Here is a 72089-nt window from a genome sequence, read left to right as displayed (position 1 = left end):
AAATATTCCCAAAAATTTTGTATAATCAAATCTCTACAATTTAACTTAACTTAGGCATATTTTTTAAAATAAAATCTTGACATAAATATAATTAATTTCACATACTCAATTTAAATTGAGCATATTTTAAATAACACAAATCTAATTAAATTCATGTGCTTCAATTTAATCGGGTAAATTTTCTAAAATACCTGACATAATCTATTCCCCTTACCTTAGCCCTGGAGTGGTGCCTACGACGTCCCAACGATAAATACACTCCGGTTAAAATGTTCAGCAACAAAGCTGGAACCTAGATAAGTGTTTGTTTTTCGATTTGGCTTACAGACGGAGAGAAAATCTAGAGAGAGAAAGTGAGAGTTTGAGGAGAGAGAGGGAGAGAATTTGGCAAGGAGAGAGAGTGGCGAGAGAACTCGGGGGGTGTTTGATCTTGAACTCCTAGGAAGCTCCTGAGACTTCCTAATGTTATATATATTATTATTATATTATATTATATATTTTATATATATATAACATAAGCTTTTATAAGTTTTAATTCCATTTTTCAAACTTATTCACATGCAACCCATATTTATTAGCGAAAGTTCCCGAAGATAAGGGAGATTACACGCCCATACATGTAGCTCCCATTTGCTCTGATATCGTTTGTAACCTTGCCTGATTAACTCGGGTAAGGCTACAACTAATACTTATCAGGGCACTCACCTTATTCAGTAAGCTCTCAGGCGGAGAGTTTTACTTCACCCTAAATATTTATGTTATTAAACTTACGCTCTTTCATTTCTCATTTTCATTTCACATCTAACTCATGAGTGTCTTTGGTAACCAATCCATGTGTCATATGTAACTCATGGCTGCCCTGAGGATATTTTTCATGTCATGCATCCCCCCATGGTCAAGGTTGTGCCACCCGAAGGGTGGATTTAAACTGCGGTTGGCCTACCTAGTTAGATCAAAATAAGAACTCTATCTATCCGTCTATAGTACGATTGGCCTGCCTATCCTTGGTCCGGACTCAAGGAACAAAACTACCCTTCTCACTGGCTCAATCGATTGTCATATCACACTCTCCACGAGACTGTGTGGTTGCACTAACACCTCACTAGCAATGGTACTGTGCTCTTTATTAACAAAAGTCTATCAAGGTCCTCATTTCCACATTTCATTATTCACATTTCGTATCCACATTTCAGTATTCACATTGCAGCATTCACATTACAATATTCACATATCCATATTCACATTCCAGTATTCACATTTCAACTTTCACCATTACAGTATTCACATTGCAATATTCACATTTCAACATTCACATTGTAGTATTCACATTGCAATATTCACCTTTTCATATTCACATTTCAGCATTCATAATTCAGTATTCACGTTTCCAAAATTCACCTTTCAATATTCTCATTCCAATATTCTCATCATTTTCTGTTTCTTTCTCATCTTTTCAATACACATTTCATTCTCATAATAATATATATCTCATTTTGCATATTTCAACATTTCTCAATAAAATATATCATTTCACATATTTCAAATCCCAAAACATCACAATTCAGTATTACTTATATGCCACACAATTTTATATGATATTCGTATCATAATAGTTTCAAGAAAAATAACATATTCTCATTTTCACGTATTAATTTAACCATAAATTCTCAAAATAACTGTTAAAATTTATTTCCCTTACATGACTTACTAAGAGGCTCGTAGAAACCCAAATTCTACGCCCGCGGCGTCCAAAACTCAAAACCTTAAAATTCACATTTTTCCCAGATCAATCAACTCATTTCCCAGAATAATTATCATTTAACACTTCCTAGGCCCTATATATTCCAAATAAATACTTAAACCTCAAAATACCATACTTACCCTGGTTTTGGAGTGGTGTCCAAGGACCTCAAATCAACAATCTGCTCCGGTTAAGTTGTGGAGAATCTCCCTACGAACCCATGGTAGCTTCTGATTGTCAAAACGGGTTTAGACGGAGCGAGAGAGAGAGAGAGAGAGAGAGAGAGAGAGAGAGAGAGAGAGAGAGAGAGAGAGAGAGCCATAGGGTAGAAAGAGAGAATGAGAGAAGAGAAAATTACGCTGAAAAATGACAAATTTCCTTTTTATAGGCCAGCATTCGTCGACGAGTTAAAGTGATTTGTCGATGAACCAATAAAGACACTTCGTCAACAAAGAAGCTGATTCATCGACGAACTTGAAATTCTCTAAAATTCCCCGACTCTCGATATCTTCTCATCAACAAGACGCGTGTACTTCGTCGGCGAGACCTAAAGGGACATTCTTCGATGAAGACTCTGGGTTCATCGACGAAACCCTGCTGATGCCCCTTTTAAACTTCTTTCCCTTTTTCCTTCTCTTTCATTTCTTTTCTTTTATTACTTTCATTAATTAAATTTTCTGGGTCTCTACATTCTCCCCTCCTTATAAAATTTCGTCCTCGAAATTGCTATTTATCTCCTTTTCATCCTTACAGAAAACATTCCAATTTTATTAATTACCCTCACTTATGGCGGAGGAATACCGTGGTTATAGAAAAAAGGGTTTTGGGAGATTAAAATCATGTACAGCAAAAGAAAATTCTCCCAAAACCATTCATAATCAAAACCAAAATACTACCTATCCTATATTATACAAATCAAAATACATACCTTGTTATTCGCTTTCTTTTTCCTAGTTCAACCCTAGTCCCACTAAATAGGTGTGAGTATCTCTGGCGCATTTTTTCTTCTAATTCCCAAGAAGCTTCCTCTACTACATGACTGCGCCATAACACTTTTACTAGTGGAATCTTCTTCCTTCCAACCTAAAATCTGCACTGGCGTCTCTTCATAAGATAAAGTATCATCAAACTCCAGTGCCTCATAATTGATCACATGGGAGGGATCTAGGACGTAATTCCTTAACATGGAAATGTGAAATACGTCATGGATTCTAGACAAAACCAGTGGTAACGCCAACCTGTAGGAAACTGAACCCACTCTTTCAAAAATTTCAAATGGTTCAATATACCTAGAGCTCAGTTTACCTTTCCTCCTAAATCTCATAACTCCTTTTATCAGTGCCACTTTCAAAAATATATGATCTCCTGCATCAAACTCCAACTCTCGCTAGTGAGTATCTACATAACTCTTCTACCAACTCTGATATGTTCTAATCCTATTTCAAATGAGCCTGACTTTATCATGAGTTTGTTGTATCAACTCTGGCCCTAAAATTTGTTCCTGCCATATAACACCTCATATGGTGTCATTCTAATGCTAGTCTAATAGTTGTTATTATAAGCAAACTTGACTAGTGGCATAAACTATATCCAACTACCCTTGAAGTCCAGCACACAAGCTCGTAGCATATCCTCCAGTATCTATATCGTCCTCTCCGTCTGCCCATCTGCCTAAGGATGAAATGTTGTGCTGAACATCAATTGAGAATCAATGGCCTTCTGCAACTCCTCCAAATCAGTAGTCGACCATCCTTTATCTTGCTCGATCGAACCCACAAAGGGTTCAAAATCGCCCTGAGACGGTCGATCATATCCATAGTTCAAAATTGTCACGGTCAACCGTACTTAGAAAAATGGTTGACCGAACCTTGAACACGGTCGACCAAACCTCCCAGGTCAACCATTTTTTAAATGCCTAAACACACTTAAAAATTAATTAATCTTTTCTAAAAATTGCTAGCGTGTCCCCAACGGTTGTATTTTTGCCCAACTCTATATATACCCCCCTCATTACTTATAATTAGCAAGTTGATTAGCCCAAAAACTCTCAAATTTTATACTCAACATATACTCTCTTTATTATTTCTTTTGTTGAATCTTTAAAGAGAGCTTTGCTTTAAACATTCTTTGGCCATTTGTTTTATAAATCTAAATCATTTTTACTCTCATCCTATATATATTTTATATATCTTATTTTGAGAGCATTATTTTAGTTTCTCCCACATATTTCATTTGATAAATATTCTTGGGAGTTAATATTATTTTCTTGTGAATCTTGCACATCCATTGCAAGATTCAAAGGCTTATTTACTTGTACTTGCGAAAATATTTTTGAGCCATAAACCCTAGATTGTCTAGCACCTTATTTAGAAAAATATTTTTGGAGAAATTTCTTATTTGGGCCTAAAATCTTTGAGCACTCATCATATACATTTTTATTCAAAGATTATTTTTGTGAAAGTCACATCCTCACATTGAGCTTATTTGCATATCATACATGAGTGTTTTTGTGCTTATTGTTGTACACATCTGCTTTTGAGAAGCATTCTGGTTGTACAAAAAATATTTTTATTTGAGTATTTATTGTAATCTCGACAGGTTGTCGGAAGAGGGAGACTAGCCCTGTGAATAGTCACAAATTGCTTAGACTCGATTAGGAGAGCATCAAACTGGTTCAGACTCGGTTAAAAGAGCTAGTTGCACCATCTTGGTAAGGTGTTCTAAAGGTTGGGGTCACCTTTGTTAATCTAACCTGGAGTATTCCCTTGCCCAATAAGGAAAGGGAGGTTATAAACAGTGTTGCTCCACCCGTAAGTGAGCAACTTTAGTGAATCCTCTTGCTTATGAAATTGAGGCGAAGACATAGGCATTGTTGGCAAAACCTCGATAACATTTCATGTGCCTGATTTTAAATTATGCAATTTAAATTCCTGCACTTGAATGTTTATGTTTTATTATTGTGTATGATTATGAATTACTGAGCCTGCTATATATGCTTTGAATATTTGCTCAGTTAATTGCTTGGGGAATTAAGGCTGTTTTAGAAAGACCCTAGGTTGTGTACTACTGACTGCGATTTGAACCAAACCTAGGAAAGATAATTTTTTAAATACCCAATTCATCCCCCCTTCTTAGGATTACATCAATTCCAACAATTGGTATTAGAGTCTCGTTGCATAGACTTAAACGTTTTTGTAAAAGATCGCATTGACTCAAATTGGTGTATCCCCATTCGGCGAGGGACAGTTACCTGCTAGCCCTCCATTGTTTTGTGGTGTAAACTACACCCACTAGAAAATTAGAATGAACGTATTTATAAAATTTATGAATTGGAGGGCCTGGCAAGTGATTGTTAATGGAATTCATATGCCCTCAGATGAAAATGATATTAGGTTAATGCATGCAAATTCATATGCCATGGAATTATTATATTGTGCTTTGGATTCTCATATTTTTCATGAAATTATGGCAAGTAAAAATGCGAGGAAAATCTTGGATGAACTTGAAAGGAAATATGGAGAATCTCGGGAGAATGAGATCACCACTCAGGGAATGGTAAATGATAGAGCAATTGCATTAATAGACAGAGGTATATATGATTCTATCTCAGCCTCTATAGATTATTCTGTTGCTGAATTCTGTGATATATCATATATTGAATCATCTATTGAATATTATGAAAGTTTTGTTGATAATGTATGCAATGATTCATATGAAAAATTTTGTAATATAACTTATGATGAATCATCTATTATTTCTGATGATATTACTGCATGCAATGATTCATTTGTTAATGATTATAATAATTCATGTTCTTGTGATGAATCATGTGCCGATTTGATAAATGAAAGCAAGCCTTCGTGTGAAAAATTGGAATATGCTTTATCAAAAATACATAAGCTTCTAGCTAGGTTGTTTAAGCAGAAAAGGATCTTAAGGAAGGAAAATAAAAGGATAGTGAACAATTAAAAGATTTAAGAGAATATCACGCCATCCTTAAAAAGAAAAAGATAGAAAAGATATTGAAAATTATCTGCTTTGAGAAGGAAATATATGATTATTCTATAACTATATTCAGAACTAAAAATAAAAAGAATAATCATAATAAACCCTTTGGAATCAAAAAGAAAAATGTTTTCAAAAAGGGTTCAGGCTTGATTCATAAATCTCATAGTCATTCATCTGCCTCCTTTTGAAAAAATATAACAAATAAGAAAAATCTTTCATGCATATCCCAAATTTGCGTATTTTGTAAAATGATGTGGCATATTCGATTCACTTATCTATCTAGAAGTGCTAGAGGCTTATATAAAGAAATGATGTGGGTTGTCATGATGGCGAATCCCGTAGCACCATAGGAAGATCTAATCTCTATAGAAATTACATACTTTTTTTTTTTAAATTCATCCTTAGTTCTTGGGGTTAGAGGTAGTGGTGACTAAAAGGCTTAGGAAGTGGTTTGAGCTTAAAATGTAAAAACTTAGTATTCACACCCACTTCCAAATGGACACAACATCTTTGCTAGGTGAATAATTCTTAATGTTTAAACAATGTCTAAGTAGGGATATCTTAAGTTAAGCACATTTTGTCCATCACACAAGTTTGCGGTTTAGGGGATCCATCTTACACTATATATCATTTAATCCTAAACTCACTTGTTTGTCATAAAAGCCTTGATCAAAATTCAGTAATCACTCAAGGTTTAAGCACTAATGATCATAAATGCCTATTATTTAAAGTGCTTATTTAAAAGACATCCTCCTTGTAATCAAAATTAGAGGCAACCACTAAGGGATTCAAGTTTTATTGATAAAATCAAAATATTACCTTCGAACTTAAAATATAAAAATCATCTAATTTTGGCTCTTTTCTTTCATAGGAAATATTTACCTTACCACAATCACATCAAGTAAAGATTTTGCCTATTTCTTAAGGTGTATCCTTGTTCTAAATCGTGATCATGTCTTAAGGATACTTTCCATTCTCCAAAGAGCAATGTTCAAAAATTCATATACTCATAATTGCTCTTTGGCCAAGCCAGGACATACTAGCTTGCACGAAAACATTTTGAATTGTGTCTTGCTTCTTATAAGTACTCTTCTGAACAAAATAGAAAGTTATTCTTTAAAAGTATTTATTTTACTTCCTTTCACAAGATCTCAAACCTTAAACTCAAACCCATTAGAGCTTCATTTTCATCAAATTAAGTTGAATGGCTAATATGATTGCACTAGGTCTCAATCTAGATGAATGCATAAAATTCAAGTAGACTTATGCACGTGCATTTTTAAATCGAAAGTCATTCTAACTTGTGCCTCTCACATGTATTGAGACTCATAAGAAAAGAGGCAGACATTGGCTTATCTCCTTAACAAATATTCATTATGATTTTTTGGTCCAATAAGCCTAAAGTATTCATAGCCAAGATTAAACCATTGAAAATCTTAAGAACCTTGGCTAAAATATTTAGAGATGAAAAAGACATAAAATGATTAAGTGCATAACTTAGGGGGAGCATTTATCTTATATGGTTATAAATTGAAATGTTCCCTTGATCTTATATCATATTATAAGCTGAATTTCACATTGTTATCCATAGTGCACTGATTGATAAAAAAAATATCTTATGTTCCTTTTTTTCTCGAACAAAATCTACATTTACTTCCATGACATTTTGATGGTAGCCTGGAATTGAATTTGACCCTCTATTCTCCTTAGAAAGTGACGTAAGGACTCATGACTGACTTCTGGAAAGATTGAATATTTTCTTTAAGCACAAGAAACACAAGAGAAAATGGCATACACCAAAGAACTATAACTTTTCATAAAACCTTAGGATAACCAATATCCCCAAAAACTTCACCATTAAAGAATCCCTGGGATCTGTAAGCATCTAAATCCGAAGGTAACCACTAACATTCTTTCAGCTGCTCTCAGTTCCACCCACACTAAATCATAAGGAAACCATAAAGAACTAGGAGTATACTCTAATGTGCAAAGATACACACATACAAAAAATGCACAAAATTCTATTTCAAATATTCCATTTTTGCAAATGGTAGCTCATTCCTTGCAGTGACTATTTACACAAGACAAGATCATAGTGCAGTATTGCGGGAGAAAAAACATCAATGGTTTGCCGTGACTTTTCTGGAACCGTTGACTGTTCTATAAAAATCATCATAAACCCTCGATGAATTTATGTTTTCAGATGCCAAAAAAATCCAAAATTCCAATTTGCTTGTTGTACTTTACTCCACTGTGCATCCTATACCCGATCGCTCTTACCAAACTTAGCCTACCCATTCCTCATCCTACTTCATACCTATACTCTGGTAATAATCATCCCTAGAGTCTGCAGAACCTATTCCCTAGGCTTTGATACCAACTATGACAACCCGAAAATTCCACTACTCTGATACCACCTGTAATAATATTTTCATACAGCAGAAGACCTCAAATACAAATTACCAGAGTACTAATTAACCTAATATAACAATATCATTTCCAATATCACAATTAACACCCCTAAAATTATAAATACATCAAAAACATAATTTAATAAAGATCTATTCTAAATAAAACTTTCTATCCCACCCACGCTTCACTGCCCTACTCTAATCACTGTTATACACCATATGGCATCTAAAAAATATTGGATATGTAACATCCTCAAAATTCTTACCATTTTTCTTTTTTTTTGTGCATATCTAGATCCATACCTAAGTAGCGGAAACACAAATCATATAACCATTTACATATATATACCATACAATACCAGAATCCAGTATATACAAGCCATAACCATACAAAATAAACCCCTCCAGCATCATTTACCTCAAAAATACAAAACCCTATCATAACTCACCCTACAATCAAGGTAATCAAGTAAACTTCCTATCCGCGAACCTAATCTGCTCGCCTAACTGTCTCACCTGAAAAATGGTAAAGTAATGGGGTGAGTCGACGCTCAGTAAGTGGAAATATGCTATTACTAGTGTGTGGTGACCGAGTCATAAAATTATAATAACAGTATTTAAAAATTGCATAATCTAGCAATTCTATACAACACATGTATAATAACTTAAACATTTGTATCATCTGAACTTTCTATCATTCATAGTGCTACATCATACTATATACGATAAAATCTGTAAAACTGTATACATATACATAACTGTGTTCTTTCCCTGGGACTCTGTATGTCATGATTTGACCCCTCATGACAGGGTTGTGTGGCCCGTAGGCAAGACTTAACCTGGTCGGCCCTCCAGGTAAGTCACTATACTCTACACTACCTTAACCCTGCCAAACTGCATACTCTCCTAGGCACTGGACTGGCTACTACCTCGTCAAACCGGCCCCCCTCAACCCAGCGAACTGGGGAGCTGCATACTCTCCGAGCACGGTGGACGGTACCCACACACTATCTGAGATATGTGGCTGCACTCTATCTATATTAGCAACAGTACCGTGCTCTGTATTCTATATCTGTATTGTACCTGTTTATAATCTTTCCACATGGATCTGATACTATATATATACATACTATACTCTTTATACTGTTTTCATTATATTTCCAAAATAACCATAACACTATATTGTTGTACTGTAAATACAAATTTGTAGCATCTTGATGCTATAATTGTGTAATCTGTCTGTACTTTCTTTCTATATAATCAATCTGTACTTCCTTTCTGTATAATCTAAGTGTTATGGCATTTAGGAAAACATAACTTTCTATATACATTGTATATATTGTTCTAAATAAATATCTATATACTGATATATATATATATATATATATATATATACATAACTGTCTATATAATCATCTGATATAAACTGTATATGTATGCAAATTATGTCTGTATAAAATCTGCAATTATCTAACTATATCTGTATAACTTGAAATACTGAAAAACTACATAAAACTCCATATCAATATCATATACTCAGGCCACACATGCTTCAAAAATTCATATCATGTATAATATCTGGTATACATGAATACATATATAAATTTTTTGATAACGTAAGTAAATCTCCTATAATAGCATATTTCCTTTATCTTAACTCGGAGAAGCCCTTACTAAATGCTGGCCCTATACCCGCAAAGTTCTCCACTCAACACCCTGAAAATCAATTCCCTTAGAACAAAACATTAGTATTTCTTCGTGTATTATATTTCTTATAACTGAGGGAAAGGCAAAAACTGAATAAAATGCCTTACCCTGAGATTGGGACGAAATCCAAGCCAACTCCACCAACGATTAGCTCCAGAAAATTTGCAGAAAACTTTGCCAGGAGTGTCGTGGTGGCTTCAAATCTTCAATTCGGCGAGAAAAAGGCCCGAAATCGAAGAGAGAAGGAGAGAGGGATGTAGAGAGAGAGAGAGAGAAAAGGATTTCCTACACTGAATTTCATCTAAAATCTAGGTTTTCACTCTTTATAGAGCCGGATTCGTCGATGAGACACGTCACCTCATCGACGAGTCCTTCAATAATTTCATCGATGAACTTCCTCCCTCGTCGATGAATTTCAGACTATCCCAAAAACCCTTCTCTGTATTTTCTCATCGACGAGGTGTGGCTTCGTCGACGAGGCCTACTTATGAGTTCGTCGATGAACTCCCTGTGTTCGTCGATGAGGCCCTGTGAAAATTTTCTGGGTTATTCCATCCAAAATGCAATGTTGTCTTTCCATTTTCCTCTCTCTTTAATATTTAAATATCATTATTTTTCGAGTCGTTACATTCTCCCCTCCTTATAAAATTTCGTCCTCGAAATTTACTATCTGTATCTCCATCATTTCATAAAGGAAAAGGGTCTACTTATTTTATTTCCTGCTCTCACTTGTGGCGGAGGAATACCGTGGTTACATTTATGTTCTGGGAAATTACACATATAAAATTAAAAACTATCTATTATCTAAAATCAATACATGTACCTAAAAAAGAAACTTATCTAACTATTATACTTTACCTGAGTAACTCTATACCTCTTGGAACAATTGTGGCTATTTCTATCTGATCTGCTCCTCGAGCTCCCAAGAAGCTTCCTTTATGGCGTGATTCCTCCACAAAACTTTAACTAACGATATTTCTTTAGTGCGTAAAGTCTGAACCTTTCTGTCCAAAATTTGTACTGGTACTTCTTTATATGCCGATGAATCCTTAAGCTCTATCTCTGCATAGCTAATGATGTGGGATGGGTCTGGGACGTATTTCCTTAACATAGCAACATGAAATATGTCATGAATTCGAGCCAAAGCTGGCGGCAAAGCTAGCCTATAGGCAACTAACCCTATTCTCTTAAGTATCTCAAAAGCGCCAATATACCTAGGGCTCAACTTGCCCTTCTTTCCAAACCTCATAACTCCTTTCAGAGGAGCTATCTTCAAAAATACTCGATCTCCCACATCAAATTCTAACTTCTAATGGCGAGTGTCTGCGTAGCTTTTCTGCCGACTCTGTGCTGTACTAATTTTTTCTCTAATTAATCGGACTTTTTCAGACGCCTGTTGTATTATCTCGGGACCCAAAACTCACCTTTCACCTACTTTATCCCAAAAAAAGAGGAGATCGACATCTCCTGCCATATAATGCCTCGTAAGGTGCCATGTCGATGCTAGCCTGATAGCTATTATTGTGAGCAAACTCAACTAACGGCATAAACTAAATCCAACTGCCTCCAAACTCAAGCACACAAGCACGAAGCATATTCTCTAGTGTCTGGATTGTTCTTTTAGTCTGACCATCTGTTTGGGGATGGAAAGTAGTGCTAAAAGCTAACTGTGTACCCATAGCCTCCTAAAAACTTTCCAGAATCGTGAAGTAAACCAAGGATCTCGGTTGGAGACTATGGATACTGGCACACCATGGACGCGAACTATCTCCTAAACATATATCTCTGCCAACCTATCCATGAAATAACTAATTTTAATAGGGATGAAATGAGCGATTTTCGTCAGATGATCTACAACCACCCAAATCGCATTCAATCCCTATCGTACTGGTGGTAACCTCGTAACGAAGTCCATCAAAACGTGGTCCTGTCCCCATTCTGGAATGAACAGTGGCTGCAACTGTCCTGCCGGTTTCTGGTGCTCAGCTTTAACCTTCTAACACGTTAAGCATTGCTGAACAAACTCGGCTATCTCCCTCTTCATTCCACTCCACCAGAAATACTCTCGCAGGTCTCAATACATTTTAGTACTACTAGGATGGACAGTGTATAGGGATTTGTGGGCCTCCTCCAGTATAGTTCTCCTAATCTCAGTATCTGTAGGAACACATAGCCTAGTATGGAATCGTAGAGTTCCATCATCTGATATGCTCAACTCCTCACCCTGACCATCACGTACTCTAGCCATCACCGTTGCCAATTTTGTATCATCACCCTGAGCTGCTTTAATCCTCTCGTAAAGCGTAGGCTGAACCACTAGACTGGAAATGACCGCCTGCGTACCCTCCTCTATTAACTTTAAACTGAGCTTCTCCAAATCCATTAAAATTGAATGTGGAATCTCCATGGCTGCCAGTGCTGATCCCCCTGACTTCCTACTCAGAGCATCTGCCACCACATTCGCTTTTCCTGGATGATAACTAATTGTGCAATCATAGTCTTTAATGAGTTCTAGCCATCTTCTCTGTCTCATATTTAGCTTTTTCTGGGTGAAGAAATATTCTAGACTCTTGTGATCCGTGAAAATCTCATACTTTACACCATATAGGTAATGCCTCAAAATCTTAAGAGCATACACCATTGCAGCAAGCTCTAAGTCATGGACAAGATAATTTTTCCCATATTCTTTAAGCTGCCTAGACGCATATGCAATGACCCTGCCATACTGCATCAACATGCATCCAAGACCCTTCAAAGAGGTATCACTGTATATTACGAACCCATCCTCCCCTGAAGGAATAGCCAGTACTGGAGCTGAAACTAACCGCTGCTTTAACTCTTGAAAACTTTGCTCACAGTGATTAGTCCATTCAAATTGTACATTTTTCCTCGTAAGTCGGGTTAATGGACCTGATAGCCTGGAGAAACCATCCACAAAATGCCGGTAATAACCTGCTAATCCCAGAAAACTCCTAACTTCCTGAATATTTCCTGACCTTTCCCAACTCACCACTGCCTCTATTTTACTTGGATCAACTGATACACTTGCTTCTGAGATCACATGGCCGAGAAATGCGACCTATTTTAACCAAAACTCACACTTCTTAAATTTTGCATATAATTTCCTTTCTCTCAATATTTGCAACACCAGCCTCAAATGATGCTCATGCTCCTCAAAACTCCTTGAGTAGACCAGTATATCATCAATGAATACAACCAAAAACTGGTCCAAATACTGATGAAACACTCGATTCATTAGATCCATAAATACTACTGGTGCATTAGTCAACTTGAATGGCATCACTAAGAACTTGTAATGCCCATACCTGGTACGAAATGCGGTCTTCGAAATATCTTATGCTTTAACTTTCACCTGATGGTAGCCTGACCGAAGATCAATTTTAGAGTAAACTTGGGTCCCCTGGAGCTGATCAAATAAGTCATCGATCCTAGGGAGAGGATATTTATTCTTGACTGTCAATTTATTTATATCCCTATAATTGATGCACAACCTCATGGTTCCATCTTTCTTTTTCACGAACAGAATTAGCGCTCCCCAGGGCGACACACTGGGTCTGATAAAACTCTTATCCAGTAATTCCTGTAGCTGATCTTTCAGTTCTTTCAACTCGACTGGAGCCATACGGTACGGTGCTTTAGATACTAGTGTAGATCCCGGCAACAAGTCTATAGTGAACTCAATCTTATGATCAGGTGGCAAACCAGGTAATTCTTCAAGAAATACATCTGGAAACTCTCTCACTACTGGTATATTAGCTTGTCTCAATGCTTCTTTTGGCAATTCTCTTATGTATGTGACATACCCCTAACAACCATCCTATAGCAGTCTCCTCACCTGTTTCTATTTCCATTTTCCTCTCTCTTTAATATTTAAATATCATTATTTTCCGGTTCATTACAGGATAATCATGGGGTGAGACACCTCTCAGTAAGAAGGAATAGATTATTATCAGTGTGTGGCAACATGAGTTCTGTGTAGCATAAATATATACTTTAAACAGTAAACTTTAATTGATAAATCTGGTAAATTTGTACTCACACCTATATATATATATATATATATATATGGAAAATACATACTATATCTTAATAAGTTTCTCTGAGTACGTAAATCATCTGATATACATATACATAACTGAATTTTCCCCTCGATGGACAATCATATAACATCCTATAATAACCCCACATGATCGGGTTTTGCAGCCCGTAGGCAAGACTTAGTAATGGTTGGCTTATCACGCTAAGCCAAACATAACGCGTTTGTAAGTATGATTGGCCACCCGTACCCTAGTTCAGACCCAAGAGAGTATCCTACTCGTCAATGGCCCAATCGACTATCTAATCACTTACACTCTATCTAAGAAGTGTGGTGGCACTAACTATACCATAACAATAACGGTATTGTGCTCTGAACATAATTAATCCATTAGGGTTCCAATATGATATAATACAATCCATATAATATAACTATAACATAAATCTCATTTTTTAATAATTCTGTATAAAACTATCATATCATATTTCTATATAAAATCATCATTCCATAACTGATCATGGCATTAAGCCTGCTAAACTGTCATAATATACTGATCACAACATTAAGCTCACTAAACTGTCATAATACACTAATCATGACATTAAGTCAGCTGAACTATCATTGTAACGACCCAAAAAATATAGTTATACAAGATTAGTGGAATGATCCTAAAAAAAATTAAATTAAATTAAATATTAATTAAAAATTAAATTATTAATTAATTAAATAATTATTATTAAATATATAATATTATATTATATTAATGTAACGAGCCCAAAAATATAGTTATACAAGATTAGTAGAATGATCCTAAAAAAATTAAATTAAATTAAATTATTAATTAAATTAATTAAATAATAATTATTAAATATATAATATAATATAATATAATAACATAATATTATAATATTAGTTTTATATATATATATATATATATATATACATATACATAATGAAGCTTCACGAGAAACAATTTCCCCCACAGAAATCTCTCCTTCTCTCTCATCAATTTCTCTCTCTCCTGGCACCTTTCCTCTCTCTCTCTCTCTCTCTCTCTCTCCTTGATTTCCTCGGCCAAACGTGTGCCGATCAAAGAACAAAAAATACCACTGGGTTCCTATCTCGGCCACCAATATTTTAACCAGAGTGGATATGTGATTAGGGCGTCGTAGGTACCACTTCTAAGATAAGGTAAACCCACTCTCTCTCTTCAATTTCTCCCCAATATTCAGCCAAATTGACAATCGAACACCATCATAGGGTCCTGACTTCGATCCTTAGCAAGTTAATTGGAGCAGATTCGTGATTTTGGGATCTTAGGGCACCACTCCTAGCAAAAGGTAAAGGGAATAAATTATGTTAGGATTTTTTTAATTTAACCGATTAAATTGTAATCTAAGATTGCAGGACTTATATACATGTTTTTCTGAATATTTTGGTATATGAAAATTGGATTTTGGATTATTATTATTATTATAAGTTAATTAAATGGGTGTTTGTGAGCTTAAGGATTTTATAATAATTATTATTTTAAAGTTGAACTGATTGAATTAAAGTATATGATTTTTCTGAGTGTTATTAAAGTATGATTTTATTATTTAAATGTGTGGCATGAGATTATTTTAAATTATTGTATAAATTAAACCTGTTGAGATCACGGGAATTGTTGATAGTAATGTGGGTAGACCTTTACGAATATGGTACCATGGCATTGCGCAATTGTATATCTAAGGGATATGTTTGGTGATATTAAGGTAAAAAGAGACGCGATCTTGATTATGGACCCTGATCCTCGGGACTTAACCAAGGGCTTGCTAGTGGGGGATGGCGAGACATAACGCCTCATAGCAAGTGTCTGGATATGTACAAGATGTGGTCTCCGAAGGATAGATAGATTGTTTGATACATGAACATGATTCAGGGAGTGAGGAGAAAGATATATTAATTTAAGTGATTATATTTTATATACACTAAACTCATTGGCCACACACTGACGTTAATTTATTCCATCCTTATTGAGAGGTGTCTTACCCTATCCATGTCTAATATTTTTTAGATACCATGTGGAGTATGACAAGAATCAGAGTAGCGCAGTGGAAGCGTAGGTAGGATAAAAGGTCCATAGTTAAAATTGTTAGTATTTTATTTATGTTTTTGATAACCTCATAATCTTATTGTTGTATTGGGATTTTTATTGTAATAAAGGTTAATTTTTAGTGCTCTAGTAATTGTTATGGTGATCTTCCGCTATTTTATTATATGGTATCAGAGATTTATTTTTAAATAACACTCCATACCCTAGTTTCGGATTCGGGGCGTTACAATCATAATATACTAATCAAGGCATTAAGCCGGCTAAACTGTCATATCGTACTGAACAGGACACTAAGTCGGCTAAACTGTCATATCATAATTCCATAATATTTATAACATTTTCTAAAAATCATTATCATATCGTACTTGTTCTGAATAGACATAAAATATTCTAACAAGCTCATTTTTGTGATAAAAATAATTATACTCATGTCACACAGTTTGAGTGATAATCCGTAATATAATAACTGCCTGGGAAAAATATATTTTTACTAACAACGAGGGTAGAAGTAATTTCACTTATTTAATTCAATTCCAAAATATTCCCAAAAATCTAATATAATCAAATCCCTACAGTTTAACTTAACTCAGACATATTTTTTAAAATAAAATCTGGACATAAATATAATTAATTTCACATACTCAATTTAAATCGGGCATATTTTAAATAACACAAATCTAATTAAATTCACATGTTTCAAGTTAATCGGGTAAATTTTCTAAAATACCTGACATAATCTATATTAACCTTATAGGTCATATCTCGTTTTGATAATGACAAATATCTTTGTATCTTACCAGTGCCTTGAAGTTTTTAAACGAGACTATTTTTAGCACGCAACGACAAAGATACGTTGATGCCATAGAGAACTCAATGCTCACACCACATCCTAGCATTTGGAGATGCAAAGGAAATGAAGACCACAATTTTCAATTGTACTTACATTTAAATTTGTTGGTCTGTAATAATTTAAATGGTCTATAATAATTGCATTATATGCATGATAGGTTGCATAAGCTCAAAGACCATAGAATGACCATAGGAATCCTTTAAACTATAATGTTATACTTAAAATGACAGGGATTAAAACTTATAAGGTCAAAAGAGGCATTATCTTGAATATCCAAAATGCCTCGGTCGACCGACTTGTTGGCGTTGTAAAAGCCTTGGTCGACCGAACAAAATGCAAGTCAAAAGTTTGACTTGCATTGGTAGATCAATTCAGTTTTGAACTGAACGCCCTTGGTCGATTGAACCTGTTATGGACAGTGTTCACCTGCCCCGATTGACTAAAGTCTTAGTTGAAATTTGCAACGGTCGACTGAACAAATTGAGTAGCCGACCGACCTTTTTGCCTAGTCAACCGAACCCACGAAGGGTTCAAATCGCCTCATGATTAGTCAACCGACCCAATCATTGGTCAACTGAGCCTTATCGAAAATCTCAGTTCTTTTGCTTAGTTGGTCAACCGAACCTCTAAGGTTGACAAATTTTTACAGCGATTAAATGAGGTTATTTTTAACTAAACATCATTAAATTTTTTCTAAAATTACTCTTATATCCCCAACGACTATAATTTGTTGAAAATCTATGTATACCTATTCATTTGGAGTGATTAGTAACTAATTAGAAAATCTTGATTAACAAAAATCCTCTGAAATTCTTTGAGCAATTCTTTTATACACTTATTCATTCAAGCATATAATTTTACTCTTACTCATTCTTTCTTGCATAATCACTTCAGTAAGAGTGCTTTGAGTTCATCTTTCTACCTTGCAAAGATATTTCAATTTGTAGATTGATAGAACTTTTATTCTTGAGGAATTACATACTGAGTTTTAAAGCTTACACTCTTATTGCATATTCTTACTTGATATTGATTTTATTGAGAGTAAGTTAGAGTTTTACCTTGTTATTTGATTCTTAAATTTCTATTGGGAAAACTCTTGGGCTTGTGAGTCTTGCATTCTTGTTGCAAGATTCAAGAGCTTATATTATACTTTTAGCAAAATATTTTTGACAAGCTAAAAATCCAAAATATCTCTTATACTTGATACTTGAAAATTATTTTGAGATATTTTGCTTGTGTTCTTAAGATCTTTGAGATTATGCTTTGTGATTGATATATTTATCTTAATTCAAAGATTCTCACATCACTTGCACATATTAACTATTATAGTTGCATAAAATTGAGAGTTGACATATAGACTTCATTAAGCTTATAACTCCTATCATACTGAAGTGCAATTGATTGTGTTGTGCGTATTGGTACATACTTGTTTATTGGAGAAGCATTGAAATTGTACACGAAAATTATATTGATTATCTATTGTAATCTAGGCGTGGCCTGAGGTGGGTCATCTTCGCCCCTTTAAGGAGAGGTTGTAAAGCTTGGGGCAAGCCCTATTAATCCGATTTAGGGTTTCCCTTGCTCAATAGGGAAAGGGTATTGTAATTGGTGCTGCTCCACCCGCAAGTGAGTAAAGGCTTTAGTGGAAATCCTCCTACTTGTTAGCTCGAGGCGGGGACATAGGCACTGTTGTCGAACCTCGATAACACATCTAGTGTCACATTTACTTTCCTGCTTTATTTTATTGTGCTTGCTTATTTACATTAATGTGTTGAATGCACTACTTGGATTTGTAGATATTGAATTGTGATTACTAGAACTGAGATACGTGTGGTGATTATCTTCTTGCTTGTTATCTAAAAATGTAATATCTGTTTAGACCAACCCTAGGTTGTGAAAATACTGATTGCAGATCATTTGACCTAGAAATTCTTAATTATCCAATTCACCCCCCTCTTGGGATTACACAAAAGTTAACAATCTATTCCCCTTACCTTAGCCCTGGAGTGATGTCTATGACATCTCAACAACAAATCCACTCCGGTTAAAATGTTTAGGAGCAAAGTTGGGACCCGGATATGGTGTTCGTTTTTTTATTTGGCTTATAGATAGAGAAAAAATCTAGAGAGAGAAAGTGAGAGTTTGAGGAGAGAGAGGGAAAGAATTTGGTAGGGAGAGAGAGTGGCGAGAGAACCCAGGGGGGTTTGATCTTGAAGTCTCAGGAAGTTCCCGAGACTTCCTAATGCTATATATATTATTAGTATATTATATTAATATTATATATGTATTTTTATCATCTATATACAAATATATATATATATATATCTTTATTTCAATAAGTTTTTTTATCATTATAATACTATTCATTTTATTTGTTTATTTAATTAATTAAATTAATATATTATTATTATTATTATTATTTTGAATTACACTTACACACATATTATTTTTGGGGTCGTTACACTTTAACTCCCTGAACCCTATTCTTCTCCCACCCGAACTTGCGTCTTACCCTCTTCGAACATTCTACACTTCGATTTTGCTTCAAAAACTAAGATCTAAGGTCCGATCTTGCTTCTTAATCTCAGTTTTCTTAGTTTCTATGCACTAACACTTCGAAATCATGCTAAGATTGAAGAATACTCACAAAAATCCTTCTTCAAAACAATACGACACTGAGCATACTCACCGCTGGCTTTTGGGTCCAAGAGCGAAGAAAATCTACAATGAACATCTTCGTTCTGTAGAACCTATTTTGGGTAAGATTTTAGACATTCCCTTTATGCAAGAACACTTTCCCAATATTCTTCATATGTTTGGTGTATTAGGTTGGGATAGATTCGTATCTTATCAACCCCAAGGGGTTTATCCAAATTTAGTACACCTGTTTTATGCAAATGTAGGAAAGGAAGGCGTCGTATACACAACTCAATTTATGAACAAATGTTTTTCACTCACCCCACAAACCATAGTTGAAAATTTTTGGATTCAAAATAGGGATTTTGAATGTCCAAACTTAGGACAATCTTGGATAATGGAACAAGAGTTCACCCCCCAAGCATTTTTACCTCTTATCTTAACCGAACCACAAATTTATTTTGGTCATCCTCCTTTGTATAGGCAATTAACCCTTGAGGCTAAGATCATTCACTTGCTCATCACATACAACATTCTACCTAGGAGTGGGTCACAAGACCATATTTCCTATTTAGATTGTTTTGTTATGTGGTGCAAATATACCAGCAAGCATTTTGATCTTCCAACTCTTATACTCAAATGGTTGATTACCAAGGAAGAAACTAGATGACTCATTCTCCCTTTATAGAGAGGCTCTGAATTTCATTTTTGAGTATCTTGGTCTAGCTCATTCATCAACTCTATTTGTCAAACGAAAAGCCTTAGATAAACTTTCATCAACCACCATGAAACTCATGGGTTATGAATTGGATCGAGCAATTGGTTGGATCCTTAAGAATTGTCAACCTTAGCAAGCCAATGTGAATGTATGCTTGGAGGGAGAACGTGCTCGTAGGAATGATCCACACCATAAGGAGTCACATGCTCCTGCTGGTGCTGCCACTGATCCTCCTACATGGTTTATGGATTATTGTTGGGATATGGATTCACAATTTAGTGCTATTCATGGAGATATGGAATCTAAATACAATGCACTTCAATAGAAAATCCAATCCAACTTTAGTTCCTTCGATCAACGACTCGCCTAGATTGAAAGCAACATGGGTAGTGCTTCCTTGTCAACAGGGAAAGCTCATATGGAAGCGAGTTCGAGTGACGAGGAGGACGAGAGCTCATCTGGTGAAGATGATATTGATGAGGACTATCTGAGAGTTATTGTTAGAGAGATCCCTTGAAACATTTTGTCTCTAATTGTCTTTTGATTGTACTTTTTTTTTGCAAACAACTTTATCATGTAATGACTTCTAATATTGTTATATGTTTTGTTTGCAATCGTTATGAGTTCTCCTTTGGCAATACTGAACATGTATGCATGTTGAATACTGAATGTTGATTGTGACTTTCTACTGATTGTCTTATCTTGGTGAACTTCATGCTGGCTATTGGAGAACTTATGTTTGCTTTTTATGTTTTGTTGAGTACTTTTTGCTAATGTCCAAAGGGGGAGAATAACAAGCAAAATGTAACATAATACTTCTATATTTTCCAAAAAGGGAGAATAATGTATTTTTCAAATGTATTTTGAGCTAAATGCAAAATTTATTATGACATACCTTTTAAATTCTAAGTAAAAAGGGGAAGAATTCTATAAACAAAGGAGAGATTTTAATCACAATTGAGCTTAAACAAATGTTTTGAATTTTTTTTTTTTATGTTTATGCTTATTGTAAGGGGGGAGCCTTACCAAGGCTACCTCATTTTGCTCCTTGTTTGTCATCATAAAAAAGGGGGAGATTAATGGCCTAACAAGGCTTAATCTTGTTTTGATAATGACAAATTAAGGAATCTATTTGTGCTATCAAGTGTACTTACAGGTATTATAACTTACAAGCACAATGAACGATGTAAAGCCATGAAGAACACAAGTAAAATGAAGAATAACTATTGAAGAAGAGCTTAGATGATGATCAGACTTAAAGACATAAAGACTTAGATATTATTCCTTGTTTATTGTAACATAAATCTCATGTAAGTACTTCTCAAGTTAGTATTTGTTTACGAAGATCTTAAGATTAATTATTGGAGCTAGAGACCTTTTCAATTACTTGGAAAATATTTTTACAAAGTCCAAATAACATTTCAAAAGGATACGTATAAGTTTTTGGAATAAAAAAGATAAAGAACATTGATGTTAGGGTGTTCAGGCTACCAGACTTATGCTCAGTCAACCGAATGCAGGAATCTGAACAAACTTTTCCTGCATCAGAGAGTTTGGGTGACCGAACCTATGGTTCAGTCGACCGCATGGCTACTGTCATTGTTAAAGTCCAAATAGTGATGGTTCGGGTGACCGAACTGAGAGTTTAGTCAACCGAACAAGTTCAGGCGACTGAACCTAGAGTTTAATCGACCGAAAGGTTATTGCCTGTTTCAAAATTCATAATTTTAATTGGTTCGGACGACTAAACTCCCAGTTCAGTCGACTGAAGCGCACGATATGTTTTGCGAACCACGCGATATCCTTCCGATTTTAAAATATATTGTTACCAAAACTTGCACAAATAGTTAGAATTCAAACCTAGCTATAAAAGGCTAATCCTAATCGTGTTAGGGAAACAATATAGCAAGAAAACACATTGATTTTAGATTGAAAATCTGTTGTGCGCCGTTTCCCCTTGCTGAAACTATTTTCTGGTTTTATCCTTCAAAGTTCTAAGCTTTCAAACCCAGAAAACCTAACCAATCTCTTGACCTTCATAGCAAATATTCTTTTAAGAGTATTAGAGTGTTTATTCATGTACAAATCTGCTCTAGAAAGAGAGTTTTTCATTTTACAAAATCAGCTATTGATTTCTTTATGAACTGACGATTCAGGTGTGAATTGTTGACGAGCAAGAGGGTTGTTCTTGCTTGAGAGGTATCTTTGACTATTGAAGGAGAGAGGTGCTCCAACTATTGAACGGAGGGATTAGTGAAATCCTCATAGTAGGTAGCTTGAGGTAAGGACGCAGGCACGGTTGCCAAACCTTGTAAAAAATATTGGGGTCACTTTTTCCCTTATCTTTTTTACTTTCAAGCACATATTTATTGAAATTTATCTATTATGAATGATTTATTTTGATTTGTGAATGCTATGAATATTTTAATTTGAGTTGTGGATGTCGTGAATGATTTGAATACCTATACTGATTAAACTCTGTTGTAGCTACGAATTTAAACTTGATTTAACATGTTGGAATTGCACTATATTGGTTAATTTATCATTCAAATACTAGCATAAATTTTTCTGTGGTTGAACATATTGCTATCAATATTAATATGCTGAAAATATAATAAATTTTGTGATTTGGTTTCATATTTAGAAATATCAAAGTTGGTATTGTGTTTACTGAAAATAGTTTTGTGATGATTAGGGTATTTAGAACACCTGTGAAAAATAAATAGATTAAACTTCCGCACTAAATTTTAAATTACCCAATTCACCTCCCCCTCTTGGGATTGCACCTTAACTTTCATGATCATCAACCTATGCTAACGTATTGCTCACAAGGCTTGTGAAAAGCACTAGAGGGTATCTAAATCTTCGCAGAATTAGTTACAATCAAGTGGAGGAGTTGACTACGCTCACATTCCAAAAAGGTTGATCTTAAAAGAGGAAAATGGATAAAGTAAATTGTAATAAATTCCAATGTTAAATAGGGGTCTTTAATATTATAAAGCCTTTCAAATTGATGTAGGGTGATCAATGAGCAAAAAAAAATTTTGTGCAAACATTGGGATTGTTTGTAACAATAGAGTTGACTTAAGGATGGGTAGAAGTAGCTTCAACGCAAACCTTGTAAAAGACATCTAGAACACATTCAAACTAGTCCAGTACTAATACAAGAGACCAAAATCTCTCTCTCTCTCTCTACATCCTTATCTTCTTTATCCCTTAACTCCTCTAACTTGAATTTATTCATTCTCCCTCTTTTGTCAAAACATCTTATTGACATGCCTGATGGGGCCTACTATGCTGACAATTACCCGAAGAAAGGGATAAGTTGTCGTAGTGACACCCATCTTAGGTGTATACCCTCACGTCTACCACAAAAGAGAGAGTTGGACCAAGAGAACTCAAAAGGGAGAAAAGAAGGTCAAGAACCTAGTTCCCACCCCTCTGCATTTTGATTGAGTTATTAATATATAATTAATAAAAATATTATTAATTTAATATAAAATATATAATAAAATTAATAGAGTTAAAACAAAATAAGCAAAATATATATATATATATATATATATATATATATATAATCAACTTGAATTCAAGACAACTATTTGAAGCCTAAGAGAAAGATTGCATTTGTTATCTCATGTATGTTTTTTTCTTGAGTAGTTACCAATTGAAGTTGAAGGTTTTTTCAAACAACAATTGGTATGAGCATGTTTCCCATCTTTTCTTAAGAGATAGTGAGATATTTCTTTGCAAAATTGTGTTCAATTTCATATATGGTGGTTCTACCAATATCTCTTCATTATTTGGAGAAGAATTATGTGAATCAGGTTTTCTAAGAAATATATCAAAAGAGAATTGGATTGATTCTTTAGCAAAATAAGAAATGTATCGTCAAATATTTATATCCGAAGTACTCCATTGATGAGAAAGAAAAACTTAAACCCAATTCCCATAGTGATAAATATGATGTCAATTGAAATTCTTAGGGACTTAATTCAAGATATTTCTCTAAAGCAAATATTTTTTTTGTACAAAAATTTATTGATATAAATGATTAGGATTTTTGTTTTATAGATAATACAAAACAAGTTTCAAATTTTATCAATTAGCTTCAAAAATCCATTAATTTCAACTAATGAGTTAATTTTTTAATGTTGATAATTTATAATATAACTTAACTAATATAGTTGATAATATAATATTTATAAAATATATTTTACAAAATAAAAATAAAAATAAAAATTTAAAACATAAATATGGAAAATGAAGGGGGTATTCTCAATAAAAATCCTTGTCAATTTCAATTATAATATAACAGGGAGGGGTAAGAGAGTCTTGCGAAATTATGATGCCAAGGACTCTGGTTTGAGTCTGTTTGTACAATCCTAATACAAATCCAAATATAAACTTAATATAATAACTAATCATTTTCAAAATGACTCGAACTATTTTGAAAAACCAAAATTTTTTTTTTTCGTATTTAAATCTTCCATTAGTTGATACAAGTAGAATAGCTCACCATATTTTATCTTGATAGAAAGACAAGGAAAAAGTACTACGCTTTGATTCATTATTTGGACTATGATCTAGAAGTGCTAGAAGTGTTTCAAAGAGGAATTTATTTTGTTATAGATATGCTTTGCCATTGGCATAGACCAACTTAAGTGCAATGGAGTCTCTATTGAAGTTCTAAGAGAATTAAGTATGACTTTCATACACCGATAGGCTGAAAGAGATTTTTTTTTTTTTTTTTTTAAGATCCTTATACTCATCATACCCAACATTGGATAAATTGATTATTCACCTTATCAACATCTCAAATCAATAAAGAGTTCTAGTTGACACATACTCAGGGACCTAAATTGAATATAACTATTTGAACCATTTGTTCGATTATTGTTTGCATGTCCCTCAAAGTCGTGGAGTCAGACATTAATCTCTCAATAAAAATTATTTTGATTGTATAACGAATTTTCTTAAAAGACATCGAGATGCATGTAAATGAGGTGCTCTACTTAACTAAACTATAGTCTTCATGTTTGTCATAAGATGACTATTCCATGACCCAAATATCATAACTTTATGATATGTTTGATTGGTATTGCTAATAAATAAATTACATCATTGATCCTAATTTTATAATTATTTTTTAAAATATAATTCTTCCATTATTTATATAGATATATTTTTTATTGTGAGCATTATGTGGGAGTAAAACTAAGGTCCATTTAATAATATAATCTTAAATTATCCTCATTCTCATTTATATCGTGCTCATGCATAGCATGGGTATTGATTAATAAAATATGTAACAAATCAGTCGGTAAAAAAGCTAATTTTACACATCATTAATATTTTATTTTTTAAGTTAAATTATATTAAAATAATTTTTATTTTAAAAATATATAATAAAAAAATAGGATAAAAGACGTGGATTCCCCTCAGATTTGATAAAATGACAAACTTTTCTAAACATTTAAAAAAATTTTAAAATATTTCTTACATTTTTGTCAAATTTAAGTGTCTTTTAATCTTAAAAAAAAGATTATTTAAAAAAAAATTTAAATTTAAACTTCAAACACATAATCACATATTAATTTTAAGAAGGAATCATATGCAAAAAATTGTTGATGCAGCGTTGCACGCACGCCTGGAAGCTTCCACCGTAAATAGCATAAAACCGCCTCCCTTGCCGTCTCCGCCAGCTCGCTTTTGCCACGCTACCCAACAACACGATACATTCAAGCCCTAATTCTCCAATTCCAGAAACTGAAAGAGAAAGACAAAGAGAAAGAGGAGGGGAATGGCTCTGAACCCTCAATTGTTTCCAAACGGGATGCCGGTCCCTTTCGATAACGAGATGTTTGTGTTGTGCAGAGAAGGCGTGGAATTCGAAGTCGATAAGATTCCTGCGTCTGTATTCTTCTTCTTCTTCTTCTTCTTCTTGTTTTTGAATTGATGTCCATGCGTTCCGTTCTGTTATTTTTCGTTCAATTATTGCTGTAGAAAATTATGAAAGCTAGAATTTTCTGCCTTGCATGTTGAATCTTTCTCCTTTTGCTTCGTTATTAACCATTTGCCTTAGTGGTTGAAGTTCATTGTCTATTTATTCAGTCATAATTGATTCTGGATAGCCTTTCGTTTATTTGGAAGGGAACCTTTTGATGCCTTGTCATGATCTTTATACTATTATTTTAAATGATAAATGTACTTCCTAATCCGTAATTCCTGTGAAATCTGTTATATTTCAAGTTCTTAGTTTCTCGGAAGTTTTTAACCACTCAGAATGTCTTGGACTTGATGGATACAATTGCTTTTAAACCTGTCCGTAAGTAGAGAAGAGTTTCCAGCATTTCTTTAAGTGAAATACTATTATATGAAGTTCGTTTAATAATTCTCTCTATGATCTTTTTGTACATTTTCTCTATGATGTTTTTCCACAGATTGCCTGCAGTACTAGTAGTCTATTGGGAATGTGTCTTACTTTGGTTACTAGCATGATTTATGTTTTGTTACAAAACATTTTATTAGTCTTCTGGCATGGCATTGAAGATAGGGCATATAAAAATGCTTAGCCGCCTGAATTTCTAACCGAACTTTGTGGCTTGACTGGACCATTGAAGATGTCGAAAACATAAACCCACTTCTCCTTCAGAAGTGCATTGATTGTGTTCTGCAGACATCTCAGATTGTCTTTTAGTAGTCAGTGGTTTCAAATAGAAGCTGTGATCGATATGCGACAGTTTTTTGGGGTTCTGATACTATTACACACTGCTAAAGAGAGGAATGAAATTCACAGTAATCACCCCGGATTCCTACTTCTTATGCACTGTGAGAAAACATTGTGTAAATGTTGAAAAAAAAAACAAAAGGATTGGGGATTAAGGATGAAGTTGTGAGAGGAACAACAATGATAACCACAACTACCACCACCAAGGTTTTTGAATTTCACCATGTGGGTTTGGCTATATACCAACAACAACAACAATAGAACCAAGCCTTAAGTCCCACTAGGTGAGGTCGGCTATATGAATCATTTTCCACCAATTTATGCAATCATGGACCATTTCTTTTGATAGATTCAAAGATATTAAATCCTTATTCATTATCTCTTTCCAATTTATTTTAGGTCTACCTCTACCCCTTCTACCGCCTCCCACAGTAACTAACTCACTCTTCCTCGTTGATGCACTATGTGACCTATGTTGTAAGTGTCCATACGATCTAAGTCGTCCCTCCCTTATCTTATCATTTATAGGAGCTGCACCTAACTTACCGTGAATATGTTCATTCCTTAATTTATCTTTCAATGTTATACCACTCATCCATCTAAGCATTCTCATCTTGGTAACTTTTACTTTTTGGATATTATATTTCTTTGTCGCCCAACATTTCAATCCATATAGCATAGCTAGTCTTATAGCTGCCCTATAAAACTTACCTTTCAATTTTAAGGGTATTCTACGATCACAGAGCACACTTGAAGCACTTCTCAATTTTACCCAACTTGCTTTAACTCTATGCATTACATCTTCTTCAATCTCTCCTTTAGCTTGCATAATAGATCCAAGGTATTGAAATCTACAAGCGCTATTTATTTCTTGATCATCAAGTTTAACTTTGTCTCCAATATTCCTCCTATCACTACTAAAATTACATTTCATATATTCTATCCTATTTTTACATAATTTTGGTCAATATACTTGTAAAGTTGGAGGGTTGTCGAGTTCTTATTTATTACCTTAGCCAAATTATTCTTGGTCTATCCTTTCTACTTCTGCAGCTCTAAGATCAACTAAATCACTTTTCTTCATTGGTGCACTATTTGCTCTAATTTGCATGTGTCTAAACCTTCTTAGCTGCACTTTCTTTATTTAATTTTCCCCAGATGCTTGCTCTAATTTAATGCCCACTCCTGAGTTGTAACCATCATCTGAAACTTCCCTTTTTAATTTTAAAGGTATTGTATATTCACACAACACAGTCCTAGCACTTAAATTGGGAATTTACTGAAAATGTGAGAGAAATTGGCAGTATACATGAACAATGAGAGAAAAACAGGGAGATTTGAGATTTTGAGGGGGCTTAATTTTCTAGCATTTTGAAGTAGTACAACACTTCCTGAAATGGGCACTTGCTACATAAGTCAATTAATGAACTAGTGGAAGTTGATGAGGGGCAGATTTAGAATAACTTGGATTAAGATAATAAGGATTAAACAGTCCTCCATTTGTTAGAAGATTCTGCCCATGCCAGTAGATTGGCAGATTAAGGATCCATGTAGCTGAGACCAAACCTGGTGGGACTTAAGGCTGGATTGTAGTAGTTATTGTTGGTTACAATGAATATGCTAAAATCCCAAACATTTATCTTTACTCCTATGCATCATTAACTTCTGTGATTCCTTTTCAAATAATCTAGACCAGATTGAAAGTTCATTTGACATTTTGCTAAACAAACATGGGTGGGGTAATTGAGGCCAGTGGCCCCATTGCTCCACAGTATGCCCACCCCTCCTTTGAGGGTCATGTTTTATTGGATATTCTTTCCTCCTTTTTTTTTATTTTAACAAATTGGATTATTCAATCTTATGAATATGATTTCTATGTAGGACCAATTCTTTTCTTCTTCCTTTTTTTTTTCTCCTTTTTGGTGCATATGTACGATCATGCTCGATCATGTATCATTATCCTGTGCTATCAAAGAAAAATAATCATGTATCAATATCCTGTGCATGTTTGGAAAGTTGTGCTAAATGAATATAGTTAATTTTCTTGTATTTATGATGATCAGCCAAAAAGCTGTTGTTTTTTAAAATTTTAATACTTACATTGTCATTTTGATCGTCAAGCAGCCCCATGATATTAATTGTGAAAGTTCCTTATTTTTTGTGTGCGCGCGCGTTTTTCTCTCTTTTCAAAAGATCCATTATTCGAGTTCCAAAAACTAACTATTTTGCGTCCAATGAGCAGATATGGTCATATTAAAGCGAAGGGAACAATATACCTGTCAAATATACGAATGGTCTTCGTTGCAAATAAACCAATGGGCAGTTTTTTTGCTTTTGATATGCCTCTGGTATGGAATACTTACTCTCAGCTGCATCTACCTTAATTTGATTGCCCCATTTTCGTAGAAATTCTTTTGACATTAAGTGAAATAAACCTTAAGCAACATTATAAAAATGATGGGTCAAATGCAGACATGTTTGTGCTTATGGTTGTTTGGAGGCTTGACTATAATAAAGCTTTGGTGGTCCTAAGCTTTTATTATTTTAGATTCTTTAATCCCAATGACACGATTTTGGGGAAAATTTGAGTTGGTTGATATTTATAACAACAAAGGGTTTGTGACCATTTGGTCACAGGTTCAAGTCCAAGGAAACAGCCTCTTTGCATAAAAAAACAGGGGTAAGGCTGCTTACTCTCTGACAATGACCTGTGGCCTGGGGATGCTCTTTTTGATATTTATAACAACTTGAAATCGACTAAGAATTAGCCGAAGTCCCAAACTATTTGGAGCTAGTTATATGATTATTTTTTCTCCATTTTCAGCTGATCCAAAACCAACATTTCGAAAAAACCCCCACTTATCCTCGCACATTGTATCTAACCTAGTTATTTTAGGCCATCCTTCTGGTTTGACTTCGTCCAAATGGAGCATTTTGTTCTCCCTGGTGGGGACATCCTAAGGTTTCGGCTGATTACAGTTCAAACAACCTTCTCTCGACCTGTCTACCATTGATATTGCTGCCAACCCCACCTTTTTACAATTGTCCATGCATTTTATTTATCTTTGTTCATGTGTACAACCATCCATTATAAAGTTCTTGTTTCAAGTTTTGTCAACTTCTTTTTTATTGTCCAAGACTCCAAACCACAAAGCAATAGGTGGTCTTACGGTTGTCCTAGGAAACTGACCCTTCAACTTAATGGGAACCTTAAAAATTGTACAATACTTCAACAGCATTCTTCCACTTCATCCATCCTGTTCTAATTCAATTTGTATCATTATCTTCCATCTTCATTTGTTTTTGAACAATAGGTTCAAGAAATCTAAAATGATTGCTTTTTGGGACATCATGGCCACTGATTTTTACTGTATTGTGGTGGACTTCTTTTTTGGGATGGTAGTGGTTGTAATCTGTTGGGGAAATTCATATAGCACAAAACACACACACACACACACACACACACACATATATATGTTTCTTTACTGACATTCATTTGTTGTGTTAATCAGCTCTATGTACGTGAAGAAAAATTCAACCAGCCTATATTTTTCTGCAACAATATTTCTGGAAAAGTTGAGCCTGTAAGTACTTGCCTAGATGTCTTCAATGCTTTTCTGTAGCTACTTTTTTCTAGGATTAACATGACATTTGCAGGTAGTTCCAGAAACTGAGCACAGAGCTCTTTATGCTGCTTATCCAATTAAGATTTCGTTCAAGGAAGGGGGTTGTGGGACTTTCATACCCCTCTTTTTCAACTTGATATCCTCAGTTAGACAGTACAATCAACAATTCAGTATGGGGCCAGGGCCTCGTTTGGATCCTTTGCAGGCTGCACAGACTCCTGTTGATGAAATGATGAGACACGCGTAAGTGGCATTTAATTTGCTAAGATTTAGGTCCCCGCCTGCTGCTCCTGCCATCCCAAACACAGGGGATGGGTTGTATGGAAAGAAATTGTCAATTAAATTTCATTTCTTTTCTTTCCCCACTTTTTGCAGATACGTTGATCCGAACGACCCAACGAGGATCTACTTGCAGCAGCCCAATTCAGAGTCTCAGCTGAGGCGACGTGCATACCAATCCCAGCCGGGTGAACGCGCCATGTGATTCAAACCCTTGCCTACTTGGGAAAGATTCCATGTTTGACAACCAACTATAGAGTGCACTTTCTGGGTCATGTATACCCTCTTACTAAGGGATGGTACCATGAATTCTGCATCTGATAAAGTATATATGTAATTAGGAGTCTTTCATCTCTCTAGTCTATTCTCCTTTCTGTAAGCGTTTCTATTGATTTTGGATCGGCAGGTGTTTGTATCAGGGTTATTTGCGTGGTTATTCTTCTCGTGATATTATGAAATTACTTGTGATATGTATATACCCGGCTGTTTTATGTAAGCATGAAGTACATGTGAATTCGATGCTTTAGAATAGAATGCTGCCCACATTAGGGTCCGTAGATCAAGTTATAGGCCTTGTTTTGGAAGTCCAGTGAGATGGAACTTGGAACTTGTGGAACCTGCATTTGGCGTTGTTGTTATGCAGGCTCTGTAAATAGATTTTGAGTATTAGATTTGGGTAGTGCGTTTGGAAAAAAAAAAAAAAATTCGACACTATTTATATTACATTTTACTTAAATTCACATAAACTTAAATTTATGATTTATATTCCAAACGCACAAAGATAGGGTTAGGGCTATAAAAAAATGATGCAACAAAAAATTCACTTTTCCTAAAATTAAGGGATTCTTTTAAGATAGGAGATTTGATGCAGTATTTTCCATGAGAATTCTATTAATGGACATCTTATTTTTGTGATAAAATAGTCTTTACATTTTTTGAAATTGAAGGCCTATATGATTTTGACAACACAATTGAGCAATTCAATAAGTGACTTCTATATTCCTTATCGCCCCCTTGGTTTCAAACTTAAGATTTCAGACTTCAAAAGTTGCAAGTTTTAATTCTAAGATTTTTATACTATTTTGACATTATTTTTTTCATAATATATTATATTACACTATTATAGTATGACAGTAAATTATTAGAGCATGAAAGTTAGAAGGCAGTTGGAAATAAAATAACATGATTATCAAACGAATATTTTTTTCTTATTTAAGATGGTTAAAAGTGCCAGTACATGGATTTAATTTGATATTCTTAGTAAGCTTATTTTATGTTCTACACAAGCTAAAGATAAAAGGGTATATATATTAAAATGTTAGTTTATAAGCATTTTGTATATATTTTCAAGAATCTTATAACATAAAAATATTCTCATAATACAGACATTCTATTTATAAAGGTGAAACTTTCAAATATGACAGCTCGACTTTTTTTTGTAAAATATTTTCCACTTAGAAACGATGCTTTCTCTCTCTAATTAAAAAGTCTTAGAAACCTTCACTTGATTCATGATTAATCCTTCCTTTTCCCGTTGCCATGTATGTTTGTGACGGGTACCTTGCAAGTTACCCAGGACAATAGCCAACTAAATGTTACCGTAGTTTCCTATGACAAAATTTTGTTGATAATTTTACCCTTATAAGCTTCTAAGATTTGTTTGGAATTTAAAAAAAAAAAATGAATAAAAGAGCTTACATTTTCATGTTTGGTTATCAAGAAAAATTTGAAATAAAAAAAAAAAACCAAATCGATGAATAAAATTTTGATCTTATTATACATCATTAGCATTTATTTTTTTTAAAAAAAAATTAATTATATTAAAATAAATATAAAAAAATATACCAAATCGATGAACAAAATTCTAATTTTACATACCATTAACATTAATTTTTTAATTGTATTAGAATATATTTTTATTTTTAGTAGTATTTGGTACAGAAAGAAAATATAATGGAAAAATGAATTTCCTTCTTATTTACTACTTTTCTCTTCCCAAACAAAACTTTTAATCCAAATAAAGAGATTTTAGAGAGCATGTAATATACAACACTATTTATAAAGGTAAAAAGAACTTTTTCATGATAATTTTCTTGTGACAAAAATTAGTACATAATTTTACCCTTGTTATCTTTCAAAATTCTGTATAGGAAAATGGAGAAAAAGGGGATGTGGCCCACTTAATTGGGGCCCAAGTCAACTACTTGGGTTTAAAATGAATTGGACGGGTTCCATTACGGGAGATTCTTATAATGGGCCTAAGAAATCAAGGAGAAGGGATGAAAGAAGCCCCCTATGATCACCTCATATGACTCGATGCTAATAGAGAGAAATTTGATAATGGAGAGAGAGTAGTTACGTTACGCATGACCTCCTATATAGGAAAGCAATGACCAAATAGAAAGATAAGTAGTAAAGAAAACCTTAATTATTCTATGCGCTCTCCTTAAATCACAACTTAAGCATCATAGGGTTTTTTCTCAAAACTTTACTTTGGTCACCTCTATACTATTTGGATGGATAACTAGGACATAGTGCAGATGAATGACCATGGAGTGCCCAACCAAATTTCATTCCAATAATTTGGTCTAGTCTATAAAAATGTAAAATAAAAAGCCATGTCTTATTCTTGTACCAATGTAAAAAAGAAAGGAAAGACTCACATTGAAGAATGTTGAGAGCATGTTTCCATGTTCTCTCATCTAAACATTTAGGAGGAACTCAATTCTACTCAATCACATGATCATTACCTAACAATAGTTCCAAGTGATGTAGGATCAGATGATGACCTTGGTGGAGAATGTTTAGGTCTTACTTGAGCGTGACCCATACGCCATTAAGGAGAGTAGCCTACAGTTGATAGTCTCTTTGTCTAGGAGAATGAAAAGCCTCAAACAATGCAAGAAAAATCATGATATTTCCACTAAACAACCTTATAGTCCCGATGTAAGATGGAACCTAAGAAGTGCATCGAAACATGCTCCCATAAACCAAAAAGGAGGATGGATGACAATAATTTAAAAAAAAAGCTTAAATAATTATATTGTTATAAAATAATTTATTATATATATTTTATGAAAATAAAATGACTAAATATATCCTTAATAAATAAAATATAGTTAAAAAATTGATTTAGATGGCTTATTTTTTAACCCCTTTTTTTATTATTTTAAGTTTTTCCCGCACGGCTTTCGCTGGTATGTTAAAAAAAAAAAAAAGTAGTTTTAATTTAGTTACTTCCTTCGTCATCTTAAAAGTTCGTTTGAGGCTCTGGTATGCCTCCCGGTCCCCATCTTTCTTTTCTTAGAGAAAGGGAGGGAGAAAGAGAAATACATTCTCCCTACGCCCCTGTTGTCGAATTCCGCCGGAATTTCGTGTGGATTCAAAACTGCATCTGTCTGCCGAGCTCTCTCGGCTAATCACCAGGTTCTCTTCAGAAAATCTTTCTTCTCTTTTGGGCTATTTCTTGTACGTCTAGTTTATTCGATTGTTTCGTATATATATATATATTTATTCTGATCTGTGTTCTGTTCTTAAATCGCCTATTTTGGCTTTGGAGATTCCTCTCTTTCTTTCATGTCTGACTTCAATTAGTTTTGCTTCTTACTTAGGCCAACTATCTTTCCATTCTTTTTTAATTTAGGATCTTTTTATTTTTCTTGAAAAAAATCAAATTTTCTACACTTGGGCACGCATTAATGATTCCCCCTTGGTTAATTAGATGTGGGAATATTTCTCAAATTTCTAGTTTGAGCAGGAAAGTTCATTTTTTTAGAAGTTCTCAAAATTCGGAGTATTCTCAGTGCTTGAAGGATAATTGGTAAAGATTCACATAATTGAGATGCCACAAGTTTTACACTAGTTGTTAGATACCTAATGCAACCCTCGTACTTTATTTGGGCTTGGACCAACTACATGTAGCTTAGTACTAAAGATGGGAAAAAAAAAAAAGACATATTCAAACTGAAAGACTTCGATGAACTTATCTAAGTAAGGACAATAGTGTTTTAGTGAAAGAAGAAAATAATAATAATAAGACGATAATGTTTTAGTGAAAGAAGAATATATAGAAGAAAGATGAAGAACTTATCTAAGTAGGCTATTTAATAAAAAAAAAGTTGAAGGCTTGAAGTTAGAATTGAAAAACGAGAAAAATAATAGAGAACTAGGATTTACCTACAAATTTAAACAATAATAAACCAAACCTTAAATCCCTCTAGGTGGGCTTGGCTACATGAATATTTTTCCATTGATTTACACGATCATGGTCAATTGGTAAGGATTCATTTCATATCGATCTTATAAGTTTTATGTTGGCTGTTAGCTACCTAATACTACCCTCCTCTTTTACCTAGGCTTGGGAACAACTATGTGTGAAAATATTTAGTATATAAGCAGGTGGAGTTTGGAAAAATGAACAAGCTATTGGATTGGATAACATCCCTCTTGAAGTTTGGAAGTGCTTAGAAAATAATGGGATTATTTGGTTAATTGTTTATTTAACAAATTGTAAAAGTTTAAGAAAATGTGAGAAGAATGGAGGAAAAATATTTCAAAATTGTAGTAGCTATCATGAAATTAAACTTATGAGAAATAAGATGAAACTTCTGATAACAAAGTAAGATTAGAAATGGTTTTCGATTGCTTATAGAATAAGTTCAAGCTCTGGGGCGAGTTGTCAACTCAAACGTTTTGAGTGATCTCTTCATGAGATCAAACTTGTATTTAAGTGGATACACCGTCACATGGGTTGCTGCACTAGGTGTGTCACAGCCTCTTTGTTATAAAAAAAAGTTCAAAAATAATTTTAGAAAATTAGTTTTGTTTTAGCCCAAAGATCAATCATAGTGACTATATATGTACTAAGAGAATCAGTGCTAAAGTTTATGGACATGAAGAGGGACTTGCCGTGGTTTTTATTGACTTAGAGGAAACTCATAATAAGGTTCCCAAGGAAGACCTATGGCGGGTTCTATAAAAAAACGGAGTTGATAGTAGGTATATAGATGTCATAAAGGAGGATATGTACTACGAAGTAATGATAACTATCAGATCTAATTTTCACTATATGTGTAACATCAAGGGTTTTTCTTGTGTCCATATCTTTTTTCTTGAGTTGTGGATGAACTTACAAAGAACATAAATAATTAGGTTCCATGGCGAATGTTGTTTGTGGAGATATTGTATGATGGATGAAACTATAAGTGGAGTACAATAGAAATTAGAATTATGTAGAGAAGCTTTAGAAACTTGAGTTTTCAAGATAATAAAAGCACGATAGAATACTTGAAATGTGATTTTAGTAGTTCTATGATGAATAATGAAAAAAAAATATTAAATTTGATGGCCAAGAAATTTCTTAGTACCTATAGATTTTGGTACCTTGGATATGCGATGCATCGTGTTAAGATAGGTTGTATAAAATAGAGATGTGGGTAGGGCATGTTGCGTGATTGTAGAATATCTTTACAAAACAATGTTCTATAGACTAACTATAATGTGGATATGAATGTTGGCAGATAAGAGTCAACATATCCAAATAGTGACATTTCATAAATGTGAATGATAAAATGTATGGGTGGTATGACTTTAAAAGATGAAGTAAGACAGTGTGCTGAAACGTAGTTGTGGCACATGAAGTAGATAAGATAAAGGAATGGTGGTAAAAAAAAGCTTTGGCACTTGCAATGTCGAGTATATAGTGCGTCACGAGCTGTGATTTAGTTGTTGTTAGGGGCACTAGGAGGGGGAAGGATAGACCTATAGTAACCTAGATCGAGTAAGGATTTGAGAACGCTTTTAACTTTTTGTGGATGTTATTCAAGATTGTGCACAATGATACAAGAGGATTCATATGGTCGATGCCACGTAATGGGACTTCTGAGTTGGTTGTTGTTTGCTGCTGTTCTTGAAGGACAAGGTCTTCCTTGTCTAATTGGGCTTAGTTTTTTGTGGCTTTATAACTATGTATGTCTATGAGATTGTGAGGGTATGAGAGAAGATCCAATTGGGTGAAGGGCAAAGATGTGATTGCGTGGGTGGGATAGATTGAAATCGTGAGTGAGAAATTTGAGTGAATATTGCTTTTTATCCTCCCCCTTTATTGATGTTAATGGGCTTTCTCTTTCATCCATCAGTTGCATAATCAAGGGGTGAATTTAAATCTAGAACGGTTAATTAGAGACTTGCTCTCCCTCCGGCGTTTCAATGCGTGAATCATTGGTCTAGAACACTTTGCAGCCTCGATTTCATGGTTTAGAGTCATTATTTGTTAAAATTAGGTGTTATCCTTGTTTTAATTGGAATTTTAACTGAGGGTAGGGTGATGGGAGTGCTCAAACTCCCATTTAGGACAAGGAAGGAAGCTTGGTAGCTATTAAGGATGTTTTAGAAAGATGAGGGTGAAAAAGCTTAAAACTGTAAACTTGCTCTAATTAAAGGAACTTAAAAGCATAAAAGGTGGGCACACGTTCAACTCAAAGAAAGGCACACACATTGAGGAGAACATATGTTCATGTAGAGAATGAGGGATAGAGAAAGAGTGAGCTAGAAGAAGAGAAAGGAAGAAAGCTCCAACAGTAGCTGCCAAGATCCTTGGGAAAAAGAGTCTCTTGCAAGGGTCAATAGTGGGATTTAGAGAGAAGATTAAGAGTCAAGATCCTCCAAACCTTGTTTTTCAAAGGTTTCGAAGAAAAGGACATGGTACATTTTTTGTTAAGTAGAGCCTTTAAAATATGCTTGCATGATGATATTTCTTGATCCTAGGGTTTAAAGATTGATTTTTTATCATGATCGTGTACAGAAAATTGAGATTTTGATTGTTATATGGTTCAAATCTTCTGTTTTTCTTCTCATGTGCATTGTGTAGGCAAGGTTGGTGTTCCAAGATGCTGCAACTGCTGTCTGAGATTGGTGTTTGTGTGGATGTGTTGTTTAATAGATCGTTTTGGCGTTTGATTTGAGAAAAAAAAAAAAAGGGTTTGTGTGATTTTTCACATGTATGGAGGTTGGGGGAAGATTCATGGGTTCATTTAGGGTGGGAAACAAGTTGCAGGAAGCTAAAATACCCATGGAACCTTGAGAAAATAAATGCCAGCAACGGAAAGGTTGGTTGGAGAGAAGCCCATTCAAATGAGTTTTGGGGAGTTTTTGGAGGTTCTATAAGGGTCAGAGGGCTCTTAGGGTTTGAATGGCGACAAATGCTGCTGTTTTCCGGCATTAGAGTGGCCGGAAGTGGGGGGAGAAGGTGACGGTAGCCGTAGGGTTCTAGCGGGTTCACAAAGGACCCACTGGAGAAGACAACCACAGAGGGGCTTCTAGGCCCATCTCCTTAAAGAATGCAAACCAGTCGACTAGTCCTTTTTTATTTATTTTCCATTTTTTTATTCTATTTTATTCTCAAAATTAATTTTAAAATAGTTTCTTTTAGTAAAAAAAAGAATCCAAAAAAAATGTGGGAAAACTAGAAAAAAATTGATTTTTTTATTTAAGTACAATATTCATAATTTTTTTCAATTTATTTATATTTATATTTATTTTCTATTTATTTAGATATTTTAATTTAAAACTTGTTTTTTCTAACTCAAAAAATTGTTTTCTTTAAAAAAATAAAATGTCTTGAAAATTTTTCATTTTTGCTAGGATTTTCTACTGTATTTTCCTTTTTTATTAGTTTATTTATTTTATTTGCTTATTTTATCCTATTTTTTATCATCATAAATTGTTTTATACTAAAAATTTCCTAGTTGATTTCTACTAGGCCATTGCAGTTTTATGAGTGTTTTGGGCCTTGGTGTGACCTTACTCCTTAGATTAAGGTCTGAGAGGTAGAAATAGAAAAGGGAAGTTCAATGGTAAATTGGTTTTGTTTGTACTTTGTGCATAAAAGGTTGATTCTACTCATTTTTTGTGTGTGTGGGACTAAATATGCTTATTGATTCAATTTCTCATGTAACGTGATGTGTGATTGCATGATTTAACTTGTCTAAATTGGATGATAAGTATGCATGTTTAATTTATTTCATTTCGCAAATATGTAATTTGTCATTTTACAAGTAACATGGATGCATTTGTCCATGAATTTGGAATATGGTAAGCTGTGGCATAGCATGTTTTAAAATTCCCATAAAAGTTTGAAACTGAATCCAAATTGAATGAAATCAAAAGATTTAATCAATGAATCTGACGATAGAACCCCGAAGAGGCATGATGTTGTTTTTCATGGGATTCTTGAGATGAGGGAAGCCTTATAACTTTGATGAGGTACCCGATGGTTGTAAGATGGAAGTTATGCAACAATATTAAAAGAAAAGGTAACCTAATTTACTAAAGAATCAAATACCATCCTTGATTAATGTTTGAACAACTCAAGTTTATCATGGTACTGTTTGAAAGAATAGGTGTGTAGGGGATGCTAATACCTTCCCCTCACATAACTGAACTCTTGAACTTACTTTGTTATGTAGACTACAAACTATCAGTTCCTTAGCCCCTATGATTAGCTAGAGACCAATTTATTGATAGTAATTAGGTGAACTTAACCATTTCTAAGTAAAAAATGTTACTGGTGATTCTGTGAACCTATTAACTGCATGATAAAGGTCAATGATTCATTTTTGGATAATCACCCACGTCGAGGCATCGGATCCTAGTCCGCACGTGTTGACAGCCTCTATTTATTGTTCTCCTTTGCTGCATTTGATTTGTAGACCATGGATGAAAAGAAAATGTGATAGGATTTGGATATCTCGCTTTCTGTTTTTTCTGAAGTCTTATAAGCATTTGGCTTAGTTGAGTGGGTTGGCTTTCTCAGGTTTCAAATAATGAAATATCTTATCATCAAAATTTTATTTTATGCTCTACGAACTTCTACAAAATCCAAGTCAGGCATTACATTGAGTAAAAATTTTCTTTACGTTCATGTGTAACCATGTCATTGAATTCATCTGCTATTTTAGTCACCTTAATTTGCTTCTTGAATGAACCAAGAAAAAATGCCAGCTTAACTAACTGCTTTTCAAACTTTCTATAATGGTGTTCTAATTTGCAGGATATGATGAGCATTACATCAAGTCACCACTGTAATTGGCCCCTAGGAGTTCATAATGATATTTTCAAAGGAAGAATCATCAAGATTCCATTTTTGGGGTATCATGGCCCATACTGCCCTCACAAAGGATTGACTGTATTCCAAGGTCAACACATTGCTAGTTACTGTCAAGGTCCCAGAAGACATAGACTTATATGTTTGAGTACACTGGATGACGAAATGGATCCAGATGACTCAGAAGAAAATATTTGGGAGAAAGAATGTACTAAAGGTGAAACTGGAGGGGTATGTTGAATTCTTATCAATTTTATATGACTTTTCCAAGTAAAAACGACCTTGGAGTAAAACGGGGTTGGAATGGAATTTGGCGCATCCATATCATCATATAGATGTACAATCATTAAATTTTTTTCTATTTTTCCTTGAGCGTCTTAAATTCCTAACCATAAGTTGTTTGGACCTCTTCTTAACTGTTCCTCTCTTTCTCTCTCACTCTCCCACATCATCAGCCAGATGTGGGTTTCAAATTTTAGCCATTTACGGGGTGGTCAGATGACTCAGATCATCATTGGATTTCTATATTCATCCATGGAGCGGCCTAGCATTTTGGCTGCACTGTTTGATGAATTAGCTCAAGGTTTTGCTCTGCTACTGTGGGATCACATCCTGTTGTTCTCCTAATATTTTCCCTAGAAAATAATTTCATTTTTTAAATTTGAAGAAAGAGTGATATTTTCTTTCAGCTGCATTCCTCTAACTGCAGCTGGAACTGTTTAATATGTTCAGTTCCCTAAACCCTTTGTTATTTGAGGATTTGTTTTTATGGTGGTTGAGGGGACTTGAATTTAAAATATTAGAATCTTGGTAATATTCTTCGTGAAATCTGTAAATTCATTTTTTTCTTGCAGAAGAAAATCTTCCATTATTTTATGTGTTCTTTAGTATTTGTGCATGTATGAAATTATGAATTTGGTTTGCATAATTACACAAAGGAAAAATACTTATTAAAGAAATATGGTGTTACCATACATTTCTCAGGTGAATAGTGAAATACTCAGGGAGAATCTTGAAAGAATTGTTGGTACAGATGACTCTACCTTTAGTGGAATAGATCTTGCAGCTCTTATCAGGAACAAGTATGGGAGGTCATATGATGTTCAACTGATTAAGAAGGTGCCTCTTTTTGTTACTTGTTTATTTATGTGGGACTAATATCAGTAAACTCCATTTCATGTTTTAAGAAAGAGTCTATTATTTACTTATTTTTCTCGTTGATGTTTATCTGAAGGATTACTTGTTGATGGACGAGTGAAGGATGTGTAAATGCCAATGAATCCCATTAAAATGCTCAGATTTATGTAGCATTTGAGCAGTATTATTGTGTTTAAACTAGCACACTGTTTTCTTCTCAACTCCAAAAGATCAATTTGGGAGTTCAATACATGGCCTCTTTTCTATTTTTTTTTTATGTCGTCATAATATGGAAGACTTCATCCTAGACTTCATAATATGTCGTCATATATGCAGTTCTATATTGTATTTTGTCTTTTTAATTTCTTCTTTAGACATGTTGAATTAAACGTAGGGCTTAGGCTATCTCTTCTCTCATCCAATATAGCTTCTTCTATTATCAAAAAATAAAAAATCTCTCCTCCCATCTATTTTATTTTTCTTTTTTCATTTTCTCGGAAATTGGAAATGATAAATTAAGGAATGAACACATCTGGGATAAGTTGGGCATTTCACTTGCAAAAAGTAAGGGTAGCTAAGATAGTTTGAGTACTTGCAACATGAGTTAAATAAAACTAGTTTAGTTGATGTTAGAACCTTGGAGGTTGTAGTGGGGAGAGGGGTAGACTTAGAATAACTTGCAACAACACTTTCTGTTTCAGACAATTCCCTTTCCTTTTTCTTTCTTTCTCCTTTTTTAATTGCACAAAAGATTTCAAATAATAAAATTGATGATTTCAACTTTGTTCTGCAAAACTTTAGGCTCAATCTAATTCATTGGCTTTGTGTTTATGGTTTACTGTTCCATTGATATTTCTTTGCAGAATAAAGTTTTGCATGAAATTGTGCATTATATCCATTTTCTATATTACTTCAGCTTTTTCTTATTCCCCACTATATCTGTATTGTATTGTGGTGGTAGCAGACATGGCAGGAGATCAGCATTGACATGTGATGCAAATCTTGGACACTCCTAGCTGAATCGAATCATGTAAACTTATGCAAAACATATACAAAAAGATATTTTCTTCCAAAGGTCATAAGTTTCGTATAAAATAGATTTTAAGTGCATGAAACCATAATTTTACATCCAATTAAACTAGTTTTGGTTTGAATATTGTTGAAGCTTGATATGTCTTGTTGGCCCATATCCTAATAACCTAAGCTTTTAGGTAAAGTAGTAATCTAACATGGTATTAGAGCTATGGATGTTATATATTTGCCAAATATTATCTTATTCCCTGTAATCAATGTCACTTGTTGTTTGTTTCTCTCTCCATCTGCATTTGGGCTAATGTGCTGGGGATTTTTAAAGCTTGATATACATTGTTGCCCCACAACCTAACAGCTTCAGCTTTTAGGTACAGTGGCAATCTTTCAATTACCTTTAACTGCACAAGGTCAAAAAGTTGCATCTGCTTGCATCTAATTTGATAATATATAATGTGCCAGCGCAGCCTAACCCAATTTTAGAGTCCTTTTAACTGTGCCACCATTTCTAAAATTCAAGCAGGACACAGCCAGACACCCTGAACATAATCACCCAACACTTGTACTCAAGGCCAAGCACCAAAATCCATATTTATGTGATACCTATGATGGGACATCTCATTTGGAATTCCACTGCAATGGTTGTTTATTGGGTAATTATTTCTGCACAGATAGGGGTTCATGCTGCTTGCCTCTTTGCACCATCACTTTTTATTTCTTCCATTAAACTTTATGTCTTAGGTTCGCTTCTTTTATATACTAGCTAGTGTAATTTTGTGGATATTGATGATTCATTGTTGGAAACAGCACCTCTTTTCATATACAATTTCCATTGTAGGGGTTGTTATTGTGTAATTATTACTGCATGATGGGAGATTCATTCAGTATCTTTTGTAGCTTGCCCTTTGCTGTATTGCTTTTGCTTCTTTCATTAAATATCTGTGACTTTGTTATTGCTTCTTTTGTATACTATTGAACATAATTTTGTGGAAAGAGATAAATCATTGCTGGCCACAGCAATTCCTTATGCGTTGGGAACCATATTGGGTATTTCTGAATCAATACTACATAATTGTGCTATATTTGCTTCTCTCTCCCTATATGCACACGTTTTGACTCACATAGAGTTTATGTGCTTATGTATATGCATATCCATATATATCCTGAAACATTAAGTGTAATCATGGTGAATTTGGTTTCATCTGTTATGGTCGTATATTAATAATATTCTTGGGGAGATCTAGATCCTAATGTTGAGATTGACAAGCTTTTTCCAAGACCAAGTTGGTTCAACTAAACTTGGCTGGCCTGTGTGTTATTTAGGCTACTCAGCATTGGTTGTGGATACACATGGAAATTCAACTTGCCTGAAAAGAAATTACAGCTCTTTGCTGAAAGTTAGCCTCTATATATATACTTGATCTGCTTGATCAAATGATTGTATATTTTTTAATAACTAAATATTTTATTACAAAAATGAATTCTTTTTCCAGACTCTTTGGGATAGTTTGGAAAGAGATGGGGAACTGCTGATAGAAAAAGCAAACACAATGATTAATTGCTTATATTAGAGAGTTTCCATTTGGCATAGGAAATGTTTATTATAAAAAAATTCCCATCTTCAAGCATTCGCATTTTAGCCCATATGGGTTTGTTGCAGCATGCGATCCTTATGTCAATGAAATTCTATGCCAAGATCTCACCAAAGTATAACATATTTTTGTTATTTTATGGGTTTGTGGCTATTGCTTTGCTGAAATACATGACTTTTTATCTATGGACTCCCATCATTTTTTTTTTTTTTTAACTTTATTCTTGCTGACTATACTGGATCATCTCAGGCAATGTTCTGGCACTTAACATATTAATTTACCATGTCCTGGTGTAGGAGTTCATGGGAAGAAATCTCCTCGCTATGAATGTAATGTGGAAGTATATGGAGCAGGTAAGCATATTCTCATATTACAGGTCTATCATTTTTACCCCCTCTTGTATTTGATGTAATTTCTCTATGCTCATTGTCTTAAATTTCCACGAAATTGTCAAAATTTCAATCGAAATTTCCAGTTTCCATCATTCTCGAAATCGAAATGGCAGTCAATATCCATCGTACATAATTTCCATCGAAATTTCAATGAATCATCTGAAAGTTATTGAAATCTCAAAATTTTGGTGAAATATGTCAAAATCTGAACTACAGAATGAAATTTCCTTGGAATTCCAATAAGAGATTTAGGAGTGAAGCGAAATTTCTCTCTTAATTAATTAATTTATTTTTTATCGAAACAAAAGGTTATTATGACAACTTTTGAAATTATATGAAAAAAAAAAAACTTGCAACAACATTTTATTTAACCATTTATGTCTAAATTATCATTACTTGTATAATATTTCCATTATTTGTATAGTAAATAAATTTGAAACGATATACGAATTTCATTTGTATTAACCGAATATGTTTAACACACATTATCTTACAAATATATTTGATACACATAATATATTACAACTTTTCCACCTCATACACAACATAAATGTATTTAACTTGTAACATATTAGTCCTAAAACTTACATTATTATGTCTATTAACCATTTCTAAAGTTTTATAAAAAAATTCTGTGCTTTACTACTGATTTCCACTGTTTTTTCTAATCAAAATCGAAACTTCTGCACTTTTGGAGCTTCGAAATTTGAGTCGAAATTGAAGTTTAAGACCTTGACTATGCTATAGAAATTCATGCAGAATTGGACTTAGATATGGACTACAATATTTTATTTGACCTTATTGCACTTTATATGTGACATACTGTCATTGATGTATTTTATTTATAATTTTGTTCTAAATCTTGTATATGTTTATTAACAGGTTCTAAAGTTTCATAAAAAATGTCCATTTTTTTTTTTAAAATCAAAATCAAAATCAAAATTGAAATCAAAACTTCCATTGAAATTTCCGTACTTTTGAAGCCTCAAAATTTCTGCTAGAATCGAAATTTAAAACTTTGGTCAACATATTGATTCTAATATGTTAAATTCATTCACGACCCAATGTTTTTGGTATCTCTGTTCTTTTTTTTTAATCTTATTTTTGTTTTGGCTGCATGGAAAGAGAATTTTTAGTTTGGAATATCTTAAATCTACACACCAACCTCCCTCTTACACCTCCTCCCGCAAAAAAAAATCAGAAAGAGGGTATGTGTGCTGACAAATCTGCTCATCTGCAATAGGTTGTCCTTCACTATGCCCTTTTTTACTTATTTTATTTATTTATTTATTCTTTGGTCAGTTGAAAAGGAAATTTCTATCAAATGTTTGTGATTTTCTTTTATAACAAAAGAAGATGTATTTAAAAAAAAGAGAGAATGTACAAACTGGGTGAGTATGACAAAAGATGATATGCAAAATGATCCCATTTCTTCTTTTAGTGCAGACTGGGCGGTCCTTTACCTTCTTAGGATTTTCACTTCAGGAGATCCTTGAATGATAGGGAAACAATTGAGTTATCTTCTTTTTTGGTTATGTTGAATAATTGTAGGGTATCTTCCAAAAATGATAGTTGATCGTGGTTGTTGGATTTGTCGGGTGTTTATTCTTGTAAATCTTTCTGTGAGTTCTTGGTTGGTACCAATTTCTCCTTTGCACTCTACAAAGTTATTTGGAAGGTCAAAATCCCCCCTAAATCAAAATGTTTCTTTGGTTGGTTGTGCTTAATAGGATAAATACTAATGACTTGCTGCAGATTATGAGACCTTTTAAGGTTCTTTATCCTGATATAAGTACGCTTTGTTTTGATTGTTCAGAATCTCTTTCACATCTTTCCTTGGATTGCGATTTTGCATGGAAGGTTGGAACAAGTAATTCAATTATTTTGGAGAAAGTTGGGTTTGTCCAAGGACAGTGGGTTGTATCCCCAGTCCTTCCAAAGGTGTTGGTGGCACATCTGTTGTATCCCCAAGACTATTAGAAAAAGAATCAGAAGTATAGCTATGCTGACCCCAAATCCTGTTCAATAGCCCCCCATCATATTCAAAATCACTAATGCCTTCACTATCTTTGTCCAAAACATCACCCGACTTCTTTTTTTCCTTGCACATATTACCCTTCTCACTAGAAACACCCTTCCAAACAAATACTTAATATGTCCACGTGAATCTCTCTTAAGAACATTTCTAGTGAAGAATTTCTATTAACTTCAAATTTCTTTCCCACTTCAAAGCCCATCTGCATTTCCCTTTGATGAGTATAAACCTTTTTGACTCCTATAATTAACAGAATTTACTCCCGTACGAGTATAATTTTCCTCTGAACTGACAATTTTCAAGGAATCTTCCTTTTCTTCATCTCTAAAGACTTTCCCTCTAAGAAGGCAGAGTCATCAACCAAGCCCAAACTGCTGCTTTTAACCTCTTTGTTGCCATGAACCTGCTTCAAAGACAAGCAGTTAGCATCTTGATTTTGCTCCAAAGCTTGATCAGTTCCAGGCAGCTCTTCAACAACTGGAGAAGGAATTTGGGCGCCGTTCACAACGGGTTGAAGATCCTCTTTCCACATGCTCTGTTCATGTGCTTTAAAATTGGATTTTGGGCATGCCCATTAACATGCCCCAGCAAGGCAACAGCCGGGTTATGCTCCCTTTCATTAAATAAGCCCAAAAAAGTTTCATAGCCCAATGTTTTTAAAAGGCTCAATCGAGGCTCGCCTTAGGGCTTGCTTCAAGATGAGACATGCCTAGAACACCTTAAGGCTTTGTATAAACTCTGAAGTACCAACTCCCCAAAAGGCAATGCATTATACACCAAGTGTTACACATTTGTACAAAAGGCATGCCTTTTGCACCTTTTTAGTTTAGGCTTATGAATTTTGAGAGTGTGACTTTGAAGTTTTATTTTTCTAGAAAATTTTAAATCCATGTTTATACAAAAAGAATATCATAATATGAGTTGGTATCTAAAAATTTTGAACCTCAACCTTCCCAAAATAATGCAGTTGCATCTCAAATCTTGAAAATAACTTGCACTTTGTGAAGTTATAGCTATCTTTTGGCATGATTTACTTAATGAGCTCAAGTTAGTATTTTCCGAATGGCAAACAAGCAGTTTACAAATTATGTATATATTTACAGTTTATTTGTTGTTTCCTTAATTATTTATTTATTTTTTATAAAATATATGTAATTTATTTACATAGTTTATCTAAAAAAAAAATTCTCACAAGGCTTATGCCTTGCCTTTGAAGTGTTAAAATGCTTGGCCTTATACCTTTGCCTTTTAAAATATTTCTTTTAACTGAACATGTGCGTGCTCAATAACCTGGCCTAACAACAATTTAAAGAGCCTCCTGCTCTCATAAAAAATTCGGCCTATGTCTAAAGAAATCATCAGAGATGCAGGCCCACACTATCCCACCTAGCCTTCACCGCCCCATCTTCCATGAAGGAAACCCTAGCCGCTGCTGAAATCTTCAACTCTCCATCTGAAACCTTAATCATCTTTGACTGGTCCTTGTTTACTCCCTGCTAAGAAAGGCCAAAAGCTTCCCTTTGCATCTTCCCCTCAAAATGAGCACAAAAAACTTGATTCAGATCTGAAGACGCACCATCCTCCAATGCAGTATTTAGTCAGACCTTTCTGACACCATGAGACCACCTGACTCCAAGTTTGACTGTCACAAATTTTGTCGCTCCCTTTGCCATCGGCACCAGGAAGAGGAGACTTCCTCATAGTACTAAGTTCCTCCCCAAATTGAATCGACCCATCACCTTCAGACCCTCTAGGAACAATAACAGAAAACCTCTTACCTCTCCAACCATGCCCCAACTTCAGAAATTTCCCAAAACTCATCACACAATCGCCATCGAATAAGTCACACTGCCCAACTGAAACCTTTGAAAAACACTGCCCACACTCCCAAGGATCAACAAAAAGCCACCCAAGAATCATTTTTCTGCATCTGCCGATAGCCTTACCCACCTATTGCGCACCTGATTTTTCTCAAGAACAAACAAAGCAAGAGCCTCCTCCACTTTTTCCAATCTCCAATTAAAGGTTGATGTGGATTGAGCAAACTCCTGGATTCATAATCTAAAACAGACATTGTGCACTGCGAGTAATAAGTGATAGTTAGAAGAAGCTTCAGGAAAGAGAGAAAGACAGCTCATTGCAAGAGCTCTCTCGTTGTAATATCTTTTTCTCTTCCAAATTATGTTTGTAAATATTTTGATTCACCCCTCCAACTAATCTCTGAAGGTACATAATACATATGCAAGAAAAAATAAATCATATGCATGTGCGTAAATCTATTTGCTACAGTGGGTTCCCCCCCTCCTCCTGTACTTGTTTTTTGACTTCATTAAATTATTTTTGGCCACTTTTCTTTGTAGTTTTTGAGGGTTCTAGCCCTGTGGACGTCAGCAAACATCCTTAAATCCACTTCTTTGTTCTTTTGGGCTTATATTGATGACTTTCACCATGTCGAGGTGAAATCTGTCCCTAAGTTATATCCCCTCCCTGTCACCAGAGAGAAATAGAATTGATTAATCCTAAGTCAAAGGACTGAGAAGTGAAGTATTTTGTTGTTACACATTTCAGAATATTTTAATCCACCTTCCAGTCACCCCTCTTCAACAGTTATATGCACACACACACACACACATTTGTATGCGCACAAGTCTTGTCATCTGTCACAGATCAGCTCTAGTTTGCATATTCTAGATACGGTTCTAGCCCTGTGGACGTCAGCAAACATCCTTAAATCCACTTCTTTGTTCTTTTGGGCTTATATTGATGACTTTCACCATGTCGAGGTGAAATCTGTCACTAAGTTATATCCCCTCCTTGCCACCAGAGAGAAATAGAATTGATTAATCCTAAGTCAAAGGACTGAGAGGTGAAGTATTTTGTTGTTACACATTTCAGAATATTTTAATCCACCATCCAATCACCCCTCTTCAACAGTTATATGCACACACACACACACACACATTTGTATGCGCACAAGTCTTGTCATCTGTCACAGATCAGCTCTAGTTTGCATATTCTAGATACTGCTACAGTGCTTGCAAAAATAACTAGAGGTGAAAGCATCCTAGTTCTTATCATCATCATCATCATCACTGTTATCATCATGTTCTTCTTCCTTTTTTATACTTAAATATAGTCATTTGTCTGAACAAAAATAAGAAATAGTCATTTGAAATAGGTCATTCTTATCTAAGTAGCAATTGGAACTTTTGATAGAGTGATCACATATGTAACAGATACATGTTGAACATGAATGTTGCTTTGACATGCTTGGACACATGTTTATTGACATTAAATTTTGATGCAACTCAAATCACCATTTCTTTGGTCAATAAACAATTTGAAGTATTAGTATTTGATTATTCGAATTTGACTCTTGCTTTTCAAAATTTTCGTCTGTATTTCATTTTTTGTTTCTCATGGTTGGACGTCTTGTCCTCCATCTTGTGTATTCTTTCTCTGTCTTAATAAAATCTTTTCCACATCTTCTTTGCATGTATACTGCCTCAACCTTACAAAATCCCATTAAAGGATAGAAATACAAGCAGTCTACTTGTTCTATTAGCCATGGCTCTCTCACATGAGTCACATCACACACACACACACACTCTCTCTCTCTCTCTCTCTATTGGCTGAATTAGAGAGAGATAGGAGGAATTTTGGTCCTTAAGCTTGTCGAGATCAAAAGGAGATCTTTTGAGCAGAGGTATAAGAAGACCAATGGGAGGAGATTTGTTCATGTTGTGCAGAAAGGTAGGGATCTGGAATTGTCTTCTTAGAATACCAGTGTTGACAGCGCAATTGCTTGTAGTTGCTTTCCCTCTGTGCAAGGGTCAATTTAATAAGAGCAAGCCAAAAGACACTGCAGTGCTTGAAGCAAGTATCTTGATGCAGGTCTGAGTTTCTAGGGAAAGCATTGCTGGATTGAAGATTTGGTGGTAAAGGGTCTACTCCCATGTTATTTGGAGGATGGGAGATCTTGAGTTTGAATTCCAAAGGTGGGTCCTGTGAATTTAACTCATGAGATTTCATCTCAAGCCTTCGTGATGTGGCCAACATGGATCATATTTTTATTTTATTTTTTATTTTTTATTTTTTAATTTATTTATGTTATTTTATTAGGGTTATATCTTCAAGATTCAGGGTTTTTATTTTTATTTTTAGTAAACAGGTATTTTAGTTTAATTAGATTTTAATTTAGTTTTCCTATCTTCCAGGATTGTAAGTCTATGAAAGGCCCTTATTAAGTTTTATTTTGATTTAAATTGAGAATTAACATTGTTGGACGTTGGTCCAGCACGAAGCATAAAGTAGACTCTGAACTGACATGACTATTAGCTTTATATGACAGGGTTTGTAATTTAAATTTAAATCGCCACGTCTATTAGTGTTTGATGGTTTTATCTATGAGTTTTAACTCAAACTTGTAGGGTTCATGATTTCGAATTTAATCTCCTTCCATCAACTGCCATCTCTACAGCCACCGGCATTCCCAACATTAGCCACCACCATCCCTCCACCACTTCCAACCAGCCGCAAACATATTCAAAAAACAAGGCATAGTTTTTGCATAATGGAGCCCTAATGTCTAGAAAACTCTAGAGGGGAAACAACTTTGCTCATCACACCCAAAATCGACGAAGGGAAGCCTCCATAGCGCAAGCTTCCATCGTTGTCCTTTGCAAGCTTCACTGTGGTTGACTTTGCCAAAAACAAACCCACGCTAATCAACCTTTGTCTTTGTTGCTGACGAGCCTCACTCACCAAATTGGAGCTTTCCTATGCATTCGAGTTTTGCCCTCAACGGTTCTGTTATCATGTCATGCCATTGCTGCCAAAGCTAGATTGAAGGTCCTCACAATTTGTCCATTGCTATCATTTGCCATGGACGACCCCTCAATCTACCTCACCAGAGCTTCCACCATATTCGTTGACCTGTAGGAGCATAGAGACAAGTCTGCTCGAATTTCAACCATTGAAGAGGCCAGCCCAAATTTCATTCAAATAATTGTAAGTATCTAGTTGGTTCAACCAGAACTGGTCCAACCAAACACAACCAAACTGGATCAGCCAGCGCGGATTGGATTGTATCAGACCAAACAAGCTCGTCGAGAGTGATTCTAGCTAGCCAAAAGAAAAAAAAAAAAAACACAGAGACACACACAGAGAAGAAAGATGGTGTCACAAAGGACCAATTTGATCCAGTTGTTCACCAAGTGACTCAAATGTTTTGAGTGGAAAACAGAAAGGAAAATTCAAGAATTGACCACTCAAGTAGCTTCTTTCAATTCTCAAGTTGCTACTTTCCAAAATCAAAGTCTTAGTAAATTTGAGCATCTCAAGTCTCCAATTTCAATTCTCTCTTCCTTTATTGATCTAAGTCACAAACAGAAAGGATTTTATGAACTGGGAGCAATCTAAATGTTGTGTGACCATAATACTTTGCTGCCTTAACTTAAACTCTTAGCAATTTGGATGATGGGATCATTGTTGCTTTGCTTTTGCTCGCTAGAGAGGGTGACCTGTAGCTTCTCTTTTATCAGATCAACTAAATCAAGAACATCTTTCCTTATGGCAGTGTCTGCTCGAAGGAAGAAAAGATTGGTATTTCCATTCTTTGTCTCAAGGGCCTCATAAGTACTTGGTGGGATAGTGTTATTCATCAGTGTCAAATTTGGAGGCAAGCGCCAATTACCAAGTTGAACCTTGTGCCATATGATGGAGGAAAATTTCATTCTAATCAATCATTAATTGAAGATGTACTTCAAGTGCGTGCCTTGAGCCAACAAGATAAAGATAGTGAAACCTAAGGTGTAGTTCCAAGAGGGGGGCTGAATTGGGTTTATTAAAAATTTCTTTGATCCTCTTTATGAGCTCTTGTCTCTTTTTACAATCTCTTAAGGTTTATTTTTGTTAATTAGGCAATACACACTAACTCTTATTTCCTTTTAATCAATTCACAATCAATAAACACAATCAATTAATTTACCATTCACACACAACAACCACAAGACAAGAAATCAATTCGGAATATTGAAAGGTCCTGCAAATGAATGTTCAATTCTTGTTGTTGATTTATGAATTTGAATATTGCAATGACAACCAAACACCTTTTCAATATCAAAACTTAATTAAACCTTCAGCTAACAAGTTTGGGGTGTTAACCAATCAACGTAATTCTTTTTAGTTTCCGCAAGCCCAAGAACAAATTAGGCTTTTTTGGGTTTACTTAAATTCTAATAAGTATTACTTTATGATTTCAAGTATTAAAACATTCACGCAAGTTATATTATTGCTGAAATTAAAAGGAGAGTAGGGAGAAGAGAATAACACCACCACTTTTTGCGAGGTTCGGCTTAACCCAGCTTACGTCCTCGCCTTAGGTCAACCACCTAAGGAGTTAACTAAATCTTGTTCCTTCTGGGTGGAACAAAAAATCTTACACAATTTACCCTCTTTTTCAGGAAGAGAAAAACTTCTTCAAGCACCAGCCTGTGCTTGGTCCAACGATCCAATCAATGCTTTGAACTGTTCAAAGTACAAGAAGATGGAAAATAAATCTACGTACAAAAAATACTCTCAAAATTTAGAGCAGGTTGTACAAATTGAGATCTAAATTGTACTTATAAAAACCAAAGCAAAATAGAATATATGAAGCTCTAAAGTTTTAGAAGTCACCGATGGTTCTTAAAAAAAAATTGAATTGCAACCCGGAACCGAGTTTTGATATTTTCAATCTACCAAAATGGTAGAATTCCTCTCCAGCAAAAGATGTGAGAAAATTGAACTCAAGGATAATGTCTCTCTCCAACAAAATGATGTGGGCAGATGGAGCTCAAGGAGAATTTCAGTACAAGAAGAGTTTCAGCAAAAGACTTATTAATCTCTCTTCTTTTGTATTCTATCTTATATTTTTTTTTCATTACCTAAGGTGGTATTTATAGCCTTTTTCAAAGATCAATGTCCCCATCAAGTTAGGTAATATTTGAAAAAAAATGTTGACTTAATTTTGAATTTCAAAATTTTTCATTACTCTAAGAGGTATTTATATGTTTTTTCAAAGATCAATGTCTCCATCAAGTTAGGTAATATTTAAAAAAAATTGTTGACTTAATTTTAAAATTCAAAATTTTTCATTACCCAATGAGGTATTTATATGCTTTTTCAAAGATCAATATCCCCATCAAGTTAGGTAATATTTGAAAAAGAATTGTTGACTTAATTTTAAAATTCAAAATTTTTCATTACCCAAGGAGGTATTTATATATTTTTTCAAATATCAATATCCTCATTAAGTTAGGTAATATTTGAAAGAGAATTGTTGACTTATTTTTAAAATTCAAAATTTTAAAAAAGAACTTCCCGTTTGAGATCTGAAATCTGCTCTGCGTGGCAGTCGTCTGCCACGACATGGTAGTCGTTTGCCATGGTTAAATCTGAAACTCAGAATGTTGGCAGTCATCTGCCAGAATATAGGCTGTCGTTTGTCATGGTTAAATTTTAAACCCAGAACACTGGCATTCATTTGCCAGAACACTGTCTTCATTTTAAAACACTCAAATTTTGCTAGTCGTTTGTCCATAGACAGACAATCATCTGTCAGATGCTTGACTTCTTTTTATTTTTGAAAACTTTCCTTCCTTTAAGACCTTTGTTGCTTTGATTTTAAAAATATATTTTAAGCTCTTTTAATAAGGTGTTTCTTATTTTCTTTTGACTTATGAGAGTTTCACATATCTAAATGACATTTGGTTTAGAAGTACTTACAACAGTCCTTCTAATTATGATCTCCTTAAATCAGTAGGTCCTTCAGACTTCTTCAACCTCTTGAGGTTCACTTTTGACTTTGGGTTTGCTTGCCCTTAACTTCTTCATTTGTTATCCATTGCTTTTGATATTCTGAGGAGCTTCCACTAGATTAGAATTAAGCTTTTAGTTTATCAACCTTGAGAGTCCTTTTACCTAAGAACACATTACTCAACACCAAATGTTAAAGCATCTTTCATTTTGTTATCATCAAAACAAGATTGAAAAGCCTAGTTAGGCCAACAATCTCCCCCTTTTTGATGATGACAAATAAGTGAGGAGTATGTGGTCATATGTACATTTTAATGTTTACCCTTTTTGATTGATGTCAAAAGGGGGAGTAGTATTTGAGCAAAAATACTATTTGAGCATGTTGAGCGTCATTGAGCAATAAGCATGATTGGTCTTGAATCTACAAATTGTTAAAGTAATGCTTATTGTAAGGGGGAGTAGAATCATGCTAGTTGTAAGGGGGAGATTTTTTTTAGTGCGTATTCATATTTTTTTTGCTTCTCATTTGTCATCATCAAAAAGGGGGAGATTGTTGGCTTAACTAGGCTTTTCAGTCTTGTTTTGATGATAACAAAATGAAAGATGCTTTAACATGTGGTGTTGAGTAATGTGTTTTTAGGTAAAAATACTTTCAAGGTTGATAAACTAAAAGCTCAATGCTAATCAAGTGGAAGCTCTTAAAAATATTAAAGGCAATGGACGACAAATGAAGAAGTTAAGGGCAAGCAAACCCAAAGTCAAAAGTGAACCTCAAGAGGCTAAAGAAGGCTGGAGGACCTACTGAGATCATAATTAGAAGAACTGTTGTAAGTACTTCTAAACCAAATGCCATTTAGATATGTGAAGCTCTCATAAATCAAAAGAAACTAAGAAACACCTTATTAAAAGAGTTTAAAATATATTTTTAAAATGAAAGCAACAAAGGTCTTAAAGGAAGGAAAGTTTTCAAAAATAAAAAGAAGCAAGGCACCTGATAGACGATTGTCTGTCTATGGACAGACGACTGGCAAAATTTGAGTATTTTAAACTGAAGACAGTCCTGGCAGACGACTGTTAGTGTTTTGGGTTTAAAATTTAACCATGACAAACGATTGCCTATATTCTGGTAGATAACTGTCAGCATTCTGAGTTTCAAATTTAATCATGGCAGGCGACTGCCATGTCATGGCAGACGACTGTCACGCGGAGCAGATTTCAAATCTCAAACGGGAAGTTCTTTTTTAAAGTTTTGAATTTTAAAATTAAGTCAACAATTCTTTTTCAAATATTACCTAACTTAATGGGGATATTGATCTTTGAAAAAACATATAAATACCTCCTTGGGTAATGAAAAATTTTGAATTTTAAAATTAAGTCAACAATTCTTTTTCAAATATTACCTAACTTGATGGGGATATTGATCTTTGAAAAAGCATATAAATACCTCCTTGTGTAATGAAAAATTTTGAATTTTAAAATTAAGTTAACAATTTTTTTTTAAATATTACCTAACTTGATGGGGACATTGATCTTTGAAAAAGCATATAAATACCTCATTGGGTAATGAAAAATTTTGAAATTCAAAATTAAGTCAACATTTTTTTCAAATATTACCAAACTTGATGGGGACATTGATATTTGAAAAAGACTATAAATATCACCTTAGGTAATGAAAAAAAAATATAAGATAGAATATAAAAAAAGAGAGATTAATAAGTCTTTTGCTGAAACTCTTTTTGTGCTAAAATTCTCCTTGAGTTCATCTGCCCACATCATTTTGTTGGAGAGAAAGAAATTCTACTTGAGTTCAATTTGCTTACATCTTTTGCTAGAGAGGAATTCTACCATTTTGGTAGATTGAAAATATCAAAGCTCGGTTCTGGGTTGCAATTCAATTTTTTTTTTTGAACCATCGATGACTTCTAAAACTTTAGAGCTTCATATATTCTATTTTGTTTTGGTTTTTAGAAGTACGATTTAGATCTCAATTTGTACAACCTGCTCTAAATTTTGAGAGTATTTTTTGTACGCAGATTTATTTTCCATCTTCTTGTACTTTGAACGGTTCAAAGCATTGATTCGTTGGATCAAGCACAGGCTGGTGCTTGGAGATGTTTTTCTCTTCCTGAAAAAGAGGGTAAATTGTGTAAGGTTTTTAATTCCAACCGGAAGGAACAAGATTTAGTTAACTCCTTAGGTGGTTGACCTAAGGCGAGGACGTAAGCTGGGGTAAGCCAAACCTCGTAAAAAGTGGTGGTGTTATTCTCTTCTACTTACTCTCTTTTTAATTTCAACAACAATATAACTTGCGTGAATGTTTTAATATTTGAAATCATAAAATAATACTTATTAGTATTTAAGTAACCCAAAAAGGCCTAATTTGTTCTTGGGCTTGCGGAAATCGAAAGGGAGTACGTTGGTTAATCAATATCTTGCGGAAACCGAAAGGAAGTACGTTGATTGGTTAATACCCAAAACTTGTTAGATGAAGGTTTAATTAAGTTCTGATATTGAAAAGGTGTTTGGTTGTCATTGCAACATTCAAATTCATAAATCAACAACAAGAATTGAACATTCATTTGCAGGACCTTTAAATATTTCGAATTGATTTCTTGTCTTGTGGTTGTTGTGTGAATGGTAAATTAATTGATTGTGAATTGATTAAAAGGAAATGAGTTAGTGTGTATTGCCTAATTAACGAAAATACGAGAAAACCTTAAGAGATTGTAAAAAGAGACAAGAACTCTTAAAGAAGATCAAAGAAATTTTTAATAAACCCAATTCACCCCCCCTCTTGGAACTACACCTTAGGTTTCAATTGGTATCAGAGCAAGGTTATAGCAAAACCTAATAAGTAGCTGTATAAAGATCTAAATTGCACAAATAGGAGTAGCTCCCTTATGTGAGGGTCAATCCTCAACTAGGCCACCTATTTTTTGTGGATTAAATTATACCTTCTGGAAGCAACGAATGAGAATCTACCTTCAAACTATGGACTGGAAGGCATGGAACGTTGTAACAAATGGAAATTTAATCCCCACTAAGCTAGTTGATGGAAAAGAAGTACCTAAAGAAGATAAAGAACTAAATGACTCGGATTATAAAATGTTGCAAATTAACTCAAGTGCAATAAACGCTTTATACTATGTACTTGATGCAAATGAATTCAATTTGCTCACATCTTTTGCTGGAGAGGAATTCTACCATTTTGGTAGATTGAAAATATCAAAGCTCGGTTCCGGATTGCAAGTCAATTTTTTTTTTTTTTTTAAGAACCATCGGTGACTTCTAAAACTTTTAAGCTTCATATATTCTATTGGCATTTGGTTTAAAAGTACTTACAACAGTCCTTCTAATTATGATCTCCTTAAATCAGTAGGTCCTTCAGCCTTCTTTAGCCTCTTGAGGTTCACTTTTGACTTTGGGTTTGCTTGCCCTTAACTTCTTCATTTGTCGTCCATTGCCTTTAATATTCTGAGGAGCTTCCACTATATTAGCATTGAGATTTTAGCTTATCAACCTTGAGAGTCTTTTTACCTAAAAACACATTACTCAACACCACATGTTAAAACATCCTTCATTTTGTTATCATCAAAATAAGATTGAAAAGTCTAGTTAGGCCAACAGATAGAATGCTGAGAAAAAGAGCAAGAGTTAGAAGGATAAAGAAAAGGTCTCTTCAACATAAGCCACCTCCTGCCTTGCCAAGCCATTTGATTCTAAGTGGGCTGAACATTTCTTAATTGATTTCTATAACCATGGGTAAAAAGGACACTCTTATCGCCATTGTCCTACAAATACTCATGTTTCCATAGTAGAGACTACTAAATATCCATATATGGAGCTTGTGACTGGCAAGAACTCTACAGATGATGAGATTGTGAATGCATTTGAGTGTTCAGGGGATGAAGATGAGGAGGGTCATGTTAAATAGAGTATGTGTTAGGCCTAATTCAAGGTTGAGTTCTTTTTGCCACTAGGGGAGATTGATGCCAGCTAGCATGGAGGATTTTTTTTTACTTTCATTTTTTTTTTTATGGTATTTTTATTTGGGTTATATCTTCAAGGTTTTAGGTTATTTTTATTTTGGAAACTAATATTTTGGTTTAATTAGGCCTTGATTTAGTTTCTTTGTCTTCCAAGCATTGTAAACCTATACAAGGCTCTTCTTTCTTAAGTTTTATTAAGATTGGATTGAGAATGAATATTGCTGGATGTTGGTCTTGCATCACTTGGTTAGGCTGTGGGTCAAATACTTGAAGGTAGCACTTGCCATGGCTCGCCTAAAGTAGGGGCAGGTAGTGCCAGGTTTGCTTATGAGTTAGTTCCTCTAGGCTTCTTTTATCATTGGCTTGATTGGGCGCTAGGATAGGGACTCTTGTGGTCGTGCCCAAGGAGGGTTTCCATGAATTGGTCGCCCTCTTCTATCATTCTTAGCCTAGACAAGAAAAAAAAAGTTTAAAAAAGGAAAGGCCTTTTAGGATTCCCAAATCAATTGAGATTTCTAATTAATGTGTTAGGATTCCCAAGTCAATTGGATCTATTTAATGATAGATTCCCAAATCAATTTGGATTTCTAATTAATGTGTTATGATTCACCAATCAATTGAGATTCTATTTAATTTTTAGATTATTTAATGTTGGGATTTTTATTTAAAGTGTTAGGATTCCCAAATCAATTGGGATTGAGTCCATTAAGGACTTGGATTGGGATATTTTTACATTCCTAATAGGAGTAAGTTTCCATACCCTATAAATATTAAATATGTAACCCCTATGGGGCTTCTTCATTCAAATAATAACATAATTCATAGCTAATTTGGAGGTAGTTCCCCTCGAAGTGATCAAACCTTATTTTCTCTTACCATTTTCCCTTCTTTAAATTTCCCTAACTTCTCTAGGGTCTTATCATTTGGTATCAAAGCCGATGTTTTTGTGGATGCTGTTAACCTGACAAAAGCATGATCTTTGAATTTTCAATCTTCACTCGTATGCAATGGCCTAAAAAAATTCAGCAGTCACAGATGGAAGCTAGGCTAAAGGATAAACTTAGCAATATGTTTAAGTCTCAATTTGAAGAGATCTAGGCATTGCACTATAAACTACTCATTACATCTTCCTATAAAAAGAGAGAAGATGATGCCTTTACATCAGCTAATCATAGGGAGCATTTGTACATGCACGACCAAGGAGAGCGTGATCATGATCCTTCTCATTTGAAGGTGGGATTTCCTTCGTGGGCTAGTCATGACCCTACCGATTGGGTTTTTAAGGCTGAAAATACTTTCGTTTCCATTGCACTCCAAAACATTTAAAGTTGAGATTGCTTCTATTTCCTGGATAGCGATGCTATTCAATGGAATGACTGGTTTGAAGCTCCTTATGGAATGCCTTCATGGGAAGAATTTGTTTCTAGATTACTTATCTGTTTTGGGCCCTCTAGATATGAAAATATTTTTGGAGAGCTTCCCAAAATACACCAAACTAGCATTGTCTTGGAGTATCAAAAATGATTTGAGTGGCTATCAAACAGGACTAAAGATTGGAATGAAAGCCAACTTGTCAGTACTTTTATTGAAGGTCTCCTACTTAATATTCGGTGTAAGGTCAATATGCGTTGGCCACGAACTATAACTACTGCAATTTCCTTTGCATGGTTAGAAGAAGAGAAGTTGGGAGAAGAATGACATTACTCCAAGAAGACCATTAGCAAGCAGAATGTCAGTAGCACTATCACACCACCTGCTCCTTGCAATCCCCCTGCCAAACGATTGACTTAAAAACTTAAAGAGCGAATACCAAAAGGTTTGTGTTGGCATTATGATGAAAAGTGCCATAAAGAGCACCATTGCAAAAAGGGACGATTCTTGATGATTAAACTAGTGGAGGAGCTAGAAGAGGCTGAGGATGACCCCCTTATTCAGATCAGAAAGGTATAGAATCTAATGATAATGATGAAACTCTCACTTCTTCAATTCATGCTTTAACTGGTTATGCTAGTCTTTTGACCATGAAAATTAGTGGCTTCCTAAAACACCAACTTGTTACTATTTTAATTGATATGGGTAGCACTAATAATTTCATGGACACTAAAATTGCTAAACAACTAGCCTATCCTGTGGAGCAATGTGAAAGGTTGCAGATGAAAGGCCCTTGACATGTCAGAGCAAGTGTCTAAAGGTTAAATGTACTTGCAAAACCGTGGGTTGTATGTTGAGATTTCTTTTTGCTACCACTAGAAAACTATGAAGTGGTTTTGGGTATTGAATGATCAAGGACATTAGGTATAACTTGGAATTTCTCTAAATTGGTTATGAAATTCTCTATGAATGGCCAGAGAGTAACTCTTAAAGGCAAACGTTGTGATAATTTCACCACAATTTTAAGCTATCGTATAGAGAAGCTCGTTAAGAAGAAGTGACATGGTTGCTTAGTACAATTTTGAGCACCAGAGGAGTTACAACATTAGTTTGGCTAGGATGAAGGGCTAGACTTTCTTATTTTCATAATTTTCTGACTTATTTGTGAAGCCACTGGGATTGCCACCTTAACAAGCACATGATCACCGCATTCCTCTATTGCTAGGTAGTGTCCCTACTAATGTTTGTCCTTATCATCTATCCTTATTTTCTAAAGTAGAAATAGAAAAGATAGTGAGAGAAATGTTAGATGCTGGCATAATTCAACCGAGTGTCAGTCCATATTCTTCTTCTGTCTTATTGGTGAAGAAGAAGGATGGCTCTTGGCGGATGTGTGTTAATTATTGAGCACTGAACAAGAACATTGTGAAGGATAATTATCGTATCCTTGTTGTGGATGAATTGTCAGATGAGTTGGGAGGTGCCTAGCAGTTCACCAAACTCGACTTGAGATCAGGCTATCACTAGATTCGAGTACATGAGGATGACATTTAGAAAGACTGCGTTTAGAAATCACGATGGCCACTATGATTTCTTGGTTATGCCTTTTGGATTAACCAATGCGCCTTCAACCTTCCAATGTCTCATGAATGACATTTTCTAACCTTATCTACGTAAGTTTGTTCGCATATTTTTTAATGATATCTTGATATGTAGCTCATCTCCTGAAGATTATTTAGGTAATTTGCGAATTGTACTCACTTCTCTTCATGAGCATCATTTGTTTGCCAAGAAATCTAAATGCATTTTTGCTTGACTGCATGTGGAATACCTTGGACGTATTGTTTCCCAAGAAGGTGTTTTAGTTGACCCTTCTAAAATACAACTAATGACAGATTGGCTTATTCCACAAGTAGTCAAAATGCTGCAAGGATTTTTGGGGTTGACTGGTTACTACCGCAAGCTTGTCAAGGATTACGGAAACTGAACAAGCCTTTGTCAAGCTTAAGCACACAATATCCACTACACCAATTCTTGCCTTGCCAGATTTTGACAAGGTATTCATCATTGAGTCTAATGCATTAGGAGCTGGCATTGGTGCAGTTTTAATACAAGACAGATGCCTCTCTGCTTTTACCAGTAAGGCTCTTTCTTCATCCCACATCAGCATGTTTGTTTATGACAAAGAGATGCTAACCATTGTGCATGCAGTTGCAAAGTGGAGACCGTATTTAATTGTTCGGTGTTTCCAAATCCGAACTGATTGCAAGAGCCTGAAGTATATTTGGAGCGACAAATCTCTTCCAATGAACAACAAAAGTGGGTCAATAAGTTGTTGGGCTATGACTATGAGATTATTTACAAGAAAGGAACCATGAATGTGATGGCAAATGTACTCTCATGTCTTCCTGAACATGTTGAACTTATAGCTATTTTCTACTTGCATGTACTACTCTTGAACAAATTAGGAAGGAATGGTGGGAAAATTCGAAGACTAGAGGTATTATCCATAAGCTACAAAAAAGAGCCAACTTCAGTCCCTCCTTTTGGGACTCTTTAAACTTATTGTATAAAGGGAGGATTTTATTTGTCTAATTCATCCCACAAGAATAATTTGGTATAAAATGGGACAAAATTGTAGAAGCATGGATAATTTTGAAAAGTATAAAGAGGTGAGAAAAGATGCAAAAAAGGCTATTAGTGAAGTTAAACACAGATCATTTAATAGTTTGTATGATAGATTAGATACAAAAGAAGGAGAAAGAGATATATTTAAACTTTCTAAAGCTAAAGAAAGGAAGAGTAAGGACTTAGGAAATGTAAAATGTATAAAAAGTGAGGATGATATTGTCTTGGTTAAGGACGAGGACATAAAAGATAGATGGCGAAGTTACTTTAGTAAGTTATTTAATGAAACCCAAATAGAAGACTTAAACTTAGAATTGACAAATGAGGAAAAGACTAAAAATATGAGATTTATTCACAAAATTAGAGTTAATGAAGTTAAGTTTGCACTCAAAAAAGATGAAAAATGGAAAATGTATGGGACCGAATAACATCCCAATTGAAGTTTGGAAATGCTTTAGATGATAACAAAATTATATAGTTAACTACTTTATTTAACACAATTATAAAAACTAAGAAAATGCTTAATGAATGGAAGAAAAATACTTTAATATTTATATACAAAAATAAAGGAGATATTCAAAATTGTAATAACTATCGTGAAATTAAACTTATGAGTCATACGATGAAATTGTGGGAAATGGTAGGTGAAGAAAGATTACGGCTAGAAAAGAAGGTCTCAGAAAATCAGTTTGGTTTTATGTTTGGGAGATCTACCACAGAAGTTATATATCTTTTAAGAAGATTAATAGACAAGTTTAGGGAAAAGAAGAGAGACTTGCATATGGTATTTATTGACTTGGAGAAAGCAGATGATAGGGTACCTAGAGAAGTTTTATGGTGGGTTTTAGAAAAAAAAAGTGTATGTAGTAGGTATACTGATGTCATTAAAGATATTTAAGATGGAGTAATGACTAGTGTAAGGACTATAGATGGAGAAACTAGAGAATTTCCAATCACCATAGGTGTACATCAAGGTTCTGCTTTAAGCCCTTATCTTTTTGCTTTAGTGATGGACCAACTAACTAAGAACATTCAAAATGAGGTGACATAGTGCATGTTGTTTGCAGGTGATATTGTATTGATTGATGAAACTAGGGGCGGAGTAGAGACTAAGTTAGAAAGCTTTGGAATATAGAGGCTTTAGGATAAGTAGAAATAAGACAGAATATATGAAATGTAATTTCAATAATGGTCAGAGGAATATTGGAGACAAAGTTAGACATGATGATGAAGAAATAAATAGCATTTGTAGATTTCGATACCTTGGATCTATTATGTAAGCTGAAGGAGAAATTGAAAATGATGCGATGCATAGTGTTAAAGCAAGTTGGGTAAAATGGAGAAGACCTTCAAGTGTGTTTTGTGATCGTAGAATACCCTTAAAATTAAAAAGGAAGTTTTATAAGATGACTCTAAGACCAGCTATGCTATATGGATCAGAATGTTGGGTGACGAAAAAACAGAATATCCAAAATGTAAAAGTTGTCGAGATGAGAATGCTTAGATGGATGAATGGTATAACATTGAAAGATAAATTAAGAAATGAACATAATCGCGATAAGTTAGGTGTAGCTCCTATAGAAGATAAGATAAGGGAGGGACGACTCGGATGGTTTGAGCACTTGCAACGTAGGCCACATAGTACGCCAGTGAGGAAGAACGAGTTAGTTACTATGGGAGGTAGTAGAGGGGGTAGGGGGTATACCTAAAATAACTTGGAATGATATAGTGAATAAAGATTTAATAGCTCTAAATTTGTCAAAAGAAATGGTGCATGATCGCATAAATTGGCGGAAAATGATTTATATAGCTGATCCCATGGGACTTAAGACTTGGTTTTTTTGTTGTTGTTGTAGATATTAGAATAGTATTCTATTATTATTATTCTATAGAATTATTATTCTATATAAAAAAAGGTTTTTTTTATCCAAGATTGGAAAAATAATGATTGGATTATTCATTGAAATGCCTTTTTGTTTCCAGTTTTATGCTCTGTTTTGAACAATTCCTGTGAATGAGTTTTTTGTTTGAGAGATGGGCAAAGTGAAACAGCACCATATCTATTTAACACTGGTGTTACACGAGTGTGCACTGATTCATTTTTTGTTTGTAATTTGTCATGATATCTTGTTAATATTTGTTATGCTGCCATTTGGGTGCCATTTGTGAGGTTTCATACTTGTGTGTTTATGTGGGACTTCAATGATTGGAGATGTAATCTTGGAATTTGAATTACATTCTAATGGTTTATTTAGTAGTTTTCACTGTTTTGTCTAAATATTATTATATCCCTGACAGCGATGCTTCAGCTGTATGACTATTTAATTTTTGGCTCTAATGCTGTAATTATGCTAAGTCTTCCCCTTTTGTTAATAGACTTAGCACTTCTGTTGGCTTTTACTGTATGTAAGCATGTACCCGTTGCCTACCTATAGGCGCCTGCATGTGCTGGTGTACTAACATGACCTGGATCAACTAGTGCCTTTTATAGCCGATAAAAGTGGTGTGATCATTAATCTTCTCTTTTCATCCTATGCAATTTCAATCTCAATCTGTGTGTCTGTACATGTTTGTTGTGTGTGTGTCATTCTCTTTCTATTCACCAGGCCAAAGATTTGAGTTGTCCTTTGTAAGTACTAACTTGATCATGTGAGTGCCCTCAGTTCCCGCCTCAGGTGAAATGCAAGAAAAAAAAATTATCTGCTCTTCCAAACATTCCAAATCACAAAGAACTTGAATACTTTGGAGCCATTGTTTCGATTGTTTTTAATTCAATTTTTAGTAACACTACGAACAATTATGGGGTAAACTTAAAAAGTCATCGTTGAACTTTTAGCTAAAGTACATTGAGATTACTAGACTTTGAATTGTTTTATTTTAGTCACTGAACTTAAAATACTTTCTCAATGTCCATTACTCCGTCAAATCCCAAGGCTACTCCATAAACTCTGCCAATGTGGAAGAGTTTTTTGCTTGCACAGCAGCCGTAAGACCCACTTGAGAGCATCTCAATGCTTTCCTGATAAGAACAATGATATGAGAAAGACATGCCCTGGCCGCAGCTTGTTCGTGGGAGGAGGCCATGTGTGAACTCCTCCTCCTGCTATAAGGCCCTCTTGCTTGCTAAAACATGAATGATGTGTGAAGAGGACTGTTTTGATGGTGAAGGTTAACGCAGTTGCTGCCACCAAACCTATGCTGTGATGGGTTATGACCCTTCAAGGTTTAGTTTCTGGCATCAATGGAGGCTGCTGGAGGGCACCATTCATGCCCTCACTTCCTCTAGACTCAAATAGAGGCTTCTCTAGTTTTTTTTACCAATGCACAAAGATAACAGGAAAGGGAAGAGAGAAGAGGGAGAAGGAGGAGGAGAGGGGAAAGGAATAGTGTGGGGAAGAATATCACTTATGCTAATGGAGGTTTTCCATCCAGCTACTGTTAAGCTCGCCCCTCAGGTTTGGTTTTCTCTCCAAAAAAGAAATGGAAGAAGAAATGCATTGACATGATCAGAAGTGTGTCCTAGGGTTACGCATACCTTGCATATTGGCAAGATCAATGTTGTTGCCTTGGGACTAGACAAAAGGATGATCATTGAAACAATATTTGAGATATATTGACTGCAATAAAGTGATTTAAAGTTTAGTTACCATAATGAAATTTACCCACAATTACTATATGAGAAAACTCAAATAAGTTGTTCATCTAAGTATGATATTTGGCAGTTCTAAAAAGTTTGGTAACTATGGGAGCCCATGCATCTAGTTTAATTTTTATTTTGCAAGGTGAAACTGAGCTTGGGTTCGAGACTTGGGAGCGGCCTCTCCAAAAATGGGGGTAAGGCTTGCCAACATCCACCTCTCCCAGACCCCACTCAAAGTGGGAGCCTTGTGCACTGGGTATGGCCTTTTAAGGTGAAACTGAGCTGTCTACTCTACAATGTTGATATTGAAGCTGATTGTCAGTATGGTGGAATGCTTAAGCAGCTTCAGATGTTATAATCCTGTTTCAATTGTAGTCACAAATAGGTTTGCCAATCAACGTGGAAACTAGTTAGTTTTTGTCTCCTAAAACTCCAAGCAGAAATTCCATTTTATTGAAATTTTGTAGGATTTGACAAATTTTTAAAATTATTATTGTTTATTTATTTATTTTTACTATCTTCTCAAATTCATACTGAAAAGGTGTACAAATTCATATTAGTGTAGGTCTTTACATTTTTCTATTTAAAGCACATGTTAATTACTTTTTCTACTAGAGATCCTTTCCGCTGACCGAAGAAGAGTATCTTTTGAGGCTTGATGATGTGGCAAACAATTTAAAATGTTGGGGAGCTGTCTCACATATTCGGAACAGCCTAGCAAAGTTGAAAGAGCGACCTCGGATAGGAAAGGTGAGGAAGTGCTTTGAGAGTTTGCAAATAGATGTAGTTCTCATGCAAAGACTAAATGCTTAAATGCTTATTTGAAGCATTTACATCTAGCTAACCTTCAGAACTTTACCCTAGATGTGAACCAACACTCTTTCAGTTGTTTTTAACCATTATTTTGAGACAAAAAAGTGAGTGAAAAAAAAGGTATGTTCATGAGATCTAGTAGTTCTCATTCTTAGTTGAGCAAAGTAAATCCATGGTTTTATTTGATATTGGCACAGGCAGTTAGCATTTTCATTGATATGGATGAATCTGGGGGTCGTGCTAATGAATGGATCTACAAGTAGATTACTGGGGTAGGCCAAGAGTTGTTCCACCTCTAATGCTGTATCCTACTTTGTGTGGAGCTCATGCCACTGGTGGTGTATCTTCAGTGGTCAAGCACTTTTCCAAAGTTCCTGCATTCAGTGGCGCTACTGATGTTGTCAGAACTGCAAAGCCAAAGCATAACTGGTTTGTTCCCTGTGTTTGGTTCTCTACATGCATGTAGCATAATAACAATCTGAAGGAATTCATTGTAAAAGCATCCTCAAGATTGAAAAGTTGAATTTCTTTTTGCTCTTCTATTTTATTGTGCCATTCATTGTAAAAGTATCCTTCAACTGATGATTTATTGAAGGTTTCAACACGCTCGCTGCTTCAATGTCTGAGAGAGCTTGGGAGGAAGCTCTTTCAAATGGAATGAATGCTGATTTTGGCTCAATTTAGGAATTCTGTGCCAAGGGTTCATTTTATCATTTCTTTCAATAGAACTGTTTCTTTTTCGAAAATAATAGCTTGTGCATTTCTCAGTGTTCCTCGCGAGAAGCTAACATTAGGGAAACACATGGTGGATCGTTGTTAAGGAATATTTATTCAGGCCCAAAATATCAAAAGATCTTGATTTTAAAATGTTCTGTAGCTAGTCACTGGGGAAAGAGTGGTAAAAAAATGGGTTTATGCGCTCCACTCACAGTAGTTCAATCTCCCTAGGAAGATATTAGCTTGAATTTCATTTTTGGATCTACCTTCAACTCAAAAGGGGTAAGGATTCTATTATGGTGGATGGTGATAGGTGCTTTCGAGTGACTCATTTCATTCCTCATTATATGATAGGTGCTTTCGAGTGACTCATTTCATTCCTCATTATAAAGCCATAGGTGCTCTTTATATTGATGGTTTGTATTTTTAAGGAATTAATTAGTGTTCAAAAGTCATTTGTTTCATATTGTGATATTTAATACTCGTGTGACTTTTGGAGAGCTCTTTGGAGGGAATCCATTTCATGCGTGGTTTGCAGAATATGGGAAGGGGATGGAATGAAATTTAAATGAGAACATGAATAATTTAAGTGATAAATTGAATTTTATTCTACCTCTTATTTTATTCTTGTGTACTAGATGTATAGTCAAATGGTTATGTTCAATAGGACACTACTTTCTATCCTCAAATAAGTGATTTTTTTTTTAAATAAAAAAATTATATACTCAAATAATTATTATTTATAAATAAATTCACTTATATTCATATTTATTAATTTATAAATTCATTCATTCATTACAAGTTGTTACAAAAATTAAATAACTACTTTTTGGAATTGTTTCAAAAATTATAACCTCCTATTTGGTGATTATACTCTCTCTCTCTCTCTCTCTGTAAGAATCCGACCCAAGATATGTAGATTGAATAAATAACTAAAGGGTAAAAAGGTAAATTTTGTAGGCTCCGTTCACGAAGCCATTGTTATCGTCGACGAAGGCCCTTATACTTTTCGTCGTCAAAATTTAGAGCCTCGTCTACAAAGAGAAACCAAACGTATTGTAAAATATTAGAATAGGGTTTGTCGCCGAAGGAGCTAATTCGTCGACAAAATGTGTGGATGATTCGTCGACGAAAGCGCCGTTTCGTTGACAAGTTTGGCCGGGTCTAAGGGGCTATAAATATCCCCCTTCATTGCCCTTCATTGCTTAGTTGCTAAGAAAGGTAAAGCTCTAGCTCTCTCTCTAGAACCAGCGGAATCTCTCCTTCTCTCTTCGATTCTTCGCTGTTCGTCGCTTGATTCAACGATTCGATGTTACTGTGTGGATCAGAGGAGGAATCTCTACATTTTTAGCAGATTGGAAATTTGTTTCGAAGATTTTCAGGTTTTGACTCAAAACTAAGGTAAGGGTCCGATTTCAGTTTCGTTTCAGAATATATGTAGTAGTAAGAGTTATAGTGAAGTATAGTTCTAAAATGTTTAGGTTTTGGGAACTCGGTTCGTAGTTTTGGAGTCGTAGAGTTCGGGTTTGTGGTATTCGGGAAAAGGTAAGGGGATTCTATTTATATCAGTTATTTTTTAAATCGGGATCTGTAAACCTGTAGTTTACGATTGTATGTATGTTTTGGCTACTTATTTGGGAAAATCTATCAGGTGAAAATGCAGGATTTTTGGGTTACAATTATTGGGAAAATTTGGGATTTCGGGTATCATCTCTATTTTTGGTTGGAAAATCATATGTTTTATAAAATGGTAGTAATGGGATGACCGTACCTATATTTGTATTAAACTGTATTTCTCAAACTGAAAACGATATGATTTGTGTATGGTCAAATAAGTGTGGAATGAACTGTTGTATGTAAAATGTTTCAGGTTTTGTAAAATAGCTAGGGGCTGCTAATTACCGTACGCTGATGAGTATAGGAACATGAGTTCCAAAACTGTTCCAGGTTTTGTAAAGCAGCTAGGGGTGGCTAATTATTGTACGTTGCCGCCATGTCTCGACTTATTACTGTGGGTGAGAGTGTCCAACTCTATATCTGAGGGTGTGAAATATCGTCTGTTTGTTCTGACTAGTCACTGATAGGTGTGAGTGGACACTGTACTGGCAACGGTATCATTGTGAGGCTTCGGTTATTGCAGGGTATTGTGTGCTTGAGTGTGATGACACTGATCGTATGTTTGATATCGTATGTACTGGAACTGAATTGTGAAAGTACTGGAATTGTATTGTATTATGTTTTACGTTGAAATAACACTCGTATGCCACACACTGATATAACCTGTTTTCTTCCTTATTGAGAGGTGTCTCACCCCAAATATACAAATATTTTTCAGGTCCTTTGGGTAGCCAAAATTTAGCATCCTAGCGTCCAGAAGTGTGGGGGTCAGTTAGCTACGTAGAGTACCTGTGTAAGTATGGATATTGTAACTGGGGTGTCATTGTTGGGTTTTGTAAACACTCGGGGTATGTATGGTATGTTGGAATGTAAATCCTAGTTATGTATAGACTCTAGTATGGTACGTGGTATTGTATGATGTATGTATAGAAAGAACATTTCCGCTGTGTATTTGATGAGTATGGAGATATATATATATATATATATATATGTGAATGTGTATAGGGTGTATGTGTACCCCACCGGGTCGGACCCTTATTCAATGTAGTATCATGTATGTTTTAATTGATACAGAGATGAGTTAGGTTACTATATTCATACCTGAGACCCATGTGTGGGTTCGAGGCGTGATAGCTTGGTATTAGAGCAAAACCAAGTTGTTAGGTCTTGTAGACTTGGTTAGGTGTAGTTATGTATACATACCAGAATATAGGATGTAGGAAATGGGTAGAGTAGGTCGAGGGTTTTGTTGCTAGACGAGGACTCATTGACGGTGTTCTGTGCTTTTCTTGGAATAACGATTTTAGTAAAATCACAGCAAACCATTGATGGTTTCATGTCGATGTGGTAGGACAGACCTGGACCATGAGAGTAGTAGTTAACATGATTAGCTTTCAATGATTGTGTTAACTATGTATGATTAATGAAATCTAACCGGTTCCTATCCTATTTTCAGAATGGAGCCCAAGGATAACGACTTGAATAGTAGTTCTGAGAGGACTGCGAGTGATGGGTCTCCTTCTGTGCCTCAGGGTTTGACGAGGCGGATTATGCAAGAGATCGGGCGAAATGTTAGGAGAAGTGAGCACTCTCCTACTACTATAGGTTGTACCATAGAGAGGTTCACCCGCATGCACCCTCCGACGTTTACGGGATGACCCAATCCGATAGTAGTAGAGAACTAGGTGCAGAAGACCGAGAAGATATTGGAAGTTCTGCACTGCACTGACTAGCAGAAGGTTCTTTATTCTACTTTTCAGCTAGCAGGAGAGGCTGAAAGATGGTGGATAACTGTGAGTTTGCTTGAGAAGTAGAGAGCTGGTCCATCTGGTATGACTTGGAGCCACTTCAAGGAGGTATTTTTCGAGACATACTTCCCGGCTTCTACTTGTAACGAGAAGGCTGATGAGTTCTCGAGCCTGATTGAGGGAACCCTGACGGTGCAAAGATATGCCGCCAGATATATTGAGCTATCTCATTTTGTGCCGTATTTGGTATTGAATGAGTACGAGAAGACTCGGAGGTTCGAGAAAGGTTTGAGGAAGGACATCCGCAGGCTTGTGGGTATGTTGCAGATTCGAGAGTTTTCTGTTTTGGTGGATAAAGCCACCATAGTTGAGGTTGACCTTCAGGGGGATGAGGTGGTACAGGAACAAAGGAAGAGACCAGTACCTTCTGGTTCTCATACTAGCCCTCGATAGTAATAGTGGAAGAAGAACTATAGTTTAGGTTATCGCCAGAATACCGAACGTCAGGGTTCTCAGAGGGATCCGTCCTCTGCACTATGCACCAAATGCCATAAATGGCATGATGGTGAGTGCCAGCCGTTTTGGGGTAACTGCTACAACTATGGCAAATCGGGGCACATATCCCGAAACTATTAGGCACAAAGGAGTGACATGGCTGCACAGAGCTAGAACCGTGGAAGTAATCAGATGCCTCGGGGAAACTATCAGGCAAACACGGCTCCGGCGAGGGTGTAATCCCTTATTTCAGCAGATGCGGAACGTGCTGGAAATGTGGTGACAGGTACCATGTTATTGCTTTCAAATAGAGCTGTTGTTTCATTTGATTTGGGAGCAATCCATTCTTTTATATTTGAGAGTTTTGTGAAACTGTGTGGGTTGAAACCCAAGTGATGGGTGAGTGGTTGTCTGTGGCTACACCGGCTAGGAGTGTGACGATCTGTAGTAAGATGTTGGGAAACTGGCCAGTGGTTATTCAGTGAAGACTGCTACTGGGGAACCTAGTAGTGTATGACATGTGTGGATTTGATGTCATACTAGGGATGGATTGGTTATTCTTTAGTTATGCGGTGATTGATTGTTGTAGGACGGTGGTAGTGTTCAGACCTCCTGGGGAGCAAAAGTATGAGTTTGTGAGATCGTGTGTGCGTTCGACGCCACAGATTTTATCAGCAATACAGGCGAGAAGGTTACTCTTGGAGGGTTGTCAGGGGTTCCTAGCTTGTATGAAGGAACCACCTCAGGATGATTTGAAACTTGAAGATATCCGAGTGGTTAATGAATTTCTAGATGCATTCCTGAAAGACTTACCTAGTTTACCTCTTGATCGTGAGGTGGAGTTCGCTATTGATCTGCTACCAGGTAAGGTGTCGATTTCTAAAGCTCCATACCGGATGACTCCAACTGAACTTAAAGAGTTGAAGGAGTAGTTACAAAAATTATTGGATAAGGGTTTTATCATACCTAGTGTTTCTCCCTGGGGAGCTCTAGTATTGTTCGTGAAGAAAAAGGACGGGTCGATGCGAATGTGCATTAATTACCGTGAGATCAACAAGGTAACAATAAAGAACCGATACCCGTTGCCTCGTATAGATGATTTGTTTGACCAGCTACAGAGAATGCAG

The 72089-nt window shown here is 34.9% G+C and overlaps 2 protein-coding genes across 2 annotated transcripts; both read left to right on the top strand.

The window, feature by feature from the left end:
- The first annotated feature begins 25847 nt into the window (after window positions 1-25847).
- On the top strand, window positions 25848-31355 carry LOC131152601 (UPF0664 stress-induced protein C29B12.11c). Its single transcript, XM_058104345.1, has 5 exons — window positions 25848-26137; window positions 29197-29302; window positions 30467-30538; window positions 30612-30823; window positions 30956-31355. The coding sequence occupies exons 1-5, from the start codon at window positions 26028-26030 to the stop codon at window positions 31062-31064; spliced, it is 609 nt and encodes a 202-aa protein (XP_057960328.1). The 5' UTR covers window positions 25848-26027; the 3' UTR covers window positions 31065-31355.
- Window positions 31356-34121: 2766 nt separating this feature from the next.
- Window positions 34122-67064, top strand: LOC131152722 (uncharacterized). Its single transcript, XM_058104549.1, has 7 exons — window positions 34122-34285; window positions 39909-40193; window positions 40947-41081; window positions 44017-44073; window positions 65715-65828; window positions 66188-66322; window positions 66583-67064. The coding sequence occupies exons 2-7, from the start codon at window positions 39912-39914 to the stop codon at window positions 66646-66648; spliced, it is 789 nt and encodes a 262-aa protein (XP_057960532.1). The 5' UTR covers window positions 34122-34285; window positions 39909-39911; the 3' UTR covers window positions 66649-67064.
- The last annotated feature ends 5025 nt before the right edge of the window (window positions 67065-72089 follow it).

Source organism: Malania oleifera, chromosome 4, assembly GCF_029873635.1.
Source record: "Malania oleifera isolate guangnan ecotype guangnan chromosome 4, ASM2987363v1, whole genome shotgun sequence".
Lineage (NCBI taxonomy): Eukaryota > Viridiplantae > Streptophyta > Magnoliopsida > Santalales > Ximeniaceae > Malania > Malania oleifera.
This window is presented reverse-complemented; position numbering and strand designations above follow the sequence as displayed.

Bases quoted from the DNA above. Each gene is read 5' to 3' on its own strand.
- LOC131152601 (XM_058104345.1), top strand. From the start codon at position 26,028: ATGGCTCTGAACCCTCAATTGTTTCCAAACGGGATGCCGGTCCCTTTC. The intron at 26,138-29,196 runs GTCTGTATTCTT...TCCAATGAGCAG, and splicing joins GAAGTCGATAAGATTCCTGC to ATATGGTCATATTAAAGCGA. The intron at 30,824-30,955 runs GTAAGTGGCATT...CACTTTTTGCAG, and splicing joins GATGAAATGATGAGACACGC to ATACGTTGATCCGAACGACC.
- LOC131152722 (XM_058104549.1), top strand. From the start codon at position 39,912: ATGATGAGCATTACATCAAGTCACCACTGTAATTGGCCCCTAGGAGTT. The intron at 40,194-40,946 runs GTATGTTGAATT...TACATTTCTCAG, and splicing joins CTAAAGGTGAAACTGGAGGG to GTGAATAGTGAAATACTCAG. The intron at 66,323-66,582 runs GTGAGGAAGTGC...ATATTGGCACAG, and splicing joins AGCGACCTCGGATAGGAAAG to GCAGTTAGCATTTTCATTGA.